Consider the following 72089-nt stretch of genomic DNA (forward strand, 5'->3'; position numbering starts at 1 on the left):
TGTGGCATCTCTCCTTTCATCTATCATTTTGTTTTGTTTTTTTTTTCTTCTAATTTTTCTTTATTGTTTCTATGATTTACAACTTCTAATGCCTCTTCCACTCCATTTTTCTTATTCAACATAAAGTTATTAATAGTCTAATATACTCATTCCACTCCACCCCTTTAACATCCAATATTTATTCAACATATAATTTTTGTATTTTTTCCACCTTCAAACTACACCTCTATTTAATTCATATATTACCAAAAATTACAAGTATTCACTAATTAAAACTTCAAAATACATCTGAAAAACCACTATACAACCGCTCTTTCTATGAACGGGCTCAAAAGCTAGTTTATTACATATCAATGAGGAGCAAGTTAAAGTTCAGAAATGTACAACAATGAGTAGGCCTAAACAATACCTATAATGATTATAAAGAGATTTCCAAATTATAAAGAGATTTTCAAGAACAGAGGAAAATTTCCATAGTGAACACATTATTTACTAACCAAGAACAAAACATAACCAATGTGTGTAATTGTAACTAATCTTGCTCCAAACACCGCAAAGAAATATTGTATGACATGGGGGTAGGAGTAGGTGAAAATACAACTTATTCCAACAAAATTTAAAGGCTCGTATGTAGCAAGAAATACTTATTATATACCATAGATAATATGTACATGGACTAATTGATAATTTATTTTTCAAGGAGAGATTACGTAGATGTTGTGCCAACACTTGAGCCCAGAAAATATGTATTTCAAACACTACCATAGCTACAAGTCCCTGCAAGAAAAATTTGTACTTCATAAACACTACAAGATAAGCAAATGTCTAATACTTATTATATATCATAGATAATATGTTCATGGACTAGTTGATAAATTATTTCTCAAGGAGAGATTATGTAGATATTGTGACAACACTTGAGCCCATAAAATATATATTTCAAATATTACCATATTTACACACTACAAGAATTAGTAGCAAAGTGGGAAATTTTTTTGTAAAAGAAAAGGCAACTGAATAATCGTCCTGATAAACAAATCAACAAGGCAAAACAATTTTCCTTCTTTGATAAAAATAAAAAGGGAAAAATTGTTCTTTGCCTTCTTTGGTAATTATTACAAAGGGCGACTTTTATACATTCGCCCTCTTTGATCAATTTAATTAAAAAGATAAAAAAGTTAGTTCTTTTTATTAAAACAAAAAGGGCGAAATTGGTGTGTGTCTTCTTTGATAATAACAGAAAGGGCGGCTTGTAAATTTTCTCCCTTTTTTATCAATCACTACTACAAATCCCGCGTTTTAGCGACGCCTTTTAGGCCTTTTTTCGACAGCCAAAGGCGTCGAGAAATTTACCCTCGACGCCTACACATGTGCGTCGTCAAAATGTTAGTCGATATTTCTCGACGCCTTTTTATGTCAATAGAGTAGACGCTTTTTATCGTCCCTCTTCAGTTTAGGCGTCGATATTCTCGACGCTTTAAGGCGTCTAGAAATTTTGTTTTCGCATCGAGAATGTCAACTGACCCGCCTCATCCAAATTCACCTATGTAATATTCTTGACGCTTAAAGGCGTCGGGAAATTTGTGTTCCCTGGAAATTTTATTTAATTCAGCCTAATTTTTTGTATAATATTTTTTCCACCTATATAAATGCAAAAATAAATATATAAATAAACTTTATTCATCAATGAAACCTGGGTTCTGAATAATTGGTATCCAATCAATTATGTAACATTGAAATTGCCTTATACAAATGTAGAAGTACATAATTAAAATCCATCGTACACGATAATGTTACTAATTAATCAAAATCCATAGTACATGATAATGTTACTAACCAAATTCCATCGTATATAAATGTTACTAACTAAATATTCCAAAAGATCATCAAAAATACAAATTGTATCTACTAAACAGAATAACTAAAACCTAGAAAAACCAGGATCTATAATAGTGGTAGTAGTAGCTTATATGAAACTCAAGTGGGTCTTTTCCTTCATTCTCATCTTGCTCCTTATCACGTTGGACGATCTGAAAAGAAAAAAACAAAATGAAGTATAGAGAGAAAGGAAGAGAGAGATGTAGATAGAGTTACATACCAATAGGAAAATGGAAGTAGACATGGTCAAACAGAGAAGCGGTTTCCTTCCATACTCATCCAAAAGTTCACACAAGAGCGGAAGTACATGAATAATTTGAAGCCAGGAAACCTGCAAAGTAAAATGTTATATCAAAATAACATAATTCCATTCCCAACACTGCTTATAGAAACAACTTATTCAGCCAAGAACATGCTGGAAATGGATAAACCCTCAATTTATTCAGTCAAAACCACAAAATCAGTACACCAAACCCCGAAAATCAAATCTGCAGCCAACGGAATTTAATTCAAAAGCAAAGAATCCATATCAAGCATCATTTTAAGAGGGAAATGGGGGAGAGAAATCTGTGCAAGTATAATAGAATATAATTTTAATCAAATTAAACTATATCTTGCTAAAACATAATCCATGTTAATATCTGCACCAGGTCCCCACCAAAGTTTGTCTTTAGAACTAATAACGGAGCATGGATGTGGCCCAACCAAAATCTATTAAATTCTTTAGGTATAAACTACTTGAGGTAAAATTTACCACAACCTGAAACCTAACAGCTATTGTCTACTGCTGGTTGAAAGTTAGACTATTTTCATATATTGTACAACATGCAACTAAGATGCATCAAAAACTCCAGCATCCAATAACAGATAAAAACCAGTTACTTTGTTAAATAAAAGTTAGAATCATAACACCAGTATGAAAACTTATTTGGCATAGGAAATGAGAAATTCAAACTTTTCCTTCTTCTAAAAGAAGTCATGTTAACAACTTCTTCGGCAAATTTCTTGAAGGAATAATAAACCTCATGCTGCACTATTTGTGAATTAGAAACTCCGGAAAACTAACTTTTTGTCAGATTTAATTGGGCTTAAGAGAACACCTGAAAATTGCAAAATGAAATACAATATCAACTCAAATTCTGTAATAAGTATGTAAATTTTAGAACCTAAATCACACATGATTGAATGGCATGAGAATTCTCAAAGAGGTCAAACAACACATGGTACTCAAAGAAGAGAAAAATGAAAGAAAACATGTAAAACTCAACAGGACTGAAGTTGCTAATACTCAACCAAGACTGAAGAAGGTGCAACAAACCTAAATAAAAGTAATTTGTAGGTGATAAATCACTAAAGCTTATACTAATAGCATCTAAAATAACAAATGAGTTGCTTTTGTGCAGCTTGAGTCATAACAGGATGCGAGGCTCTCTCAAGTCTGCGAAGAACAGAGGTAAAGAAGGGAAAAGATATAGATAACGGGAAATTAGAAAGACTAAAAATTTACAGGCTATAATTTCATAACAAATTAAGTAAACCAAGCTATTGACTACCTCTTACAAGCAACGCGACTGCTCAAAGACGGTACCAGGCCCTAGACAAGCAATTAAGGCCAATAGTTTGAAGTCCCCTTGGGGTAGAGGCACCTTCATTCGAGAAACATAAAGGTACAATAACACCTAACTAAGTTCTTGACAGAAAGCAATTCGAAAAGGTTGAAAAGTGAACTTATCAGTTGTAGTTTGGCATACCCGCCCTCTTTAATCACCTAATTGAATATGCTCTTGTAAACACCTAATACAAGCACTTTTTAGCAAATCAGTCATTCTTTCTAGGAATTCAAAAAGATTCAAGTTTTATATAGAAATATCAAATGCTTGACCAGAGGGGTGAAGTAATGGTATTAAGATAACACACACACACTTATGAAACGACACCCCCAATAATTTACTATTACTACTACTGGAATCTTCTTTAACCCCTTTTGATTCCATTATAACATTCAATTAGATAGTTAATGATAAAAGGCCAAATATAAATATGAAGGCCTAGATAAATTACCAATACCAATCTAGATAGTTAATGATAATAAGTCCTACATAAATTAGATACTCAAAATTTACAAAAAGAGTGCAACTTTGTGAGATTTATATAACTCAGGAATGGTGTTTTATTATATGGAATAGACTATCTCTTCCCAGACATTGTTTCATAAAATGGTTGAGTAGTTCAAACAGACTGCAAACAACTCTTATGGTCGGTAATGTTTGTTTACTGATGGTCTAATGATTTAAGAAGTTTGACAGAAATATGGACTAGTAACAGGCTAACACAAAGTAGTAAGAAAATCACCTTTCCGGCAGCACCAGACACACAGAGACAAATACCTAATATCCTTTATGAGGAGATCCAACCTCATAGAAACCAGTATTTTGATCATCTTCTAAAAAGCCTTTAAGGGAAACATGGTTATCGGATCAAACTAGAAGAGGGCAAAGTTGCTTAGTAGTAATATGTTTTATAACCAATGAAGTATTAGCGATAGTTTTTTTTTTGGTAAATAAGATATATTTATTACCAAAAGGTAGAAACCACACAATATTCAACCAACGAAACAAGAAGCAAAGGGCGCACAAACCCGCAACCCAAGCTAAAACGCAAAGCAAAAAACAACAGTCAAAACTACAAACAAGCCATCCGCAGCTACAACAAAGACGCAGCAGCAGCAGCAGCAAAGAGTAGCAGCAGAACCTAGCAAAGAAAGCAGCAGTGCAACCAGAAAAGAAGCAAAGCACCAGAACCACGCTTCAGCAAACAGGACAACAACAACAATAGAGAAGCACAGACCAGAACTTGCAACAGAGTGAGGCTGAAGTATTAGCGATAGTTGATGACAAGGATACTTCATATTATTATGTATTTCCGGATATTAGGCTTATGATACTTCTACCATTATATATAAGATAATACCTACATTTTTAACAAAACAAAAATTAAAGAAACAAGAGGAAGAGATAATGTACCTAATTGCCACACAATAGCAAATCTCGCCAAAAAAGTCTCAAATGTTGCAAAGTACTGGTCATTTACACGCATTTTCACACACTAATGAAAGATATGCAATTCTAAAAACTCAAAAGTATCGTCTAAAAGAGGGCATGAAGCTAAATACCCTTGATAAGATGGTTAAAGCATATATCTCCAGCTATACCTGAAATTTGCAAAATAAAAATGACAAATAACAGGTCTGCCTGTATATATCTAAAATAAGCACGTAAACATGACCACTTGAATCCTATATAAAGGGCTTAAGAGATACAATTGAGAAAGGCAGACATGTAATAATTCTATTCAAGCAGGAATCTGAAATTTAGCTAACTAGTAAAACAAAGAATGTGATCCCAGAAAAAAAATGAAGGATCAAGCCACAAAAGATTTTGTAGCATAACATGTAAAACCCAAACGAAAAATATTAAAATTCAAGTATACAATGAAAATACTCCATGTAACATCTGCATTTTATTATTTTTATGTACTCAAAAGTCAGAATGATCCCTGAGAAGTATATTTTTATGACCTAACTTATTTCATAACTTCATATCAACCCCACACAGCCACACATATATGCTAAAATACATGAAAAATTATCATTAAGTTTGTATCCAGCAAAAACAAGTCAAAAAAGCTAAGAGAAAGGATGCCATCAATTCCCATGATACCCTTAAAATGGATTCACTACATTAGATATTACACCAAAAACCTAAATCAGATGTCCAATGCTCAAATCATCTAACGAATTAAATATGTTACATTCGACCAAAAACAAAATAAAATTCCATTATGAAAACCCTTAATCAAAATCTAAGTTATAGACCAAAAATTCCTAATTGACATATAGTTAGGGGTGTTCAAAATCTGAAACTATGCTCAATTAAACGTAGATGCCACACAGGTACAGAAGTAAAGAAAATTGACAAAGTATAGAAGATTTATCATTTCAGCAATTGACATAAGAGAGAATATAGAAACTAACGCATAAAACCAAAGAATTCTGAACTGGATAGAAATTTCATACCTTAAAATCGAGATGGAATTTTCGGCAAAGAATTTTGTTTTGTTAGATCGATCTGGAACAAAAATTCATTAACTAGAACAAGATATGGAACAAAAATTATAACTTGAGGAAATAACCTAACATCTCAACAAATTCAGAACATGGGAGACAATTAATACCTCAAAATGTTTGAATTTTGTTTACAGCTTGTTGTAATTCTTATAATTGCGGCAAATTCTTCGAGCGCGGAGTAGATCGAGAACTTTTGAGGCTGAGAAGGGAGAGAGTTGTTGGGGGTTAGGGTTGAGAGAAAAGTAGAAGATGGATTAAGAAAGAGAAAGAGGAGTGGGGCGGGTTTCTTTTCCTTGGCCATGTGCAGAGCAGGTGGTATTTGGCTGAATTGTCGACGCCAGAAGTAGACGACAATTAGGTGGACATCAAATGGCGTCGACAAAACACGGATACTGCAATCTTAGCCTAACGCTATACGGCAGGTGTTGAGGCCTAGGCGTCGAGGTAACACACATTTTGTAGTAGTGAATGTAATTTTTAAAAAAAAAATTACCCCTTCTTGAAGCTTTAGACTGCCTCTACCTAAGCTTCAGACAACGCTTCTTCGACATTGTTTCCCAAAATGAAAAACCCCCTCCATCTTCAATTTAGCTTTCTCTCTCCCTAAATCTTCAATTTATGTTTCTCTCTCCCTCTCCATCTTCAATTTCGCTGTTCCCAAACCCTAATTTATGCGTTTTGGTTGAGTTAGTCTGAAATTTGGTTGAGTTCATCTGAAATTTGCTTGCGTTCGCCTGAAATTTGATCAAATCACACATATTTGCTCATATCTGAAGTTCCTCTGAAGTTCGTCTAGTATCATATTTTCTTAACTTCTTCTTCTTCTTTGCGTAATTTTTGCTAGTTACTGGAATAAGAAAATCACCGTTATCATATTGTGTTTGATTTTTTTTGCTAGTTCATCATTATTTGCCCTATTTTATTGCGTTTTGTTGTTGAAATTGGACAATTTGGTTCATATTTATTGTTTGGATAATCTAAGTTTCGCATTTTGATTTGATTTTATTGAGATTGTCTTTTTTTTTGTGGATTGTCTGAATTTTTTATTGAGATTTCCTGGATGATTGTCTGATTTGATTTTATGATTTTTAGCAATATCTTATTTTACTACTGTTGTTGGAAATTCACTTCTATTGTCCCTTCCATAACATCCATTTGATAAATGCGTCTTGATTCTTATATGACAATACTAACTATAACTTGTTATTACCAATTGCTTGTATCTCATAAACTCGGTGTTATCCAATTGCTTCTTTGTTGGACCTAACTCTACTCCCTTTACCCTGCTAGCAAAGTTGAGAGAGAAAATAGTCTCACTTAAATCATTTTCATTGGGACTGATTTGTATAAACATAAGTGCCTTGGAGTCTCCTCTGGAAGCTGTACAAAGTATATGTCCAGTTGATTTTCCTAAAATTTAAACAGTTAAGTAGTTAACAAACAAATAGTCATTGATTTTTTTTTTAATAAAATTGAAAACTCAATTATGATGAAACAAAAGGCTCATATATACAGAATTATATTGTGTATTCTTCCAAAAGGCTCATACATACAGAATTATGTTATGTAGTCAATTATTTTAAGGCTTACACTAAACCATCAGAAAGTAACTTTCATGTTCTTCCAGCCCCCACTGCCCCTTAGAAAAATACAAGACCATATAAAGGATTTGATGGAGAGTGCTGAACAAAACTTGAAAATCCACATCCGTAGTCCCGCATCCATAAGCTCAGACGGAGGTACTCGTACTCCTCTGATCTTGTTATTACTCCGTATATATATAAGATGAGATTACCATTACCTCAGCTCAACTTTTGATCATAATTGTTTAATTTTCATTACCATTACAGTTAATGAGGCAGGGGTAGTTTAATTTGTTGTTCTATAATTGTTAAAATAAATAATTAACTGTGTGTATGTGCATGTATGTCCTAGATATCTTATCCTTCTGGTGCTAGTTCAAAATGTTCAGAATGGTCTATTAATATTTTGTTCTTTCTTCAACAATGTCAAAGGCATATACATTGTTCTGAAATGATTTGATTCAGGCTGGAGTTCATATTTGATTACATTAATTTTCTAATTCAGTGATAATTTTTCCATGCAGGACCCAAGTAAGAAACATGGATTCCACTTAACTGGTGATGTATGCTTTGAAGAAGTTGTAATTACTCAAGAGCAGCAATTTTACAGGTTGCAATTTCAAGAAAATTATATGTCTGTTCAAACCTTGCATGTGTGTGTATTCAATTTGAGCGTATGTGTATAATTTAAATTAAATCATTGAGAATTTTGTCAAGTATTCTGGGTCAGGATGGGACAAACTCGGGTCACAAGCGTGATTGGAAATGTCAAAACAAGCATGTCTGTGGAAATATGTTCCAATGCAGGGTTACTGGACAGACCCATATTTGTGACAAAAACTGTAACCAGCGAATTCTGTACGGTAACCACAACTCACTGTGCAGAGTCAGCGGACATATTTTCCCACTACTCCTGCGGAGCAGCAAGCAGCTAGAGGTGTCCGTAGGAAGATTTTCCCACTCTTGCCTATTTGTTCAATTCTACCGTTGTATTAACGCTATATCTTCTAGTTGTGGCTTGTAGAATACACTCTTCTTTGGTTCAGTTGTGAGTTGTAATTGGACTAAGTATCGAGTATTTTCTATGTTCTGGTGGCAGCTTGTAAACCCTTTCTTCTTTAGTTTAGTTATAAGTTGTAACCAGACTGAGTATAACGTAAGAACAGGTGGTTTTGATCCTTCCCACTTCAGTATATCTTCTTGTTCATTCAGTTTTGACATGTGTGCTCTTCTTGGTCCTGTTTTGCAGGTTACAAATTTTTTTCTAGTCAGGGAGTTCTAATTTGCTTATTGCAACTGAATGATTTCTTCTTTGAGTAATATCAACACAAGGTTTTTACTAATACATTTTCCCTCCTTGTGCTCGCAGGAATGCATAAATATGGCTATTTATGGTGTTCTATGAAGGTTTCTTAACCAAAATCCAATAAATTGAGAGTTGGGACATTTTGACCAAAATCCAACATCCCGATCTTGAAATAAGGTATTCTGACATGGGACATTTTGATGAATATTTGCAGGGGACTTGTGGCATTAGAGTTGTCTTAATTGTTGTTTTTCCTCCACTTGTGACAGCTGATTTAGTTGGTATAAGCAATGAGATTAGGTTAGTTTGATATTTTCTCCTTCTATATATATTGCTTGAAAATTTTTTAAAGGAGTAAGATTTTTTTGTATTTACTGTCAATTTAGCATTTTAGGAGCAGTGAGTTGCAGAAACCAATAGAAATGTAAAGTACATTGGTTTAATTATGTGCTAGTTCTTGGAGCCGTATTTGAGAGTTGCATACCTTATTTTCAGTTTTGTTGGTGTCTACACCATATACGGCTAATAAATGCCTTACGCTGGAAAATGTACCGGTCTTATAGGAAAACTGAGGAGCATAAAGCATAGAGCATAGCATAAAAGAGAACAAGCATGTGATGATTGATCGAGTAGGTTTTGAGTTGGCTGGACAATCATTTGATATAAGCATGTAATAGGTATAGTGAATTGTTCCTTTTTCTTGATGGAAATAGACCAAAGTTGGTTCTGATTTAATCATAATCCTTGTATGGATTGAAATGCTTGTTGCCCATATACTTTTACTTGCCAAAGATGGACGTAAATGTTTAAGTCCCAGTATCATAGTTTTGGAAAGGTGTGATATCCTTGTTAGGACACCAGATCTACTTTTTAAAAAAATAAAAAATTGAACAAAGAGGGCGACATTAGCAAGTTGTCATGTTTGGTTTTGAACAAACAGGGCAAACATGATTTCCCTATTAAAGCTACTTTAGAGGGCGAAAAGTAATCAAGAAGGGCGAGATAATTGTTGCCTTCCTTGAGTTCAACCAAAGAGGGCGAAATGTATTTTCCCTCTTTGGTTTTGATCAAAGAGGGCGAAAATAAAAAGTTGCCTTGGAAGGTCGATTTTTATGTCTGCCTTAAAGGGTATGAGGGTGATATTTTGATCAAATAGGGCGACAATTTTCGCCCTCTTTGATCCTGTTTGTTATAGTGACAAGTCCCTGTAAGAAAAATTTGTACTTCATAAACACCACAAGATAAGCAAAATATCTTTTTGTGATTACTTTGTACATATGGCATATTTAGTTAATGTGTTAGCAAAAACAGGCATTCGGGAGTACCTAACTCGTTTAATCTTGGAGGCAACGAATTGAAGTCCTCTATATCTTTAAATCTGCTTTTCTTTGTGGATACCCATAGCTTCCATAAAGAGCTTATCACCCTCTAATAGCAATCCTGAGTCTAAAGGAAGATTAATACCATACTCCATCACAAGCGGAGTTGTAAAACCTAATAGTAAGTCCTCGTCAGAGTCAATAAAGTTATCATGTTGACCATGAATGGCTGGCACATCTTCCCTATCCCTTTCCCCTTCCCCTATCTAGGTTGTAGGAATAGGGTGGGGAACAGACATGTTTACCAGTGTAGTACCTTCCGCGTGTTCATTAGAAGGAAAGATTACAAAATGGTTATCATAAACGGCAATAGAAGGAGAAAGCACTGTAAGATAACCATCACTAGCCGAAGTGGTTTTAGTTGAGGGACATTGATATTTGGTTGAGTTTGTTGTCTAAAGATTACCTGTTTAAACTAACTTGGATCTCTAAGAGGCTTTTTGGGAGTGACTTTAATCCATCGACCATGACTCTCTATAGGTTGTAAGTTTATCGAAGACTCAGCGGTATGAGAGTTAAGGTTGCTAGCATTAAGACGCTCAACTATAAGGTGAAGATCATAATGAATTTTACGAGGACAAGCATCTAAAGAATGATTAGAAGAACCACATAGAGGACAAACTTCATTCATGCCTTCATAATTAAGATAAACTTCAAGAGATTTAATTGGACAATTGATCCACAAAGATCCAGAAAGAGGCTTTTGAGTGACAATAGTGACGCATACTAAGGCAAATTGAGCTTTAGCATGAGCCAGAGTAATGCAATCTAAATTTATGACATTACCAACAGGTTTTAACATAGTAGAAAGACAATCAAATGTCCAAAATTCAAGATGAAGTAAGTAGATATGAATTCACTAGTCGAGAGTGACTACATCATAAGCATAAGGACAGAAACCACGTTCCCATGGCAAAAGAACGAAATTAAGACCCTGAACAAACCAAGGTCTTCCTAACCAAACATCTTATTTGTCTTGAGCATTATAAAACTTAATTAAAAACCACTCGTTGCCCATTTCCACTAGAGAAAACTCAACTTTTAAAAGCCTAATATTTTTTTAGCTTGAAGAGGACAATTTGAAAGAGGATGGCCTTGTTTGGTTAGGAGTTGTTAGATGTTAGCTTGTTTAACTAGCTGTTAGATATTTTTATTAGCTGGTTTGACTAGGTGGTTGAATTAGCTGTTTGTGTAAAAGTGTTGGTAAAGTTAGTTATTTCCACTAGAGAAAACTCAACTTTTAAAAGCCTAATATTTTTTTAGCTTGAAGAGGACAATTTGAAAGAGGATGGCCCTGTTTGGTTAGGAGTTGTTAGATGTTAGCTTGTTTAACTAGCTGTTAGATATTTTTATTAGCTGGTTTGACTAGGTGGTTGAATTAGCTGTTTGTGTAAAAGTGTTGGTAAATTAGTTTTTAGTTGTTAGTTATTTAATATGTGAAAAGACCATTAAGGATACTTGTTGTTGGATACTTTGCTTCTTATTAGTATTAAACAATAGTTTATTATGTTAATTATCTTCTCTTTGTTTTTTAAATAAGCATTAAATAAAATAAATTTATTTCCCTTTTAAAAAATAAAAAAATAAGACCATTTTTTTTTCTTAATTTAATATTTTAAATACATAAATTATTGATATGCAAATAGAGAAATGTTTATTTTCCCTTTCCATGTTTGAAAATTAAGTATGGGATTTGGTAGATTTGCCGGATGGGTTCACACATACCGGAAGAAAATGGGTCTTCAAATTGAAGAAAGACAAATATGGAAATGTATGTGTATACAAAACTAGATTGGTAGCAAAAGGCTACAGCCAAGTTCTAGGCATTGACTACGATGAAACCTGTTCTCTATTTGTTATTCTTAACTATGTTTGGATAATCCTTGCAATTATTACATTTCATGACTATGAAACATGGAAAATGGATGTCAAAACTTCCTTCTTGAATGATATTCTAGAAGAGAATGTGTATATACTGCAACCGGGGGTTTTGTCGATCAAGAGAATACTAAAGAAGTATGTAAGCTTAAGAAATCCATTTTTGGATTAAAGCAAGCATCAAGGAGTTGGAATGTATGATTTGATAAAGAAGTCAATATATTTGGCTTCATCAAGAATCTTGACAAATCATGTGTATATAAAAATGTCAGTGTAACACCTTAATAATTCCTTGATTTTTATAAAACATTTTCCAACTTAAACAAAGGAATTACCAAGATATTACCGCCACCGTGATAACGGCTAAGGCTATTTACCAGAATTACGCAGCGGAATTTTACTAACTTTCAAACATAATAAGTAGTTAATGGTCATAAAACAACTTGAAACCATTAAGGCCCAAAAACCAGACATTAAATAGTTTAGAAATCTATTAACTAAAGTTCAAAGAAATACTATAGTCATGACTAAAAATAAAAGTAGAGTTTATAAAGTACGGAAGTAGAAATGAAATCTCAAACACAATCCCCATGATAACTTCTCCCGCAAGTTATCTCTACAAACCTGTTTTTTAAAATCTACTCCCCCAACAACGCAAATGCAATGATGGATCATCATAGGGTCATTAAGGCAAAGGCCATAACCGAAAGACATAAAGCATGAAGTCAACAAAAGTTGAGTACGAACAAGCTAGAATAACATTCTATCCTAACATGCTTCACTCAACGAATTAATAATCCACATGCAAAAGCCATTTAATAAACCAGTAAGCATGGAGACAAGACTCGACACTTGACACGACTCTTGACTCACAGTTTAATTAAGAAGTAGCTTCGAACGGGTAAAATAAATTATCCTCAAAAGGAAAGAAAAGGGTGATGGGAGTCAACCATACACCAAATAATAATAAGTCGGACTCCTACCAACAGCCGGGCTATACCGACGGAAATCCAGTGCATAAAAGCATAAAAAGAAGAATGAAACAACGACTTGTATCATTCAAGGAGTACAAGTTTTCCGGCAAGACTCCCCCCATTGTTCATACTCAAGGTATATACGTTCAAAGATTTTTGAAGCTCATTTTGAGTTGCACTTTACGTTAATTAATATTTTATGTACAAGGCGACTCAAGACTTAACAACAAAGCAAGAAATCAAGTATTAACACTTCATTTTAATCCTTTAGGACTTGTGATCAAACATAGGACTCAAGTGATATTACTCCCATTGTTCCTTCTCAAAACACTGTTTGAGATAATCCGACATTTCCTGTTAACAAGCGGGGTGTGCCCATAGCACGAATAGTTCTTAGTACAATTCACATAGACTTCCCTAACATATTCTACACGACGGTAGAATAAATAATGCACTGAGGCATAAACGCTTGGCTCAAAGCATGCTAGACATTTCGTACAATAGCATAAACATAACTTGCATGCGAAACACTCATACATGCATATCAAGTTGAACAACATGCTTGACATAATTCCACGATTATTAAAGATCACAACATGATTGTTCACAAAGCTTCATAAAGCATTAATAATCCATAACATGCTTGTTCACATAGGATTCATAGATTCAATAATAATTCGCAACATGCTTGTTCACACATCAAACATGAATTCTCAACACTTTAAGTTCACATGATTCACAATCAATACACATCATATAACCTCATGGAATAGGTGGTCATCCTAGTCATGTACGTACTTGGAATACCTAAGTACGGGGGCCACTTCGCGAATCAAGACTCAAGGCTAGAAATCACCTCTATAATCAAAATAGGAAAACTAAATTATTATCCGTGTTTACTAAATTTCCAGCAACATTTACAGGTTCTAAAACCCTTGTTTTAGTTAGGAAATAATCGTTATTTATTAAATTAATAGTCTCGAATAGTCAACTCAAGCCCTAGAGTAGAACATTGACTTTTTGACCTTAAAATCAATAAAAATCAACACTTTAAGTTCTTTCAATAAATCTGAAAATTTAAGTTGATTCCCATAATTTAATTTAAATTATGTAAATCGATTTCCTAATAGGTTGGGATTAATACCCTAACAATAGTTAAGCATAAAAATCATGTTTTGGTCATAAAAATCGACACTTTAAATAATTTTTTTTTTTTGGCAAATAAGATTTATTACCAAAAGGAAGGAAAGATAGGCAACAACCTGTTACAAGCTCACAGCTAAACAGCCAACAAACACCTCACCTACACTGACTGCTCACAGCTAAACAGCCAAACAGCTCTACAACTAACTGCCCAAAGCAACTAAAGCATTACTAAGTACATCAGATGCTCTGCTAGCTACATGAAACTGAATTTCCCTAAACAAGGCATCAGGGTTTTTGCAATGTTGAGAATAAACTACATTATTCCTATGCAGCCAAACTGAGTACACACTTTCTGCAAAAAACATCACCAGCAGCTTATGCTTGCTTCCACATCTTTTACTGCTCTTCATCACCAACTGTAGCTCTTCATGAAACAGACCAGGTCTTCTATGGAAACCCAGCAAGTTAAGGACTTTTTGCCATACTTGACAAGAAAAGGGACAAGCAAAAAATAGGTGATCAATGGACTCAGGTGAACTAGTACACAGAGGACAAGCATCAGATTGAACAATCCCCCAGTGTAGTAACCTGTCAAGTGTGGGCAATCTCCTCCAAATAGCAACCCATAAAATAAAAAGGCTCTTGGGTGTAGCAGAATTGTTACAGATAACTCTTCTCCAGGGTACCTTAGGATAATTCCCACAAAGTTTGGAGTACATCAGTTTAATAGAGAAGCAACCTTTCTTCATAACAGCACTCCAACCACCCACCCCTTCCACCAGTTCCATACACCCAAAGATCTTCTTCAATGCCCAAGACATTGTGGAAGGGCATTGAAAGCTATTTAGGGGCCTGCCTTTCATATAGTACCCATCAACCCATCTACTCCACAGTTTTTCTTTCTTGTGTGTGATGGTCCACAAAAGTTTACAGATTGCTGCTTTATTCCAAAGCTCCATATTTTTGATGTTCCACCCTCCAGCAGCTCTGGGAAGACACATATTAGACCAAGAAACCAGAGCTTTTTTAGACACCTCAGTACCACCTATCCATAGGAAGATTCTGCAATAGCTTTGAATTTCTTTGACAGCTTTCTTAGGAAGAACAAAAATTTGACACCAGAAGGAATGCAGACTAAGTAGAATAGTTCTAACAAGTTGCAATCTTCCAGCATAAGATAAGTATCTAACTGTCCAACTCTTTGCTCTAGCTAGCACTTTGTCAATCAGGGGCTTGCACTGAATGTAAGACAACTTCTTAGTAGATAAGGGAACACCTAAATATCTAAAAGGAAACTCACCATGGGGGATATTCAGAGTGTGCATTATCTGATTCTGAATCTCCACACTCACACCACATATATAAGCATTGCTCTTTTCCAAATTGGCTTCCAGCCCTGAAGCTTTAGATAAGAGCAAGAATTTCAGGAAGATCATATTAGTTGAAATAGGGTCAGCTCTGATAAACATGAGCAAGTCATCAGCAAACATCATGTGAGTGATGTTTAATCTCTCACACCTGGGATGGAAATTGAAATCTGGATCCTCTTTAAGTTGCCCCAAACTCCTGGATAAATATTCCATGCCTATACCAAAAAAAAAATGGAGAAAGAGGATCTCCTTGCCTTAAACCTTTCTTAGCAGGAAAAGGAGGGCAAGGGGAGCCATTAATAAGTATACTATAGGAAACAGATGAGATACAACTCAGAATCCATTCCAGAAAAACTTCAGGAAAACCCAACTCCCTCATTACATCCAACAGAAAACTCCACTCCACTGAGTCATAAGCCTTCTTCATATCAACCTTGATCATGCATCTAGGAGACATATTTCTCCTAGTGTACCCCTTAACTAACTCAGTAGCTAACAGGATATTATCAGAGATGTGTCTCCCTGGTATAAACCCTGCTTGGCATTCATTAACAACTGACCCCACCACTTTCTGAAGCCTAGCAATCAAGATTTTTGAAATAATCTTGTACACAGTGGTGCAACATGCTATTGGTCTAAAGTCTTTGACTCTAGTGGGATTGGGAACTTTGGGAACCAAAGTGACAGTAGTGCAGTTAACCTGTTTCAGCAATTTCTTGTGATTAAAGAAATAAAAAATAGCAGCATACACATAAGTTTTAATCACATTCCAAGTTTTCTTGAAGAAAACAGCATTGAAACCATCAATTCCTGGAGCTTTAGTATCATCAATCCCTTTTAAAGCCAGATCAATTTCAGCTTCTGTGACAGGTTGGCACAAGAGAGCTCTTTCAGAGGTACTGAGAGTGGCACCAGATCTCATTGTAAGAACATCAATCATTGGCAAAGAATGGGCTCTTGTACCCAAAAGCTGCCCATAAAATTTTAACACTTCAGCCTGTATCTCATCAGGTTTTACCAACATGTTGTTGTTGTCATCTATCAGCTCTGATATTCTGTTAGTTCTGTGCCTCTCTTTTACTGCAGCAAAGAAGAATCCAGTATTAGAATCCCCTACCTTTAACCAGTGCAACCTAGATTTCTGTTTCAATGCAAGTTCTTCAACCCTCAACCACTTTCTAAGCTGAGCAACACACTCTTGTTCCTGTCTCAACAAGGATGCATTAGAATGATCTTGCTGCAGTTGAGATTGAGTAGAATCCAGCTGCTGCCTAGCTTGATCAATTCTGCATTTAATCCCCTGGAATTCCTGTTGATGAAGGGTTTTCAACTTCCCTTTAATCATCTTCAACCTTTCCCACACTGAATACATGGCTGTTCCTGGAACAGTGGTATTCCAACAATGTTCAACCAAAAAGATAAAGTCAGCATGATCTGCTAAGTAATTAAGAAACCGAAAAGGTCTACCACCCCCTTGTGCTTCTGGAACACACTTGATTAAAATTGGACAGTGATCAGAGATAGAAGAATTAATGTATTCAGAGTAAATTCCCCCATTAGCACTCATCCAGTCTCCATTCCCTAAACACCTGTCAATCCTGCTTGCAGTCTTGTTGACATCCCCACCTTTATGCCATGAGTAGAAATGCCCTTTACTCTGAAGTTCATATACTTGATTAGTATCCACAAACTCAGCAAAATCCTTGATTTCAGCCCAAGTAACTGGAGCACCATTAACTCTATCTTGAGTACTCATAATTGCATTAAAATCACTAGCAAGCAACCAAGGGAGCTTACCAACTAAGCCATTAATATCTCTCAGACTACTCCAAAGACTCCTCCTATCATCTATAGTGTGTAAGCCATAGACTGCAGTGAAGAAGAAGCTAAAATCCCCATTCTGGTCAATAATTTCACAATGCATGAATTGAGTGTGAGTCCTCACCATTCTGACTGTTACTAAGTTTGGTTGCCAACCCAGCCATATTCTTCCTCTATCACAGTGAATGTAATTGTGGTCCCATGTCCAGAACCTACCAAACTTACTAGTAATAGAAGCAAATTTACTATTTTTAACCCTAGTTTCAAAAAGAGCAATTACTTTAATATTATAAGTACTAATCAGCCTTTTAACCCCAGTCACCTTAGAGGGATCATTAAACCCCCTAACATTCCAAGTACACAAATTCATCATGTGAGATCATTAGGGAGAACAATATCCCCCCCTCCTTCCTGCAACTCCACATCATCCTCCACTGACTCCCCATCAGAATCATCTTCAACTAAAGGGAAGAAGGTGTTACTGGTGGGAACTCCTCTACTTCTAGCCCCTTTAGTTGCCACTCTCCAACCAGCATCAGCTCCAGACTGGTTCAAAGGCACAGTCTGGTTCAGAGGTGTAGCAGAAGGAGTGACAATAGGTGGGGGAGCCACCACCTGAGTTTTCTTAGGGACCCAAACTTTCTTCACATGTGGAGCCTTATTAACATTCTGAGCATGAGTTTTGGTTACAGTAGCACAATTGTGACCAGGCATTTGGCACTTAGTACAGTAGGGAGGCTTCCAATCATACTGCACCTGCTGCTTGAATGTTGTGCCAGTAATATCTTCAATCCATATGTGATCAGGAAGAACAGTAGTCACATCCATTTCCACCAAGATTCTAGCAAATGATACTCTCTGTTGCCTAGAAGTACAGTCATCAGCACAAACTGGAACACCTAGCAAGCTAGCTATTCTGCTTAATGAATCACTACTCCAGCAATTCAGTGGCAAATTAGGCAATCTGACCCAGAGAGGAATGACCCTTAAGACTTCTTCATAGAAATTAAACTCAGATGACCATGGTTTAATAATCATAGGTTTATTAAAGAAAGTGTAAGGACCCCCACTCATAATTGTGTTCCTATCATCAACAGAATCAAACTGAATAATGAAGTAGCCATCATCATGTAAGAAGACATTTGGAGTCCCAACATGTATCCAATTAGCAGTGATATATCGTTTAATAGAAGCAATAGTTGGTGTATCCCCCACCACATACAACACAAGAGCACTAATCCATTTCCTAGTCATGGCATCAACTTCAAATTTTTGCAACTGGGCAACTTTGTTTCCATCTTTAACAACAGGAGCTACAAACTGGAGAGAGACCCCTTTACCTGTCAATGGTGAGCGCTGAAATAGACTGGACCAAGGAGCAGCTTGCATCTCAAGCCTCCTTTGAACTGGTGGACCATCAGCAGTGCTTCGAACAGGGGCAATAACAGGGGAATAGGTTGGACGACTCGGATTCACTGTCTCCTCAAGATGTTGAGCCAAAGCTCCAATTCTACTATGCATTTCCTCGTTTCCTTTCGCTGCATCTTCCACTCCAGAGTTTTGACGCTGAGTTACAGAAATCCCCAGATTTGAACGCAACGGCTCTATTTGGGTATTCATTGGGGAGATACTAAGGGATCGATTATAGGCTAAAATGGTGTTATGAAGCTCTACTAGGATTAAACCAGCACTATGGTGAACCAATGGTGAAGAAATTAGCTCACAAGGAGGTTCCATGGGGGTCGAAATGGAGCTCGAGTGAATCTCAGATTCACTGGGTTGGGGTCCTAAATTCAAAGTTTTTGATGCTGCACTGGTGTCCACAGTACTCCCACCAGCTTGAGAGGGAGTATTGTTGCTAGCAGGTTTCTTCTTCCGCCCCATCAATGGTGGTGGTGAACGTTAGTGAAAGCACCCTAACGTGCGCCCCAAGAGAGAAGGAAGAGAACGATTATGTCCTATTTACTTTTGTTATATTTCCACTTTAAATAATTATTAAATGTGAAAGTAATATTTCATGTAATTAAAATCATCCTTATGAATTCGAATATGAAAATCATCACAATAAGGTGTTCATAACCGTTCCCAGCAATATAATAATTAAAAATCAATAATAATTTAAATACGGAATTGAAAAAGAGATAAAAGTATACGGAGTATACGGAACACAAACCATACATGAACACACAAGGGGTGTGTCATGTGCGGTACAGCAGCAGCGAGCACACACACGCACGAGCACGGTTCAGCGCGCACGAGAGAGCAGGGGCGAGTGAGGGAGGCAGCGAGGTGATAAGTGAGTTTTTAACCCACTAAGGATGGTGTTTTTAGGTGGACTTTAGTGTTAGTTTAGTGGATTTTTATCTCTTTTTCCTTACTTTTTCTAATTTTCTTACTTTTCTTAGTTTCACTAGTTTTTATAGTTTTTAGGCATTTTTCTTCTTTGTTTTTCTTTGTGTCCCTTGTTTCCTTTCCCTTTGTGTAGGTATTTGGTGATCCACGAGCATTTTGATGAGACAAAGAGCCAAGAAAAGAGTCGGAGAAACCGGAAAAGCCAAGGAGTCGAACTTGTGCACAACTTCCATACTAAAACGAGCATAACTTTTTGTCTACTTAATATTTTCTTGTGATTCTAGTTGGAGATGTAACCTTATTCCAATATATTTCCAACGAGTGGTCACACGACTTATTTGGACGAGTAACGAAGACGTTATGGCCATTTGAAGCAGGCTATGTTCGATTTTCCGCGAGAAGACTCATCCCGCCCGCGACGAGGACTATCCCGCCCGGGACAAGCCATCCCGCCCGTGACGAATTTTACCCCTGGCGGGATTTTGCTACTGGAACTCTTTGTTATTTTTGCCCAGCTCTCTCGTCCCGCCCGGGACAAGCCATCCCGCCCGGGACGACGTGGTCTGTGATTTTTTTATTTTGACGGATTCCCAATGTTAAGGGGATTATTATCGTTTTTGGCTGAGAACGGGATATACACTTTCTCATATTTTCAGATTCTCTCTCTAGAAAAAACACTTAGTTGGTTTAATTTACTTGCTTACATAGATTAATCTTCTACTTCAAGATCAAGAATCAAGATTGTAATTCAACATTTTCAGCGATTTCTTCCATTGAAGCTTCATTTGTAAACTCTAAACTTCTCTACTTTTTATTTCAATTAATCAAGTAGTGGTATTATTCAATTCTTGTTCTTACTTATTGATTTCCATTAATCTTTATCAACTTATTATCATGTATTACTCGATTATTGTTGTTGTTGGTTTGATTTCCATGGATTGTGAGTAGTAAATTTCTAGGGTTCGGGTGAACCCCTCTTTTGAGTCATGAACAATTGATTTATGCATGTGGGATTTTAGTGATTGTGGGATGTTTATTAGTTGATTGAAAGGGTTTTATTGCTAGTCTTCATGTTTGATAATCATTTAGACTTATTTCTAGTCTCCTTAACCAAGGATCGAAAGATGAAATTGAGTGGTAGGCTCCCTTTTGATTGCTAGACTAAAAGACCATGAAAATAGGGCTTCCAAGTCTATGGGATTATATTGTCATCGTAACTTACGTTTTAGTGCTTGAATTCATGTTTTGCACTATAAAAATAGGTTGTAGTTCATGATCAAGTTATTAGGTGCCTTAGATGACTATCCACTAATTTATTCCCTAACATTGCTTTTAATCCTCATGCTTTTGAACTGTTCATGATTAAATTGAGTGGTGCTGCCCGTACCTTAGTCTCTCTTAATTGAATTTTCATCCTTTAATTATCTTAGTTTGTCCTAATTAGTGTAGAACTCTCAACAAATCAAAACACCCCCGACTTAACTTAGCTTTTATATTCGATAGAATTTGGTGGTTGATTCATAGCCTCTCTTGGGTTCGACCCTTTCTTACCCTTTCTACTTAGTTAGGGAGACCGAGTTACGTTATTATTTGATAGGTTGGCGACGCTCTATCAAGTTTTTGGCGCCGTTGCCGGGGAGGCAATAGTCGCATTGAATAGCTATTCGTTGAATGAGTCTGAGTCTTTTGTATCATAATTTTTCTTATTTAGTTTTGCAAATAAATAGTTATACTTTGTGATTGTCATTGCTAACGATCTCTTTAGATTTGTTTGATTGTGCATGACACGAAAGAGCAAGCAATCACCTCTTATTCCTATTAATCTTGAATTGGACAGAACTTTAAGGATCGTTAGGAGGCAACTACGAGGTGTTTCTCAACCTCAAATTATTTACACCGATTCAGAATCAGAAGAAGACATCATGGAAGATGGTGGTCCTCCACGACCGCCTCCTCCGGAGGCACGCCTACTCCGAGATTATGGGCATCCGGAAAGTTTTGAGCTTTGTAGTGGAATTTTGCTACCCACTACGACGGTCAATAACTTTGAATTGTCACCCTCATTAATCCGGATGATAAAGCTTGATCAATTTGGAGGTGCACCAACCGAATGTCCTTTCACACATTTGGACAACTTCTATGAGCTTTGTGCTACTATTAAGCAAAATGGTGTTACCGATGAGTTTGTCAAGATGCATATGTTCCATATTTCTCTTCGTGATAAGGCAAAGCATTGGTTGAGAACGGTTCCGGAAGGTTCTTTGACTACTTGGAATGAGGTCACAAAGGCTTTTCTTGATAAATATTGTCCACCCGAGAAGACCGCCGAATTGAGGCGGAAGATCACAAATTTTACTCAAGAAGAGGATGAGACTTTGAGTGAGGCATGGGAGTGATTCAAGGAGTATGTTAGATCATGCCCTCACCATGGTTTCAACCAATGGCTTGTTGTTCAAAGCTTCTATGATGGCCTACATCCTACATCGAGATCTCACCTAGATGCGGGTGTCGGTGGTCAAATTAAGAAGCTTCCGGTGGATCAAGTGGAGAAGATGATTGAGGAAATAGCAAAACTCCATGCATGGGGTAGTGATAGAAGAGCTACTCCGAAGAAAAGTGTTGGTGGTAAGCATGAGATTGACACCATTGATTTCTTGAACTCAAAATTTGACATGCTAGCAAAGAGGCTTGAAAAATCTGACATGAGTTCTACATGTGCTCCGGTCCAAGTAATGTCTTGTGAGATTTGTGGAGGTGTTGATCATCTCTCTTCCTATTGTAACTCCACCATGGAGCAAGCGGCGGCCATAAATCCAAGATTTGATCCTTATTCTCAAACATACAATTCGGGGTGGAGACACCACCCAAATTTCTCATACAAGGACAATCAAGGGATTCAACCACCTCCTCCTCCTCAAGAACAACAAGCTCCTCAACGCCCAACACCCATTCCACCATATAGGACTCCGGGTTTCAATCAAGGTGCTTACAACCAAGGTGGGTACAACCAAGGAGATTCATCTCAACCTAAGCCTCAATTCAATCAAGCTCCTCCTCAAAAGTCAAATCTTGAGTCCATCATGGAGACCTTTCATTGCTCATCAAACCAAGACAAATGTGGATATCGACAAGCGCCTAAGTGAGGTAACTTCTTCGGTCCAACAACTCCAAGCCCACAACAAGATCATAGAGACTCAATTGGGTCAAATTGCACAACATGTGGGAAGTTCTTCTTCAAGTTCTGATCCTCAACTTCCGAGCCAAACTATTTTGAACCCAAAAGAGCACATAAAAGCAATCACTTTGAGATCGAGAAAGGGCTATGAAGGTCCGGTCATGAGAGAAGAGGTAGCCACAAAGAGAGATGAGGGATGTGGAGAAGAAGAGAAAGTTGAGATTGAAAGAGTGAAAAGTGAGCAAAGTGAGCAAACACAATGTGAGAAGAGTGACTCAAAGAGTGAAGAGGTTGTGATTAAGGAGAGTGAAAAAGCTCCCATGAAACCCTACAAGCCACCCATCCCTTTTCCTCATAGGGTGGTTGAGAAGAAGTTGAATGAGAAATATTCTAAGTTTCTTGATGTCATGAAGGGGTTACAAGTGAACATTCCTTTCCTCCATGCCATGGCACAAATGCCAACTTATGCAAAGTTGTTGAAAGAACTTCTTACCAACAAGGCGAAGCTTGAAGAAGCAACCGTTTCTCTTCCTATGGAAGTGAGTGCTATCATTCAAAACAAGCTTCTAGAAAAGCATAGTGATCCGGGTAGCTTCTCAATACCGGTGAAGATTGGTGATCTAGAGCTAAAGAATGCCCTTTGTGATCTTGGGGCAAGTGTTAGCCTTATGCCTCTCTCTATGGCTCAAAGGCTAAATGTTTGGAGAATGAAGCCTACACGGATGTCACTTCAACTAGCCGACCGTTCGGTTAGAACACCCTTGGGAGTTTTGGAAGATGTCCCGGTCCAAGTTGGAAGAGTTTTTGTGCCTTGTGATTTTGTCATTATGGAGATGGAAGAAGACTCCAAGGTTCCTCTTATTCTAGGAAGGCCTTTCCTTTCTACGGCGGGAGTTGTTATTGATGTGAAAGATGGGCGGTTGACTTTGAATGTTGGAGATGAGAAAATCACTTTTACTCTTCAACAGTCAATGAACTCACCCATGATGAATGAAGTCCACCGCATTGACACCTTGAAAGAGGACTTGAAGGAATTTAGAGAAATGATTGAAGTGAAAGACCCATTGCAAGCTATCATAATGGGAAGAGATTTTGAGGAAAGTGAGGAAGTAAAGGGGTACAAGATGCTCCTTGATGAAGCACCGGTCCACCGTGGAAAGTTCGAAATGCTACAAGTGGATGAAAAAGAGGAGAGGACTTCGCCTCCTCATAAGGTCGAACTCAAACCCCTTCCCCCTTCCCTTAAATATGTTTTTCTTGATGACAATGTGTAATACCCCGAAATTTTTAAACTCGATTTATTAAAATTAATAATATTTTATTAACGTAATTTCGTTTTAATTATTAGAAATAATTTAAAAATTTCGTTATTTTAAACGTTTTTACGATTTATTTTAAACGATAAATTTATAAACGAAAATTTATTTATTTTCGTTAACGATATTTTTATAAAGAATTATTTTAGCTTAACATTTCTATTTTTAGTAGTTTCCAAAAATGGCAACCAAATTTCTGAATTTATTCCAACTATGTAAAATTACAAAAATGCCCTTAGAAAATCAAAAATTCCATTTTTCCTCTTCTCTTTGCTCTCCACGTACATCGCAAGAATGAAGAAAATTCTTTTCCTCTCCTTCCCCCAATTCAGTCTTGATTCATGCCTTGCTCCTCAAGGATTTCAGCTTCTCTTTCACTCTACTTGACTATACAAATCAATCCTAATTCCAATTGAATTTTCAACATAAAAAATCAGGGAAATTAAAACCAATTTTTACTCCCTTTTGCTCCTGCTCCGTGCGAACCACCACCACCCTCAGTGGCTGTTGCCACTGAAACCACTACCAATCGCCAGCTCCTCCACCATCTCAAGACCATCGCACCACCATCATCCCTCACCTCTCCTGCTCTTCTCCTCCCACGCACTCCCCTGCCTCGCTCTGTCTTTTCCCTTTTTCGGCACCACCAACGTCGCCCCCCCCACTCCTAACCCCCCCCCCCCCCCCACCACCTTGCAAACCAACTCTCGCCCCCACATACTCCGCTGAGACGCCGCCCAGGACCGCCCTAGAACACTCCCAAACTCCCCTGATTTCTCCCCTGTTCGCGCCCCTCTCCCCCTTCCCTCGCCTGTTTCTGCCGCCTTAAACCACCATCACCGTCGCCTCTCGGCGCGGTTTCACCGCCCAGGCTGAGCCCCAGCCTCCCTCCTCTCTTCCTCCTCCTCGTGTTCCTCCTATTCGTGTTCCCCTGCTGCTCGTGCCCTTCAATTTCAGAAACAAAGTTTCTGAAATTGAAACTTTGTTTTATTCCCCCTTATTCAAGTTGGGCCAAATCAATTGGGCTTTGGGTAAGACAAACCTGAATTTCAGATTATCAATTCCTTAATATTCATGTTTTAATAAATTTTATGATATAATTATTTACTAATGAATTGTTATTATTTTCAGGAAATAAATAAATTTGATTATCGAGTTTAAGAAAAATAAATTACCATACTAAATTTATCAAGGACATAAATTAAATAAATCTTGTGTAATTGATTTAGAATATATATATATATACTTCGATTGAAATTTCCATAAATTATATATATTACTAAAATTGGTGTTTAATTATATTTTCATTAAAACTATGAATTTATATATTTCTAACTTTATTTTTAGAAAATTCGTTATTTATAATAATTCGAAATTTCTAAGTTAAATTATTACCATATTAATAACTAATTCAATTATTTAATATTTTGAAAGAAATTGGACTCGGAGTTCAGGAAGAACGATCCATCGAACAGGAAGTATAAACTACGGTTGAGGTAACATCTATTGCTAACACCCATAATCCCCTTATGAACTGTGTTTTATGAATTTATGAAATATGTTTATAATGATATGTTTTAATGGATTGTGCGATATGAATTGTGTTTATAAAGTGTGTTTTATGCATGATGATATTCAAATGTGCTTATGAATGAATTTATAAGAATGATGAGTTACGAATAAGATACGAAACATGATAAATAAAAGTGTAATCGGTTCTGGCAGTTAGTGGGGTTACTATTTCTAGGTCGTGCACGTACCGCTGTACCGCGGGATACCCAACAAGGGAGAGTGCTCCTTGAGGGTTACCGCAAGCTAAAAGAGAAACTATTTAGGTACGGGCGTATGTCCAACAAGGGAGAGTGCTCCTTGAGGACTATCGCAAGGTGGGAGACGTCCCACAAGGCTAACTTGTCAGTTACCAAGTAAAAAAAAGGTTTTATGAAAGATAATGGGAACTATCAAAGTTTCAAGTTATAAATAATGTTTCATTGCATTTATGAAAATGTTTTACTATGTTCTATTCTCCCTGATTGCAAAGTAAATAAAATGAATTGAAATGAGTTTACGCTGTTAGGGTAGTATGTTACTGGGCCTCGGCTCACGATGTTGCTTTTGTTTTAGGTACGAAGAAGATCATGGGATGCCTTAGAGTGAGGATGCAACCATCAAAGTCATGATCGATGTTTACTAAAGATAACTATGTCATTAGTAATAAAGGGATGTATTAATTAAACTCTAAGTTTGATTTCACGATTTGAGTTAGATTTTCAAATTAATGTTTAAACATGTTAGAAATATTTATTAAGGTTTACATAGATTTCAATGTAATTTTTAAAGAATTAATCGAAGTGAAGTATAATTACTGTTACTCAACAGTAGTCAGTAAATGTAAAAAGGTTATGTCGCCTTGTATTTCCCACGAGGGAGATACGGCAAGTGACGCTCCGACTAAATTAGGGTTTCCGCTGCTAATTAAAGATAATTAACCTAATTCATGGTGTTTAGAAGTCGGGGTGTTACAGTTTGGTATCAGAGCCAAGGTTCTGCGACCATAAGTGCTAAACTTTACGGGTTTTGCACGAAATAAAATTTATTAGGTTTTAAGCAAGAATTTTAAGGAATAAGTAAAAAGAATAAGTTAAAATCATGCTAAGTTAAAATGAAATGAGTGTGAGTGATAGGAACGGGGAACGCAACGGGAATGTTTTCTTTATTATGATTTGCAGAATTTCTTAGTCTAATTTCAAGAAGAAAAGATTATCTGAAGCGTTGTATCCTTGCGATCAGATCGGCGATGACTTCAAGCGGAAATATTCCTATTGACGGCACTAGAAACGACAACGATGTTAACGATGGCAATGGTAATCACAAATCTGCATTAACGCTGGAAGGAATGCAAGAAAGAATTGAAGAATTGCGCAAGGATCCCATTTCCGGTGACACCCCAGGAGAAACGAGTGATAATCGAATGGACTTAATGAGATTGATAATGTCGGAACTTCTACAAGGAAATCGTCAAAATCCAAGGTCAGAGCAAGAAGAATGCTCCAACATGTTCAAGAAGTTCTCTTCTCATAATCCCCCTACATATGATGGCAAGCCAGACCCTACCGAATTTGAAGAATGGATTAGCGATATGGAAAAGCTATTTGATGCTACGCAATGCCCCGAGAAGTGGAAGGTCAACTATGCCGTCTTTTACTTGAAAGGACAAGCCAACCTATGGTGGAAAAATGTTAGAGGAATCCAAAATGAGCCTGGTTTTGGTTGGGAAAAACTGACGGAAGCTATGCGGGAACAATTTTATCCCTATTCTCTGCAAATGTAAATGGAATCAGAATTTATCAAATTGAGTCAAGGAAAGAAGAATGTTCTGGAATATGCAGTGAAATTCAATGAGCTTGCTCGATTTGCCCCTAACCTGGTGACTACTGATAGGCAAAGGATGAATCGATTTGAAGGAGGATTAAACATTGAGATCCGTGATCGTCTTTCGAGTTCTAGAATTTCCACTTTCCAAGAGTTGTACGATCGAGCAATTAACGTCGAAAGAATTATCAAGCTTCGAGAAGAAACATATGGAAAACGAAAAGGGAGCTTCGAAGAAAATCAACCGAACAATAAGAAACAAAATGTCAATGTCAGCTATCAAGGAGGGAATAACGGAAACCAAAACTTCAACAAGAATCGTGGATGCGCCAAGTGTGGAAGATGGAACCATACTGAGAAAGAATGTCGAATTGGTACGCGAGATTGCTTCAAATGTGGTAGCAAAGATCACAAAATCAGAGATTGTCCTCAAATACATCGAGAGAAAAGTGATGGGAGAAACGATGAAAACAAAGGAAATGGTGGCACTACAAATTTCAACCGTAATCCCCCACGTGGAACAACTTCGAATGGAAGAGTGTTTTTAATGCAGGGAAAAGACGATGATGCAAATGACAATGACGACTTCGCTAGTATGGAATGAAGAATGAAGCATAATGAACTTTTGAAATCGTGTGATCGAACATCTAGAATATTTTAGAATAAATGATGGAAATTTTGAAAGTAATATGCGCTAATCGAGTATCTAACTAAGATGTATTACCATCATTAGTTATATGAATGTTATGCTTATGTATGAAATTTTAAATTAAAGAATTATGTGTTTAAGATATGCTTTATGGATTATGTTTATGCTGACATGATTGTATTGGTAATAACTAATCGTTACGTATGAAAGTCGTCTTCGATGGAACTTCTCCTGAGCTCAGAGTACGAGATTATTATAACAAATGACTTTTAAAAATTATTTGACTATTATAATTGTTAGGTAAATATTTATTGTCATTATATCTATCTTCAGAATTATATTAAAAACATTACTACTTTTGGTAGAAAATATTTTCAAACGGGATCTCACAAAGAAAAATGGGAGCCTAGTCTACGCTAACAAGTTTGCCCTTTTTTATGTTCTTTGCTCCTCGATCCTATTTTATGAAGTAAAGTAGAGATACAAAAGACGATGGCGGAATATAATTTACCTTAATGACGATTAAGATCAACATATAATTTTGCCCCTTTTGTATTCTTTACTCTTCGATTCTAGGTCTCGAGTTGAAGCGGAGTCATTAAAGAAGATGGCGGAATGAAGGCTAGACAATGTCGGAATTGGAATGAAATTGTGAGATCTTGGTTCTAAAATAAAATATCGTACTTTTATTCAAATATTTTTGACTTTCAACAATCAATTCAAGTTTCGAGGACGAAACTTTTTCTAAAGGGGGTAAGAATGTAATACCCCGAAATTTTTAAACTCGATTTATTAAAATTAATAATATTTTATTAACGTAATTTCGTTTTAATTATTAGAAATAATTTAAAAATTTCGTTATTTTAAACGTTTTTACGATTTATTTTAAACGATAAATTTATAAACGAAAATTTATTTATTTTTCCTTAACGACATTTTTATAAAGAATTATTTTAGCTTAACATTTCTATTTTTAGTAGTTTCCAAAAATGGCAACCAAATTTCTGAATTTATTCCAACTATGTAAAATTACAAAAATGCCCTTAGAAAATCAAAAATTCTATTTTTCCTCTTCTCTTTGCTCTCCACGTACATTGCAAGAATGAAGAAAATTCTTCATTCCTCTCCTTCCCCCAATTCAGTCTTGATTCATGCCTTGCTCCTCAAGGATTTCAGCTTCTCTTTCACTCTACTTGACTATACAAATCAATCCTAATTCCAATTGAATTTTCAACATCAAAAATCAGAGAAATTAAAATCAATTTTTACTCCCTTTTGCTCCTGCTCCGTGCGAACCACCACCACCCTCAGTGGTTGTTGCCACTGAAACCACCACCAATCGCCAGCTCCTCCACCATCTCAACACCATCGCACCACCATCATCCCTCACCTCTCCTGCTCTTCTCCTCCCACGCACTCCCCTGCCTCGCTCTGTCTTTTCCCTTTTTCGGCACCACCAACGTCGCGCCACCACTCCTAACCTCCCCCACCACCTTGCAAACCAACTCCCGCCCCCACATACTCTGGCGAGACGCCGCCCAGGACCGCCCTAGAACACTCCCAAACTCCCCTGATTTCTCCCCTGTTCGCGCCCTTCTCCCCCTTCCCTCGCCTGTTTCTGCCGCCTCAAACCACCATCACCGTCGCCTCTCGGCGCGGTTTCACCGCCCAGGCTGAGCCCCAGCCTCCCTCCTCTCTTCCTCCTCCTCGTGTTCCTCCTGTTCGTGTTCCCCTGCTGCTCGTGCCCTTCAATTTCAGAAACAAAGTTTCTGAAATTGAAACTTTGTTTTATTCCCCCTTATTCAAGTTGGGCCAAATCAATTGGGCTTTGGGTAAGACAAACCTGAATTTCAGATTATCAATTCCTTAATATTCATGTTTTAATAAATTTTATGATATAATTATTTACTAATGAATTGTTATTATTTTCAGGAAATAAATAAATTTGATTATCGAGTTTAAGAAAAATAAATTACCGTACTAAATTTATCAAGGACATAAATTAAATAAATCTTGTGTAATTGATTTAGAATATATATATATACTTCGATTGAAATTTCCATAAATTATATATATTACTAAAATTGGTGTTTAATTATATTTTCATTAAAACTATGAATTTATATATTTCTAACTTTATTTTTAGAAAATTCGTTATTTATAATAATTCAAAATTTCTAAGTTAAATTATTACCATATTAATAACTAATTCAATTATTTAATATTTTGAAAGAAATTGGACTCGGAGTTCAGGAAGAACGATCCATCGAACAGGAAGTATAAACTACGGTTGAGGTAACATCTATTGCTAACACCCACAATCCCCTTATGAACTGTGTTTTATGAATTTATGAAATATGTTTATAATGATATGTTTTCATGGATTGTGGGATATGAATTGTGTTTATAAAGTGTGTTTTATGCATGATGATATTCAAATGTGCTTATGAATGATTTTATAAGAATGATGAGTTACGAATAAGATACGAAACATGATAAATAAAAGTGTAATCGGTTCTGGCAGTTAGTGGGGTTACTATTTCTAGGTCGTGCACGTACCGCTGTACCGCGGGACACCCAACAAGGGAGAGTGCTCCTTGAGGGTTACCGCAAGCTAAAAGAGAAACTATTTAGGTACGGGCTTATGTCCAACAAGGGAGAGTGCTCCTTGAGGACTATCGCAAGGTGGGAGACGTCCCACAAGGCTAACTTGTAAGTTACCAAGTAAAAAGAAGGTTTTATGAAAGATAATGGGAACTATCAAAGTTTCAAGTTATAAATAATGTTTCATTGCATTTATGAAAATGTTTTACTATGTTCTATTCTCCCTGATTGCAAAGTAAATAAAATGAATTGAAATGAGTTTACGCTGTTAGGGTAGTATGTTACTGGGCCTCGGCTCACGATGTTGCTTTTGTTTTAGGTACGAAGAAGATCATGGGATGCCTTAGAGTGAGGATGCAACCATCAAAGTCACGATCGATGTTTACTAAAGATAACTATGTCATTAGTAATAAAGGGATGAATTAATTAAACTCTAAGTTTGATTTCACGATTTGAGTTAGATTTTCAAATTAATGTTTAAACATGTTAGAAATATTTATTAAGGTTTACTTAGATTTCAATGTAATTTTTAAAGAATTAATCGAAGTGAAGTATAATTACTGTTACTCAACAGTAGTCAGTAAATGTAAAAAGGTTATGTCGCCTTGTATTTCCCACGAGGGAGATACGGCAAGTGACGCTCCGACTAAATTAGGGTTTCCGCTGCTAATTAAAGATAATTAACCTAATTCATGGTGTTTAGAAGTCGGGGTGTTACAGTTTGGTATCAGAGCCAAGGTTCTGCGACCATAAGTGCTAAACTTTACGGGTTTTGCACGAAATAAAATTTATTAGGTTTTAAGCAAGAATTTTAAGGAATAAGTAAAAAGAATAAGTTAAAATCATGCTAAGTTAAAATGAAATGAGTGTGAGTGATAGGAACGGGGAACGCAACGGGAATGTTTTCTTTATTATGATTTGCAGAATTTCTTAGTCTAATTTCAAGAAGAAAAGATTATCTGAAGCGTTGTATCCTTGCGATCAGATCGGCGATGACTTCAAGCGGAAATATTCCTATTGACGGCACTAGAAACGACAACGATGTTAACGATGGCAATGGTAATCACAAACCTGCATTAACGCTGGAAGGAATGCAAGAAAGAATTGAAGAATTGCGCAAGGATCCCATTTTCGGTGACACCCCAGGAGAAACGAGTGATAATCGAATGGACTTAATGAGATTGATAATGTCGGAACTTCTGCAAGGAAATCGTCAAAATCCAAGGTCAGAGCAAGAAGAATGCTCCAACATGTTCAAGAAGTTCGCTTCTCATAATCCCCCTACATATGATGGCAAGCCAGACCCTACCGAATTTGAAGAATGGATTAGCGATATGGAAAAGCTATTTGATGCTACGCAATGCCCCGAGAAGTGGAAGGTCAACTATGCCGTCTTTTACTTGAAAGGACAAGCCAACCTATGGTGGAAAAATGTTAGAGGAATCCAAAATGAGCCTGGTTTTGGTTGGGAAAAACTGACGGAACCTATGCGGGAATAATTTTATCCCTATTCTCTGCAAATGCAAATGGAATCAGAATTTATCAAATTGAGTCAAGGAAAGAAGAATGTTCTGGAATATGCAGTGAAATTCAATGAGCTTGCTCGATTTGCCCCTGACCTGGTGACTACTGATAGGCAAAGGATGAATCGATTTGAAGGAGGATTAAACATTGAGATCCGTGATCGTCTTTCGAGTTCTAGAATTTCCACTTTCCAAGAGTTGTACGATCGAGCAATTAACGTCGAAAGAATTATCAAGCTTCGAGAAGAAACATATGGAAAACGAAAAGGGAGCTTCGAAGAAAATCAACCGAACAATAAGAAACAAAATGTCAATGTCAGCTATCAAGGAGGGAATAACGGAAACCAAAACTTCAACAAGAATCGTGGATGCGCCAAGTGTGGAAGATGGAACCATACTGAGAAAGAATGTCGAATTGGTACGCGAGATTGCTTCAAATGTGGTAGCAAAGATCACAAAATCAGAGATTGTCCTCAAATACATCGAGAGCAAGGTGATGGGAGAAACGATGAAAACCAAGGAAATGGTGGCACTACAAATTTCAACCGTAATCCCCCACGTGGACCAACTTCGAATGGAAGAGTGTTTTTAATGCAGGGAAAAGACGATGATGCAAATGACAATGACGACTTCGCTAGTATGGAATGAAGAATGAAGCATAATGACCTTTTGAAATCGTGTGATCGAACATCTAGAATATTTTAGAATAAATGATGGAAATTTTGAAAGTAATATGCGCTAATCGAGTATCTAACTAAGATGTATTACCATCATTAGTTATATGAATGTTATGCTTATGTATGAAATTTTAAATTAAAGAATTATGTGTTTAAGATATGCTTTATGGATTATGTTTATGCTGACATGATTGTATTGGTAATAACTAATCGTTACGTATGAAAGTCGTCTTCGATGGAAGTTCTCCTGAGCTCAGAGTACGAGATTATTATAACAAATGTCTTTTACAAATTATTTGACTATTATAATTGTTAGGTAAATATTTATTGTCATTATATCTATCTTCAGAATTATATTAAAAACATTACTACTTTTGGTAGAAAATATTTTCAAACGGGATCTCACAAAGAAAAATGGGAGCCTAGTCTACGCTAACAAGTTTGCCCTTTTTTATGTTCTTTGCTCCTCGATCCTATTTTATGAAGTAAAGTAGAGATACAAAAGACGATGGCGGAATATAATTGACCTTAATGACCATTAAGATCAACATATAATTTTTCCCCTTTTGTATTCTTTACTCTTCGATTCTAGGTCTCGAGTTGAAGCGGAGTCATTAAAGAAGATGGCGGAATGAAGGCTAGACAATGTCGGAATTGGAATGAAATTGTAAGATCTTGGTTCTAAAATAAAATATCGTACTTTTATTCAAATATTTTTGACTTTCAACAATCAATTCAAGTTTCGAGGACGAAACTTTTTCTAAGGGGGTAAGAATGTAATACCCCGAAATTTTTAAACTCGATTTATTAAAATTAATAATATTTTATTAACGTAATTTCGTTTTAATTATTAGAAATAATTTAAAAATTTCGTTATTTTAAACGTTTTTACGATTTATTTTAAACGATAAATTTATAAACGAAAATTTATTTATTTTTCCTTAACGACATTTTTATAAAGAATTATTTTAGCTTAACATTTCTATTTTTAGTAGTTTCCAAAAATGGCAACCAAATTTCTGAATTTATTCCAACTATGTAAAATTACAAAAATGCCCTTAGAAAATCAAAAATTCCATTTTTCCTCTTCTCTTTGCTCTCTACGTACATTGCAAGAATGAAGAAAATTCTTCATTCCTCTCCTTCCCCCAATTCAGTCTTGATTCATGCCTTGCTCCTCAAGGATTTCAGCTTCTCTTTCACTCTACTTGACTATACAAATCAATCCTAATTCCAATTGAATTTTCAACATAAAAAATCAGAGAAATTAAAACCAATTTTTACTCCCTTTTGCTCCTGCTCCGTGCGAACCACCACCACCCTCAGTGGCTGTTGCCACTGAAACCACCACCAATTGCCAGCTCCTCCACCATCTCAACACCATCGCACCACCATCATCCCTCACCTCTCCTGCTCTTCTCCTCCCACGCACTCCCCTGCCTCGCTCTGTCTTTTCCCTTTTTCGGCACCACCAACGTCGCGCCACCACTCCTAACCTCCCCCCACCACCTTGCAAACCAACTCCCGCCCCCACATACTTCGGCGAGACGCCGCCCAGGACCGCCCTAGAACACTCCCAAACTCCCCTGATTTCTCCCCTGTTCGCGCCCCTCTCCCCCTTCCCTCGCCTGTTTCTGCCGCCTCAAACCACCATCACCGTCGCCTCTCGGCGCGGTTTCACCGCCCAGGCTGAGCCCCAGCCTCCCTCCTCTCTTCCTCCTCCTCGTGTTCCTCCTGTTCGTGTTCCCCTGCTGCTCGTGCCCTTCAATTTCAGAAACAAAGTTTCTGAAATTGAAACTTTGTTTTATTCCCCCTTATTCAAGTTGGGCCAAATCAATTGGGCTTTGGGTAAGACAAACCTGAATTTCAGATTATCAATTCCTTAATATTCATGTTTTAATAAATTTTATGATATAATTATTTACTAATGAATTGTTATTATTTTCAGGAAATAAATAAATTTGATTATCGAGTTTAAGAAAAATAAATTACTGTACTAAATTTATCAAGGACATAAATTAAATAAATCTTGTGTAATTGATTTAGAATATATATATATATACTTCGATTGAAATTTCCATAAATTATATATATTACTAAAATTGGTGTTTAATTATATTTTCATTAAAACTATGAATTTATATATTTCTAACTTTATTTTTAGAAAATTCGTTATTTATAATAATTCGAAATTTCTAAGTTAAATTATTACCATATTAATAACTAATTAAATTATTTAATATTTTGAAAGAAATTGGACTCGGAGTTCAGGAAGAACGATCCATCGAACAGGAAGTATAAACTACGGTTGAGGTAACATCTATTGCTAACACCCACAATCCCCTTATGAACTGTGTTTTATGAATTTATGAAATATGTTTATAATGATATGTTTTCATGGATTGTGGGATATGAATTGTGTTTATAAAGTGTGTTTTATGCATGATGATATTCAAATGTGCTTATGAATGATTTTATAAGAATGATGAGTTACGAATAAGATACGAAACATGATAAATAAAAGTGTAATCGGTTCTGGCAGTTAGTGGGGTTACTATTTCTAGGTCGTGCACGTACCGCTGTACCGCGGGACACCCAACAAGGGAGAGTGCTCCTTGAGGGTTACCGCAAGCTAAAAGAGAAACTATTTAGGTACGGGCGTATGTCCAACAAGGGAGAGTGCTCCTTGAGGACTATCGCAAGGTGGGAGACGTCCCACAAGGCTAACTTGTAAGTTACCAAGTAAAAAGAAGGTTTTATGAAAGATAATGGGAACTATCAAAGTTTCAAGTTATACATAATGTTTCATTGCATTTATGAAAATGTTTTACTATGTTCTATTCTCCCTGATTGCAAAGTAAATAAAATGAATTGAAATGAGTTTACGCTGTTAGGGTAGTATGTTACTGGGCCTCGGCTCACGATGTTGCTTTTGTTTTAGGTACGAAGAAGATCATGGGATGCCTTAGAGTGAGGATGCAACCATCAAAGTCACGATCGATGTTTACTAAAGATAACTATGTCATTAGTAATAAAGGGATGTATTAATTAAACTCTAAGTTTGATTTCACGATTTGAGTTAGATTTTCAATTTAATGTTTAAACATGATAGAAATATTTATTAAGGTTTACTTAGATTTCAATGTAATTTTTAAAGAATTAATCGAAGTGAAGTATAATTACTGTTACTCAACAGTAGTCAGTAAATGTAAAAAGGTTATGTCGCCTTGTATTTCCCACGAGGGAGATACAGCAAGTGACGCTCCGACTAAATTATGGTTTCCGCTGCTAATTAAAGATAATTAACCTAATTCATGGTGTTTAGAAGTCGGGGTGTTACAGTTTGGTATCAGAGCCAAGGTTCTGCGACCATAAGTGCTAAACTTTACGGGTTTTGCACGAAATAAAATTTATTAGGTTTTAAGCAAGAATTTTAAGGAATAAGTAAAAAGAATAAGTTAAAATCATGCTAAGTTAAAATGAAATGAGTGTGAGTGATAGGAACGGGGAACGCAACGGGAATGTTTTCTTTATTATGATTTGCAGAATTTCTTAGTCTAATTTCAAGAAGAAAAGATTATCTGAAGCGTTGTATCCTTGCGATCAGATCGGCGATGACTTCAAGCGGAAATATTCCTATTGACAGCACTAGAAACGACAACGATGTTAACGATGGCAATGGTAATCACAAATCTGCATTAACGCTGGAAGGAATGCAAGAAAGAATTGAAGAATTGCGCAAGGATCCCATTTTCGGTGACACCCCAGGAGAAACGAGTGATAATCGAATGGACTTAATGAGATTGATAATATCGGAACTACTGCAAGGAAATCGTCAAAAGCCAAGGTCAGAGCAAGAAGAATGCTCCAACATGTTCAAGAAGTTCGCTTCTCATAATCCCCCTACATATGATGGCAAGCCAGACCCTACCGAATTTGAAGAATGGATTAGCGATATGGAAAAGCTATTTGATTCTACGCAATGCCCCGGGAAGTGGAAGGTCAACTATGTCGTCTTTTAATTGAAAGGACAAGCCAACCTATGGTGGAAAAATGTTAGAGGAATCCAAAATGAGCGTGGTTTTGGTTGGGAAAAACTGACGGAAGCTATGCGGGAACAATTTTATCCCTATTCTCTGCAAATGCAAATGGAATCAGAATTTATCAAATTGAGTCAAGGAAAGAAGAATATTCTGGAATATGCAGTGAAATTCAATGAGCTTGCTCAATTTGCCCCTGACCTGGTGACTACTGATAGGCAAAGGATGAATCGATTTGAAGGAGGATTAAACATTGAGATCCGTGATCGTCTTTCGAGTTCTAGAACTTCCACTTTCCAAGAGTTGTACGATCGAGCAATTAACGTCGAAAGAATTATCAAGCTTCGAGAAGAAACATATGGAAAATGAAAAGGGAGCTTCGAAGAAAATCAACCGAACAATAAGAAACAAAATGTCAATGTCAGCTATCAAGGAGGGAATAACGGAAACCAAAACTTCAACAAGAATCGTGGATGCGCCAAGTGTGGAAGATGGAACCATACTGAGAAAGAATGTCGAATTGGTACGCGAGATTGCTTCAAATGTGGTAGCAAAGATCACAAAATCAGAGATTGTCCTCAAATACATCGAGAGCAAGGTGATGGGAGAAACGATGAAAACAAAGGAAATGGTGGCATTACAAATTTCAACCATAATCCCCCACGTGGACCAACTTCGAATGGAACAGTGTTTTTAATGCAGGGAAAAGACGATGATGCAAATGACAATGACGACTTCGCTAGTATGGAATGAAGAATGAAGCATAATGACCTTTTGAAATCGTGTGATCGAACATCTAGAATATTTTAGAATAAATGATGGAAATTTTGAAAGTAATATGCGCTAATCGAGTATCTAACTAAGATGTATTACCATCATTAGTTATATGAATGTTATGCTTATGTATGAAATTTTCAATTAAAGAATTATGTGTTTAATATATGCTTTATGGATTATGTTTATGCTGACATGATTGTATTGGTAATAACTAATCGTTACGTATGAAAGTCGTCTTCGATGGAAGTTCTCCTGAGCTCAGAGTACGAGATTATTATAACAAATGACTTTTACAAATTATTTGACTATTATAATTGTTAGGTAAATATTTATTGTCATTATATCTATCTTCAGAATTATATTAAAAACATTACTACTTTTGGTAGAAAATATTTTCAAACGGGATCTCACAAAGAAAAATGGGAGCCTAGTCTACGCTAACAAGTTTGCCCTTTTTTATGTTCTTTGCTCCTCGATCCTATTTTATGAAGTAAAGTAGAGATACAAAAGACGATGGCGGAATATAATTGACCTTAATGACGATTAAGATTAACATATAATTTTGCCCCTTTTGTATTCTTTACTCTTCGATTCTAGGTCTCGAGTTGAAGCGGAGTCATTAAAGAAGATGGCGGAATGAAGGCTAGACAATGTCGGAATTGGAATGAAATTGTGAGATCTTGGTTCTAAAATAAAATATCGTACTTTTATTCAAATATTTTCGACTTTCAACAATCAATTCAAGTTTCGAGGACGAAACTTTTTCTAAGGGGGTAAGAATGTAATACCCCGAAATTTTTAAACTCGATTTATTAAAATTAATAATATTTTATTAACGTAATTTCGTTTTAATTATTATAAATAATTTAAAAATTTCGTTATTTTAAACGTTTTTACGATTTATTTTAAACGATAAATTTATAAACGAAAATTTATTTATTTTTCGTTAACGATATTTTTATAAAGAATTATTTTAGCTTAACATTTCTATTTTTAGTAGTTTCCAAAAATGACAACCAAATTTCTGAATTTATTCCAACTATGTAAAATTACAAAAATGCCCTTAGAAAATCAAAAATTCCATTTTTCCTCTTCTCTTTGCTCTCCACGTACATTGCAAGCATGAAGAAAATTCTTCATTCCTCTCTTTCCCCCAATTCAGTCTTGATTCATGCCTTGCTCCTCAAGGATTTCAGCTTCTCTTTCACTCTACTTGACTATACAAATCAATCCTAATTCCAATTGAATTTTCAACATCAAAAATCAGAGAAATTAAAACCAATTTTTACTTCTTTTGCTCCTGCTCCGTGCGAACCACCACCACCCTCAGTGGCTGTTGCCACTGAAACCACCACCAATCGCCAGCTCCTCCACCATCTCAACACCATCGCACCACCATCATCCCTCACCTCTCCTGCTCTTCTCCTCCCACGCACTCCCCTACCTCGCTGTCTTTTCCCTTTTTCGGCACCACCAACGTCGCGCCACCACTCCTAACCTCCCCCACCACCTTGCAAACCAACTCCCGCCCCCACATACTTCGGCGAGATGCCGCCCAGGATCCCCCTAGAACACTCCCAAACTCCCCTGATTTCTCCCCTGTTCGCGCCCCTCTCCCCCTTCCCTCGCCTGTTTCTGCCGCCTCAAACCACCATCACCGTCGCCTCTCGGCGCGGTTTCACCGCCCAGGCTGAGCCCCAGCCTCCCTCCTCTCTTCCTCCTCCTCGTGTTCCTCCTGTTCGTGTTCCCCTGCTGCTCGTGCCCTTCAATTTCAGAAACAAAGTTTCTGAAATTGAAACTTTGTTTTATTCCCCCTTATTCAAGTTGGGCCAATTCAATTGGGCTTTGGGTAAGACAAACCTGAATTTCAGATTATCAATTCCTTAATATTCATGTTTTAATAAATTTTATGATATAATTATTTACTAATGAATTGTTATTATTTTCAAGAAATAAATAAATTTGATTATCGAGTTTAAGAAAAATAAATTACCGTACTAAATTTATCAAGGACATAAATTAAATAAATCTTGTGTAATTGATTTAGAATATATATATATACTTCGATTGAAATTTCCATAAATTATATATATTACTAAAATTGGTGTTTAATTATATTTTCATTAAAACTATGAATTTATATGTTTCTAACTTTATTTTTAGAAAATTCGTTATTTATAATAATTCGAAATTTCTAAGTTAAATTATTACCATATTAATAACTAATTCAATTATTTAATATTTTGAAAGAAATTGGACTCGGAGTTCAGGAAGAACGATCCATCGAACAGGAAGTATAAACTACGGTTAAGGTAACATCTATTGCTACCACCCACAATCCCCTTATGAACTGTGTTTTATGAATTTATGAAATATGTTTATAATGATATGTTTTAATGGATTGTGGAATATGAATTGTGTTTATAAAGTGTGTTTTATGCATGATGATTTTCAAATGTGCTTATGAATGATTTTATAAGAATGATGAGTTACGAATAAGATACGAAACATGATAAATAAAAGTGTAATCGGTTCTGGCAGTTAGTGGGGTTACTATTTCTAGGTCGTGCACGTACCGCCGTACCGCGGGACACCCAACAAGGGAGAGTGCTCCTTGAGGGTTACCGCAAGCTAAAAGAGAAACTATTTAGGTACGGGCGTATGTCCAACAAGGGAGAGTGCTCCTTGAGAACTATCGCAAGGTGGGAGACGTCCCACAAGGCTAACTTGTCAGTTACCAAGTAAAAAGAAGGTTTTATGAAATATAATGGGAACTATCAAAGTTTCAAGTTATAAATAATGTTTCATTGCATTTATGGAAATGTTTTACTATGTTCTATTCTCCCTGATTGCAAAGTAAATAAAATGAATTGAAATGAGTTTACACTGTTAGGGTAGTATGTTACTGGGCCTCGGCTCACGATGTTGCTTTTGTTTTAGGTACGAAGAAGATCATGGGATGCCTTAGAGTGAGGATGCAACCATCAAAGTCACGATCGATGTTTAATAAAGATAACTATGTCATTAGTAATAAAGGGATGTATTAATTAAACTCTAAGTTTGATTTCACGATTTGAGTTAGATTTTCAAATTAATGTTTAAACATGTTAGAAATATTTATTAAGGTTTACTTAGATTTCAATGTAATTTTTAAAGAATTAATCGAAGTGAAGTATAATTACTGTTACTCAACAGTAGTCAGTAAATGTAAAAAGGTTATGTCACCTTGTATTTCCCACGAGGGAGATACGGCAAGTGACGCTCCGACTAAATTAGGGTTTCCGCTGTTAATTAAAGATAATTAACCTAATTAATGGTGTTTAGAAGTCGGGGTGTTACACAATGAGAACTATCCCGTTATTGTTAATGCTAAGCTTGATAACAATTCTCTTGAAAAACTTTTGACTATCTTGAGAAAATTCCGAAATGTTATTGGTTATACAATTGATGACATTAAGGGGATAAGTCCCTCATTGTGCATGCATAAGATTTTGCTTGAAGATGATCATGCCTCCTCTATTGAACCACAACGAAGATTAAATCCAAACATGAAAGAAGTGGCGAAAAATGAGGTTGTCAAACTACTTAAAGCGGGTATTATCTATCCTATCTCCGATAGTAAATGGGTAAGCCCGGTTCAAGTAGTTTCCAAAAAGGGAGGCATGACTATCATCAAGAATGAGAAAGGTGAGGTCATTTCTACAAGGTCGGTCACCGGGTGGAGAATGTGCATTGATTATAGAAAATTGAATAAATCCACCCGGAAAGATCACTTTCCCCTCCCTTTTATTGATCAAATATTGAAAAGATTGGCAAGCCATAGTCACTATTGTTTCTTGGATGGATTTTCGGGATTTTTCCAAATTCCTATCCAACCCGAGGATCAAGAGAAGACTACTTTTACATGTCCATTTGGCACCTATGCTTATCGAAGGATGCCTTTTGGATTATGTAATGCACCTTCGACTTTTCAAAGGTGTATGATGTCAATTTTTTCCGATATGCTTGAGTCTTCTATTGAGGTTTTCATGGATGATTTCTCAGTTTGTGGTTCATCTTTTGATATTTGTCTTGCTAACCTTGTTAAAGTTTTAAAAAGATGTCAAGAGGTGAACCTTGTCTTGAATTGGGAAAAATGTCATTTTATGGTAGAAGAAGGCATTGTGCTTGGTCATGTGATTTCTAGTAGGGGCATTGAGGTTGATCGTGCCAAAGTTGAGGTAATTGAGCGCCTCCCACCCCCAACCAATGTGAAAGGGGTGAGGAGCTTTCTTGGACACGCGGGATTTTACCGCCGGTTCATAAAGGATTTCTCCAAAATCTCTAAGCCGCTCACTCAACTTTTGGTAAAAGATGCCCCCTTTGTGTTTACTAATGATTGTTTGCTAGCATTTGAAAGGTTGAAAGAAGCTTTGATTTCGGCACCAATTATCCAACCTCCAAATTGGGAGCTCCCATTTGAGCTCATGTGTGATGCATCGAATTTTGCCTTTGGTTCGGTTCTTGGTCAAAGGAAGGATGGAAAGCTCCATGCCATATATTATACTAGCAAGACATTAGATGAAGCCCAAAGGAACTATGCCACTACGGAGAAAGAGCTACTTGTCGTTGTTCATGCTATGGAGAAGTTTAGATCTTACTTGGTAGGCTCAAAAGTGATCATCTTCACCGATCACTCGGCCTTGAAATATTTGCTTGCCAAGAAAGATTCTAAACCAAGGTTGATAAGGTGGACTTCTATTGCAAGAGTTTGATATTGAAATCCGTGACAAGAAGGGTGCGGAAAATGTTGTAGCCGATCATCTCTCACGGTTGCCCTTGAATGAAGATGTGATTGATTCAATCCCAATTGATGATTCGTTCCCCGATGATCAACTTTTTGCTATTCTTGATACTTCGGCCCCTTGGTTTGCGGATATTGCAAACTACTTGTCTTGCAACATTCTCCCTCCGGATCTCACTTATCAACAAAAGAGAAGTTTTCTTCATGATGTTCGTCAATAATTTTGGGGTGATCCTTTGTTATTCAAGCAAGGAGTTGATGGGCTATTTCGAAGATGTGTTCCCGACAATGAGATTGAAAGTGTTATCAACATGTGTCATTCCTCACCTTGTGGAGGGCATATGAGTGCTAACAAGACAATGGCAAAAGTGTTGCAATGTGGATTCTTTTGGCCCACAATGTTCAAGGATGTGTGGGGTGTAGTCAAGGCTTGTGACCGGTGTCAAAGAACCGGCAATATCTCAAGGAGGAATGAAATGCCTCTAAACAACATTCTTGAATTGGAAATTTTTGATGTGTGGGGAGTAGATTTCATGGGGTCGTTTCCTTCATCTTTTGGAAACAAGTATATATTGGTTGCCATTGATTATGTGTCTAAGTGGGTAGAAGCAATTGCATCTCCTACAAATGATGCAAAAGTGGTGGTGAAATTGTTCTAGAAGGTCATATTCCCGAGAGTTGGAGTGCCACGTGCCATTATAAGTGATGGGGGATCCCATTTTGCAAAGCGATCTTTCCAAGCTTTACTTGAGAAATATGGTGTGAAGCACAAGGTAGCATTGGCATACCACCCCCAAACAAGTGGGCAAGCTGAAATTTCCAATAGACAAGTGAAGTTGATCTTGGAGAAAACGGTTGATAGGTCACGAAAGGATTGGTCTAGTCGGTTAGATGATGCATTGTGGGCCTATAGAACCGCTTTCAAGACCCCAATTGGTATCACTCCTTATAAGCTTGTGTATGGTAAGGCATGTCATCTACCGGTGGAACTTGAGCACCGAGCACATTGGGCTATCAAGCTCTTGAATTTTGATTTGCAAGCCGCGGGGGAGAAGATGATGCTTGATCTCCATGCCTTGGAGGAGTTGAGAAGAGATGCATATGAGAATGCAAGGATCTACAAGGAGAAAACAAAGGCTTGGAATGACAAGCATATCATCAAGAAAGAGTTCAAGGTAGGAGATAAGGTATTACTCTACAACTCTCGTTTGAGACTTTTTCCGGGTAAGTTAAAGTCTAGATGGAGTGGTCCTTTTGTTGTGAGAAAAGTTTTTCCATATGGTGCGGTTGAGATTGGAAATGAAGGAACCGAATCATTCAAAGTGAATGGGAAAAGATTGAAAACGTATTTTGATGGTTCGGTAATTGAACAAGCAAGTGTTGTACATTAGATGAGTTTGATGTTCTTCCGAACATGAGTTAGTCTTGGTGTTTGTTTTTGGGTCGAGCTTACCGACGTTAAACAAAAGCACTTCTCGGGAGATAACCCGAGTATTTTGTAGTTGGGGAAAAGAACTCGGCCAAAAGAGAACAATCTTCGGGCAAGAAAATTCATCCCGGGCGAGAAAAATGTGCCCCGGGCACGACATATTGAGTAGTTGGAAGGCAGGAAGTTCCAGGAACTTTTCCCTGCCCCCGAGAAATCATGTCCCGCCAGCGAAGGCTCGTCCCGCCCGGGAAAATGTGTCCCGCCCGCGACGAACCCCAACAGCCAAAGTTCAGAAAAGTTCCAGGAACTTTTCCCCGCACGCGGAAAACTCGTCCCGCCCGCGGAGGCCTGTCCCGCCCGCGACGGACCTGTCCCGCCCGCGACGAAATCAGGTACGAAAAAAAATCAAAAAAAAAATCAAAAAAAAAAAAAACTGAAAAAAAAAAACGGCAGCCACCCCTTCCCCCTTCTTTTCCTTTTCTCTTTCCTCATCTCCCACCTAACACCCCCATTGTGCTTGAATATTATTGTTCAATTATTTGAAACAGGTACATTGGATTGAATTGGGGGTTTGAAGGAAAGGGAGTGTGTTGTGGTGTTTAGTGAAGTTGGAGTTTGTGTTTGTTTTCATTGTTTAACCTTGTGTCACCCATATTTTGTGTCAAACCTTTCCCCAGTTTAAAATGGATGCATTAAAAAAGGGAATGATGAGACTTAGAGGGGGGCAAGTAAAAAAACGAAAAACCAATCCTTCTTCTTCACACAACAAACACCCGACCGCGAAAATGAGCAAACTATTGAACCACAACTAAACCTCCCAAGTGCTGACAAAAAAGCCTACTTTGAATTAAGCACTCGAAAAATGTTCCCCACTCTTTTCTATGATCAAAACGCTTGCCAAGATCTTGGGATCGATGTAGGAGTTAGGAAAATCCTAAAGACCTTAGGTTGGGGGGAGTTCCTCAAAATCGCACAACCAACCTACGAGAGAACCACATTAGAATTCCTATCCACCCTACAATGGACCAAGATCTCCAATGATGAAGAGTACCCCGAGTATGAGATTAAGTGTAGACTTTTCAATAAGCAAACATGCTTAACTTTGACTAGACAAAACGAAATCCTCAAATGGCCCACCCTCAACACTGTTTTTGATATTCATAACGACATCTACCCTGGGCATGATCATTTGAGATGGTGGAAAGGAATTACGGGGCTACCATCTTTAGATTGGAAGAGAACACGTGCTAATAAAGTGAAGAGTCCACCTCTTAGAACGGCCTCTAGATTGATAAATATGGCCATTTTTCCTAAAGAAGACATGAGCAAACTCACTCAACACGAGTTAAAAGTCATTTTCTCCGCCACTTGTTTTGAAAATCGACCTGAGGACGGATTAGTAAACCCGGGTTACCATTTCATTAAAAGATGTCTGGATATTAGGAATAATGAGAGGTTCAAGGGTGAGATCAAATGTGGGGGGCTTATCACATACATAGCTAGAGAGTTGGGTCACGGGAGATACCTAGATGTGATGGAACCAATTCCGGGGGAGTGGACTTTCCCTATTAAGGAGATGAAGAAGGCAGGCTTCATTTCTGAGTTAGCTAAGCAGAGAGGACGTAAACGGTACAGTTGTTTAGTATCCAAGCAACACCTTTGTGTCCTCCCCCACCCGGACATCACCCAGACTGTAGGGGCCGCCATCACTTGGGAGGTACCCTTTTTACCCTTGAACCCCGGTGACCAACCCATTAGCTTTGAGCAACACACCAGAAGGCGTGCTAGTGTCTCCTCCATTCCTACATCTGAGAGACCCTCTTCTTCTTCTACCTCTACTGATGATTACTTGTCCAGAACTTTAGAGAGGTTAGAGCTTTTGCAGATGAGGAACCTAGAGGAGAATGAGTACCAAAGTTATGTAGCCCAACGGTTGTTCACTCAGCAGGTCGAGAGTGGAAATATATCCCCATACCTTAACTACCCAAACCAACCAGTTCAAGAAGGTCCAGTGCTCGGATGGCATCATGGTCAGCCCACCTACCCTTATTGGCAAGGCCCCGAGAGTCTGACTCCTAGGTCAGAGCAAGTCTCCTACCCACCATACGATTGGGGGGAGTAATCCATTCGGTGATCCGGCGTTTAGACATGGAAACCCAGGGCAGCGAATCCCCATGCCCTCACTTAATGAGGAGCAACAAATGATGCATTGGGGCCACTACGGGTGGCCCGAAAAGTACGAGGATGGAGGATACGGTTCACTGCCTATCCCTTGGAGTACTTATGAGGGTTGGCAAACTCCTGCTTCATCTTCCCAGGACCATACACAGCAGTGACTCCGAGGAAGGAGTCCATCTTAGCTTGGGGGGAGTTTGTGTGTCTTAGGCCATCATTGGACTTCTTGTTTGGTGTAGGGTAGTTAATGATCCTTTCTTCTTGTTGAGTGACTTTGTGCGATGATTGCTTTTTGTGTTGCATGGTTGTTGTATGAGTGTTTGCTTGCTTGATGGTGGTTGATGGAGTTTGTGCTTGTGTTGTGTTTGTTGGTTGGTTGGTTCATTTTTTTTTTGTGCTAGGATGTTCATGTTTTGTGTTTTTATCTTGATCGTTGTTTTGTTTCACTAACATTACTAACGATTTTGTGAGTGTGTTTTCCCTTTTTCCTTCTTTCTTTTTATTTTTCTTTCCCCTCTTTTCCCTTAAATCCAAATCCCTTAAATCCAAACACATTTATTTTACTTTTGTGCTATTGCACATTTTTCTCAAATTTTCTTGATTAGTTTATTTTATTTTATGCAATTGCATGTTTTTCTTAGTCTCCCCCCCCCCCCTAAAAAAAAATAATTTAAAAAAATTTAGGTGTACATATTCCATTTATGTTCTTTTTTTTTTCTTTCCACTAGTTTAGCTTCTAGGGTCCGCCTCCGATGATGAATTTTCATCACATGTGTGCTTTTAAAGAAAATTCTTTTGAAAAATCGTGTATGAAAACCCACATTGTGCTTACTTGGAATTAATGGTTTGTGGTTTGTTTGGTCTCCCCCGACTCACCTTGTACTAGTAGCTTATGTGCCCGTGAGATTATCTTGAGCCTATTGTGACCGTTACGTAAAATACGATTTTGCTTTTCATGAGTGCTTAGGATTTTCTACTCATTGTGATTGAATTCTTGAGTTTGCTTTGGTTCCTATTTGAGACTTGTGATCCTTGATACGGGAAAACGATTGATTCCTTTAGTTTTAGACCCCAATTTTTAGGAAAAATATTTTTCACTTTACTTTCTCCCCTAGGATTACCAATGTTGAGCCTTGTTCGTTTTTTGTTAGCCATTGTGACATCTTAAGCTTGGTTCGAGTTGACATGCTAGGCATGATTTGATTTGAAGCATATATAGAGAATGGAGTGAAATAAGAGAATTTTGGGTTCTACGCATGTATAAGTGTACGGAGTATATATTTTAGCTTTCTAGTTCCTTCTCTTTATTTATTCAATTAAAAAAAATCAAAATCAAAATCAAAAAAAAAAGAGAAAAAGGAATAGAAATCGAAAAAAAATTACGAATTTTGTTATTTAGTTTCGAATAAAAAGGTGTTGGTTTTGTTGTTGGCTTGGATTGTAATCTCATTGATAGTGGATGTTGTTGGCATATATGCATTTTTTATTTTTTGAGCTCCAATTCCCCAAATGACATTTTCCTTGCCCTTAGAACCTTAGCCTTCCCTTTTTCAAGGATTTCATGATCCCCGTATCGTTTCACTTATGAGTGGAGAAAGGCAATAAGCAAATTCGTGGAAGGAAAATCACTTGAGTCGACATGCTTTTTCTAGATTGAGTGTTGTTAATTGATTTTGCAACCTTTAAACACTTGAGCGACTCTCTTGTGTTTACTTTGCACAACTAAAGTCAGAAGCTACTTGTACATAATAGAGTCAAGCTTGGGGGAGAATTGTGGTAAGATTGGTTGTTTAGTTCCATGTGTTGCATTTGTGGTGGTTTTGTAAAACTTATGATTTAATGATTTTCGAAATGATCTCAATGTTTGTTTTTGTAAAGTTATGGCACTTGTGATTCTTGAGGAGGACACTTTCCAACTCCTTTGAGGTTCGTGTGTATTGCTTGGGGACAAGAAATTGGCAAGCTTGGGGGAGTTTGATAAGTGGGTTTTTAACCCACTAAGGATGGTGTTTTTAGGTGGACTTTAGTGTTAGTTTAGTGGATTTTTATCTCTTTTTCCTTACTTTTTCCAATTTTCTTACTTTTCTTAGTTTCACTAGTTTTTATAGTTTTTAGGCATTTTTCTTCTTTGTTTTTCTTTGTGTCCCTTGTTTCCTTTCCCTTTGTGTAGGTATTTGGTGATCCACGAGCATTTTGATGAGCCAAAGAGCCAAGAAAAGAGCCAGAGAAACCGGAAAAGCCAAGGAGTCGAACTTGTGCACAACTGCCATACTAAAACGAGCATAACTTTTTGTCTACTTAATATTTTCTTGTGATTCAAGTTGGAGATGAAAGCTTATTCCAAGAGCTTTCCAACGAGTGGTCACACAACTTATTTGGACGAGTAAAGTTATGGCCATTTGAAGCAGGCTATGTTCGATTTTCCGCGAGAAGACTCATCCCGCCCGCGACGAGGACCATCCCGCCCGGGACAAGCCATCCCGCCCGCGACGAATTTTACCCAGGGCGGGATTTTGCTACTGGAACTCTTTGTTATTTTTGCCCAGCTCTCTCGTCCCGCCCGGGACAAGCCATCCCGCCTGGGACGACGTGGTCTGCGATTTTTTTATTTTGACGGATTCCCCAATGTTAAGGGGATTATTGTCGTTTTTGGCTGAGAACGGGATATACACTCTCTCATATTTTCAGATTCTCTCTCTAGAAAAAACACTTAGTTGGTTTAATTTACTTGCTTACATAGATTAATCTTCTACTTCAAGATCAAGAATCAAGATTGTAATTCAACATTTTAAGCAGTTTCCTCCATTAAAGCTTCATTTGTAAACTATAAACTTCTCTACTTTTTATTTCAATTAATCAAGTAGTGGTATTATTCAATTCTTATTCTTACTTAGCTTATTGATTTCCATTAATCTTTATCAACTTATTATCATGTATTACTCGATTATTGTTGTTGTTGGTTTGATTTCCAGGATTGTGAGTAGTAAATTTCTAGGGTTCGGGTGAACCCCTCTTTTGAGTCATGAACAATTGATTTATGCATGTGGGATTTTAGTGATTGTGGGATGTTTATTAGTTGATTGAAAGGGTTTTATTGCTAGTCTTCATGTTTCATCATCATTTAGACTTATTTCTAGCCTCCTCATCCAAGGATCGAAAGATGAAATTGAGTGGTAGGCTCCCTTTTGATTGCTAGACTAAAAGACCATGAAAATAGGGCTTCCAAGTCTATGGGATTATATTGTCATCGTAACTTACGTTTTAGTGCTTGAATTCATGTTTTGCACCATGAAAATAAGTTGTAGTTCATGATCAAGTTATCCTTTCTAGCTCGATAGAGTAGTTAGGTGCCTTAGATGACTATCCACTAATTTATTCCCTAACATTGCTTTTAATCCTCATGCTTTTGAACTGTTCATGATTAAATTGAGTGGTGTTGCCCGTACCTTAGTCTCTCTTAATTGAATTTTCATCCTTTAATTATCTTAGTTTGTCCTAATTAGTGTAGAACTCTCAACAAATTAAAACACCCCCGACTTAACTTGGCTTTTATATTCGATAGCATTTGGTGGTTGATTCATAGCCTCTCTTTGTAACACCCCGACAATTCCCTCTTTTCTAAAATAACCTTTTTATATAAAACGTAGAGAATTATCAAGGCATTATCGCCCGTGTGAAAACGTATCGGCTTATTCAGAATTTTGCAGCGGAAAACATAATAACTAACTTTAATAATTTAAATAAGTCAACTACGGAATAAAATCTAAAACCAACCAACAAAACAAAGTCAACGTAATTAATTGAAACAAAGTTCGAGTCTCTTTAAAACAGGCCAAACAAATTCAACATCAAACTTAAAACAAAACAATTTAATAACTACACAGCTCTTCAATCCCGAACCCCATGATGCATCACCTTCAAACCTGTAATGGACGATGCTTATTGATCCCTAGAGACTGCTCACCAAGATTGGGTCATCACAGGATCAATAAGGCATAGCCATGATCAACATGCACAAGCAAAAGCACGTAATCAGCAAAGCTGAGTACTACATACTAAATCAATAATAATTCTAACATGATTCTATTAAACGAATAATCCTAACATGATACTAATAACGTAAGTAAGAATAACCAAGACACATTCACTTTCATATCACAGTTCACTAGACTAGACTGGACTAGACTTTCATAACATTAATATTATTTTAGTTGAAATAGACAATGGACCGAGTTGTCCGTCCAACAGTCTTCACTAAGGAAGACGAGGTACGGGCGCGACTCCGTAACCTCACTGACCTGCGATATCGAGGAACGTTTGAATAAAAATAGGACACGGTGATCAATCCGGTCCAAGAAAAGGCCATGGGCTACCACCATGAACCCCAACTCCTGTTTGTCCGTCACTTTAGACGTGCACAGTCTAAAGCTATTGCTACCCAGTTTCACTTTACATGATTTACAAATTGAGACTCTGTTATGACTCAACAATCACATAAGGCATACAATCCACATTTGTTCACAACTGTTTTTATCTTGGAATTAAGTAAGTGATCATAAAGGCATCAATCAAGACTCATTCCAATTTATCCAACCTTTCCTTTAACCATGATCAACCCCTGTATATGGGTGTAAAGTTTCAACTTACTAAACAAGGTCCACCGCCCTCATAAAGTAGTGAAAAGCTAAAAAGGAACAACGATCGATCAATCCAAACCAACATATATAGAATAATCTAGTGTTCCCAACCAACATGTTTGTATCAATCATCCATACTAGCATGTTATAATTCTCATAATGCAATATAAGTTCAATATGTCCGTCCAACAGTATTAAACATGCAATTTCAACATAACCAAGTTCGTCAATAATATCAACATCACCAAGTTCAACAATAATATCAACATGGTTTCAACAAATAGCACGCATTCCAAGCACACAGGTATGTACGTACCTTGTGTAAACAAACTGATAGGCCACTTTAACACTTTCAAAAGTCGCCTAAAGAGAATTCTCCGCCTAAACAATCCAACAAGTAATCCCAATCAATTTCTAATCATTGGCAACCATAATAAAGCATTCTAAATGCATCCTAAACATATTTAGAACTTTCCCCAATATCAAAACTTAAACATTTGATTTCCTAGCATCATAATTATTGAACTAGTGATTGAAATTCGTTGAAAACTTTTTGCAAACATCGTACTTTAAATTTTCAGCAATATAAATTCATTTAAAAGCTTCACCAAGGTCAATCTACGTTCCTAGTATCTCAAAACAACCAATTCAATAATTCATACTCAACCTATCATGATTAAAAATCATAAAAACCTTGAATTTCATACTTTAAACCATCAAAACCAATATTTCAAAGTAATTTGATAATCTGAAAATTAATAACTTTATTATATAATTTGCATAATCTGAAATTTATAATTTAAATTACAAGAATCATCACTTTAATTCAAGAAACATAATTCAAATTAATAAATCATAAATAAGCCCTAACTTATAATTCAATCAACCAAAACTTGAAATTAATTCGTTTATAAACTCAACCAACATCTGAAAATCATGTTCAAACCATAAAAATTATGAATTTAATATCAAGAACATAATTTAAATTAACAATTATAATTAATTAAAATAATTAGTTACTTAGGGTTTAAGAAATAACCAAGAACCAAAGAGGAGAGAGAGGTTTGGTCGGCTGGTAGGTGGTGGCTCACGACGAGCTTGACCGGCTGATTGTTGGCTGGCCTGGGTCGCGGTAGCTGCGCGACAGTCGAGACGTTAAGGGGAGGACGAAAACAGAGGGGAAGGAAAGAGGGAAGACGAAAAAGAAGGATGAAGAGGAGGGTGTTACCGTACCGGCGGCGGCTGAGGAGTGTTGGACGGCGGCGGCTCGGCGACGGCGTGGAGGGAGAGAGGACGGCTGAGGGTGAGCGTGAGATTGGAGGAAGGAGTTTCCTCTTCTTCTTTTTTTTTCTTTCTTTGGTTTCACGTGAGTATGGAGGGGAGAGAGGAGGGTTTGGTTTGTTTTACGTGAATGAGAAAAGAGAAGGGAGTATGGTTTTGGGGTTTTGTTGGTTTGGGCTTTGCCCAATTGGGCTAGGAGTAGAATTTAGGTTGCTGAATCCGAAATGGTTAGGATTTGCTTTCTAATTTCAATAGAACGAGATTTCAAAATCCGAATTCGTTTTAACGTAAAATTCAAAAATCAATTTTGATTTCATAAATCATTTAAAATATTCAAAATGTAATAACATAATTATATTATAATTACATATTCATTTCTAAAATTCGTAAATTACATTTAAATATATTAAATATACGTTAAAATATATAAATAAAATATAATAAAATTACGTGGGATTACAATCTACCCCTCTTAAAAGAAGTTTCGTCCCGAAACTTGACACGGAAATTCACATATCTTTCCAAACTTTTCAACTTATTCTTATTGTAGAAGTACTTTGTGCCACTCTTGTGCACTCTTTTGCCTACTAAGCGTTACTTGTAATACTCAAGAACACATTTTCTTATGCGAAGAATCTATTTACTTGCATCATCATGTAAAGGTTGCTAAAAATAAGCATAAAATGCATAAAAACACCATAAAAATAGGTAAAAAGCGCGAATTTCTATCGCATTCTACCCCTCTTAAAGAAAACGAGTTACGCCCTCGTAACTCACCTCAGAAAATAACTCTGGATACTTGATCTTCATTTCAGCTTCGGCTTCCCACGTTGCCTCTTCGTACTCGTGGTTCGACCAAAGTACTTTCACTATGCTGACGTCCTTATTGCGTGTACTACGCACTTTCCTATCAAGGATTTTCACAGGCCTTTCTTCGTATGTGAGGCTACTATCAATCTGGATTCTCTCAGGCTCTAAGATATGACGCTCATCTGGGATATAGCGCTTTAGTTGGGAAATGTGAAACACGTCGTGCATCTTTTCGAACTCCATTGGCAAGGCTAACTTGTATGCTACTTTCCCTATTCGTTGCAGAATCTCATATGGGCCTACATACTTGGCACTTAGCTTCCCCTTTTTCCCGAATCTCATCACACCCTTGGTTGGTGATACTTTCAAGAACACTTTATCACCTACTGCAAATTCATCATCTCTTCTTTTCAAATCAGCATAACTCTTTTGCCTATCCTGGGCAGCTTGAATTCTAGCCTGAATCATTTTTACATTCCTGACGGTCTCCTCAATGAATTCCGTTCCCAAGACTATATTTTCACTGAAATCATTCCAGCAGGTGGGACTTCTACACTTTCTCCCATATAGTGCCTCAAAAGGTGCCATCTTAATTCTTGCATGGTAACTATTGTTGTATGAAAATTCGATCAAGTCTAGATGGTCTTCCCAACTACCCTTAAAGTCAATCGCACAAGCCCTCAACATATCTTCCATAGTCTGGTTAGTTCTCTCAGTCTGACCATCGGTTGCAGGGTGGAAAGCAGTGCTCATTTTCAAAGTTGTCCCAAGGTTCAACTGGACCTTTTGCCAAAATTTCGAGAGGAATCTTGAATCACGGTCTGAGATAATATCGGTTGGGACCCCATGCAACCTCACTACATGCTTAATGTAAGTCTTTGCAAGCTGTTTCTTTTTCCATGTCTCTTTAATCGGAATAAACACGGCTGATTTTGTTAGACGGTCCACGATCACCCAAATGCTATCATTTCCGTTCTTTGATCTAGGCAAGGCAGTAACAAAATCCATAGAAATGGAATCCCACTTCCATCCAGGCACTTCTAAAGGTTGAACTTTCCCCATGGGTCTTTTGTGGTCTATTTTGACTTTCTGACAGGTTAGGCATCTAGACACAAACTCAGCAACTTCCCGTTTCATATTAGGCCACCAATAGATTTGCTTCAGGTCTTTGTACAACTTGTCACCCCCAGGGTGCACAGAATATGGAGTATTATGCCCCTCATCCATAAGACGTCTCTTGAGTTCTTCACACTTCTGTGGTACACACCATCTCCCTTTGAACCTCAAACTACCATCTTCATGAATCTTGAAATCTACTTCTTTCCCTTGACCCATCTTTTCTTTGATTTTCTCTAAGTACTCATCCCCAGCTTGACTTTCTCTAATCTCCTCGAATATAGACAACCCCAATGACAATGCACTCAGTTTTCCTTTGGTTTCCCCAGGATTTACTATTTCCAGGCTAAGTTTCTGCATGTCTCGACACAACTCTTCAGGCACTACCAAGACATTCATACTATGGCTAGATTTCCTACTCAATGCATCGGCCACTACATTTGCTTTCCCCTCATGGTACTGAATGTTCAAATCATAGTCCTTGATCAACTCTAACCATCTTCTTTGTCTCATGTTGAGATCTTTCTGGGTGAAAATGTATTTTAGGCTTTTGTGGTCTGTGAAGATCTTACATGTTGCCCCATAGAGGTAATGTCTCCAAATTTTCAAAGCGAAAACAATCGCAGCTAGCTCTAGATCGTGGGTAGGGTAATTAGCCTCATATGGTTTCAATTGACGCGACGCATACGCAATCACCTTCCCATTTTGCTGTAACACACACCCCAACCCATTCTTCGACGCATCACTATATACCTCAAACCCTTCATTCCCATCAGGCAAGGTCAAAACAGGTGCTGAGGTTAAACGCTCTTTGAGAATTTGGAAGGCTTCCTCACATTTTTCGCTCCACTCAAATTTTGATTCTTTCTTCATCAAGTTGGTCATGGGTCTTGCTATCTTTGAGAAATCTCTCACAAATCTCCTATAATACCCAGCTAGACCTAAGAAACTCCGAATATCAGACACATTCTTCGGAGTAGGCCACTCACTCACAGCTTGAATCTTGGCAGGATCCACAGAGACTCCTTCCTTTGACACATAATATCCCAAAAATGCTACCTTTTCCAGACGAAACTCACACTTAGAGAACTTTGCATACAACTGGTTCTTCCTAAGCGTCTCCAAGATAACCCTCAAATGCTCATCATGTTCCTTTTCATTCCTCGAATAGATCAGAATATCATCAATGAATACCACCACAAACTTATCTAGGAATTCATGGAAAATCCTATTCATTAAATCCATAAATATGGCGGGTGCATTGGTTAACCCAAAAGGCATTACTGTAAACTCATAATGGCCATAACGAGTCCTAAATGCAGTCTTAGGAATGTCTTTCTCAGCTACCCTCAATTGGTGATATCCCGAACGCAAATCAATCTTTGAGAATACACTTGCCCCATTCAATTGGTCAAACAGGTCATCTATCCTAGGCAAAGGATATTTGTTTTTGATTGTTACGTTGTTCAACTCCCTATAATCAATACATAGCCGCATACTCCCATCTTTCTTTTTGACAAACAATACTGGAGCTCCCCACGGTGATGCACTAGGCCTAATGTACCCCTTGTCGAACAAGTCCTGCAATTGTGTCTTTAACTCACTCATTTCTGGGGGTGCCATCCTATAAGGTGCTTTGGATATAGGTGCGGTTCCGAGATTTAACTCTATGGTAAACTCAAGGGCTCTAGCCGGTGGCATACCCGGGATCTCATCCGGAAATACATCCACGAATTCTCTTACGATTGGGACATCCTCTATCTTTACCCCAACTTCCTTACTCACATCTTGGACACTACAGAAAAATAGTTCGCACCCTTTATTGATCAATTTCCTCACTTGCAATGCGGAGATCACCCCAAAGTTCCTAGACTTCCCAAAACGTCTATATGATATTGGTTTCCCAGTAGGGTTCTTTAGGCTTACTTTCAGAATCTCGCAATCTATCCTGGCCTTGTATAAGCTTAGCCAATCCATCCCCAGAATCACATCTAGGTTCCCCAAACTAAATTCTATCAAATTAGATGGAAAAGTACAATCTTTTATCTTCAAAGGAAAGTTCTTAAATAATTTCGTACACCTTATGGTTGCACCAGTAGGCATAATAACAGGTAAATCAATCATTCAAAATCTACTAACTTCAGACTCTTAATAAGAGATGACGAAACAAAAGAATAAGCTTTCCCTGAATCAAATAACTTTCTAACTAGCACGGAGTTAATAGAATAGTAACAGAAAATAAGTCAACAGGTTGTTCAGCTTCATTTCGACTTATCACAGACAGTTTACCCGGGGCCTTGTTATGGTTGTTATTCTAATTAGCATACTTATGGAGGTTTCCTTGGCTGTCTTGCGACCCTATAGGCTTCGAACTCTAATTTCTTGACTGGTTAAATCCCGACTTCACCTGGTTAGCACTCTCATTACCATTTTGTTCCTTTTTCCTTTTAGTAAAGCACTCATACTTCCTATGCCCCTTTTTCTGACAATAGTTACCTTTCATTAATTCTCCCTTACACTTCCTACCAGGATGGTTGTTATTGCACATCTTACAGTGATACACCTTCTCCGATTGGTTCCTATTGTTGTGCCCCTGTTTGTTCCTTCCTTGAAAGTTTCCATATCCATTCCCATTCCCATTTTCATTCATATTCCTCTTGAAATTCTCTTGGTTTTCCCCAGCATTACACATTTTTCTTTTCTCCCAAGAACAATATTTTTCTTGTCCCTTCTAGACTGCAAACCATAAATATGAGCAGCTTTCACATACACAATATCCAAAGATGTAAAGGTTTCCCCACCTAATCCTAATTGGATCTCCTCAGTCAAACCTTGCTTAAACCTCAGAGCCTTTAGCTCCTATGTGGCTACAACCTCAGGTGCAAACCACGACAGAGTTATAAACTTACTGTAGTATTCAGCAATGGTCATATTCCCCATCCTAAGGTTGATAAACTCCTGGGCTTTCTGCTTCCTCATAAAAGGAGGATAAAACTTCCCCCTCAAAGCAACAATAAAAAAATCCCAATTGAATCCCTCAGCAGCACTTAGTCTAGTCCCATTTTCCCTCCACCAAAGGTCGGCCTCATCTTTCAGGTAGAGGACAGCTTGGCCTACTTTCATATGCTCAGGACAGTTTACCGCCCCAAATAGTTTCTCAAACTCCCTGACCCAGTTTTCAAGGAAGGTGGGGTCTGCCTGCCCCTTAAAGTATAGTGGCTTAACTTTCACAAGCCTTTCAAACATGTCCCCTGAAGAATCGGGGCGCTCAGTTCTTTCCTGGGTTAGTTTTTCCGCCAAGAGGCGAATAGCAGCAGCTAGGTCACTATTATTGGCCATCCTAGAGCGCGACCTGAAATTAATATACTCTAATTCAGGTTCAAACTTTACTTATATTATCCTCTAGTAATGCAATATCACATCAACATTCAAAATTCACACAAAATGAACAATCATGCAGAACATTCAACCGAGAGACAAGGAATAACTTCAAACATCACGAATAATAAGGTAGAATAAAAGAATAAAACATTCCCCCTTGCGTGCCCGTAATAAACCTTGATCTTTTAGATAGTCAATAATCTAGCTTTTATTCCTCAGAAGAATGTCGATAACCATCCTAAATATTAACACACCTGTTCTCAAAATAAAGTAAAAGGTTCTACGATATAAACATAACTGTGGTTGGGCGAATTGTCCAACATATTTCTCACACACAACTAAATATGCAAGCAAAGCTAAAGGGAAACATCATCAGACTTGTCCTTTGATTCGCTATAACCTTCTAGGGTGAATAACTCATATTTAAGTTCATCATCATCATCCATATCAAAATAATAAGCTTCCTTTCTTGGCCTTGAGGATCTTCGTAGACCTTGAAGTTGATGATTATCTTCTTCTAGCTCAGACTCGGGCTCAGGCTCAGGCTCGAATTCAAACTCAATTTCAGGCTCAAACTCAAATTCAGGCTCAAACTCAAAATCAAATTCAGGCTCAAACTCATGCTCAGAATCCGATTCAACCCTCAGAAAAGCTTTGTAGATATCCATTTTTGTTTTACCCACAGCACGGTCATACTCACGAATCGCCTCATCATCACTACCATATGCACTTGTTTTCATTACTTCGCGACGAATGTGCTCTAGACTACGAATTCTACTGTTGTCAGGTTCATAATTCATCACATTTTCATCATCGCTCAGAACAATAGGGTTAGAGTTGCTCCCTATTCTATTTTCTTCCATGCCAGACATGATTAGTGATCTATAACAATTAAACATAGTTTCTATGTTAGTAATTAGTACTCTCACTTACCGTATGATCCCACAATACACAATAAGTAAGAATATATATCAATCGCAAACCATAGGAAAGACACAACAGTTAGCAGGTAGAGAAAGTACAATCATGTTGACATAATGCAGACACAATGCTTCTATTCTATATGCCCTTTCCTATGCTACCCATCTCTCAGAATAAACATAGTATATCAAACATTGAAGCATAAAAGAATAAAACGAGAATGATTTATAAGAATTAATTTGTTTAAACGAATAATTATTTAAACGACAAATAATTAATAAATAAATACAATATATATATATATATATATATATATATTTTTTTTTTATGGTACTGTAGCAGCAGCAGTAAATATATATATTTTTTTTAATATAATTACAAAAATATTAATTTAAATTTAAAAAAAAACGAAATACATGAAGTCACATAAACAAGAACGTATTTCAAAGCATGTAATTCAAGAGTTAATAAATTCAAACATTTCTAACTAATAACTTTCAATTTATTCACTAGTTGTAGTTTAATTTAAAGAAATTCTTTTTATGTAACTAATTAGTTAGTTAGGCGCCTAAAATTTAAAAGGTAGACACGAAATGTCAGTCAAACCTTTAGCTCAAAAATACCACTTTGTAACACCCCGACAATTCCCTCTTTTCTAAAATAACCTTTTTATATAAAACGTAGAGAATTATCAAGGCATTATCGCCCGTGTGAAAACGTATCGGCTTATTCAGAATTTTGCAGCGGAAAACATAATAACTAACTTTAATAATTTAAATAAGTCAACTACGGAATAAAATCTAAAACCAACCAACAAATCAAAGTCAACGTAATTAATTAAAACAAAGTTCGAGTCTCTTTAAAACAGGCCAAACAAATTCAACATCAAACTTAAAACAAAACAATTTAATAACTACACAGCTCTTCAATCCGAACCCCATGATGCATCACCTTCAAACCTATAATGGACGATGCTTATTGATCCCTAGAGACTGCTCACCAAGATTGGGTCATCACAGGATCAATAAGGCATAGCCATGATCAACATGCACAACCAAAAGCACGTAATCAGCAAAGCTGAGTACTACATACTAAATCAATAATAATCCTAACATGATTCTATTAAACGAATAATCCTAACATGATACTAATAACGTAAGTAAGAATAACCAAGACACATTCACTTTCATATCACAGTTGACTAGACTAGACTGGACTAGACTTTGATAACATTAATATTATTTTAGTTGAAATAGACAATGGACCGAGTTGTCCGTCCAACAGTCTTCACTAAGGAAGACGAGGTACGGGCGCGACTCCGTAACCTCACTGACCTGCGATATCGAGGAACGTTTGAATAAAAATAGGACACGGTGATCAATCCGGTCCCCAGAAAAGGCCATGGGCTACCACCATGAACCCCAACTCATGTTTGTCCGTCACTTTAGACGTGCACAGTCTAAAGCTATTGCTACCCAGTTTCACTTTACATGATTTACAAATTGAGACTCTGTTATGATTCAACAATCACATAAGGCATACAATCCACATTTGTTCACAACTGTTTTTATCTTGGAATTAAGTAAGTGATCATAAAGGCATCAATCAAGACTCATTCCAATTTATCCAACCTTTCCTTTAACCATGATCAACCCCTGTATATGGGTGTAAAGTTTCAACTTACTAAACAATTTCCACCGCCCTCATAAAGTAGTGAAAAGCTAAAAAGGAACAACGATCGATCAATCCAAACCAACATATATAGAATAATCTAGTGTTCCCAACCAACATGTTTGTATCAATCATCCATACTAGCATTTTATAATTCTCATAATGCAATATAAGTTCAATATGTCCGTCCAATAGTATTAAACATGCAATTTCAACATAACCAAGTTCGTCAATAATATCAACATCACCAAGTTCAACAATAATATCAACATGGTTTCAACAAATAGCACGCATTCCAAGCACACGGGTATGTACGTACCTTGTGTAAACAAACTGATAGGCCACTTTAACACTTTCAAAAGTCGCCTAAAGAGAATTCCCCGCCTAAACAATCCAACAAGTAATCCCAATCAATTTCTAATCATTGGCAACCATAATAAAGCATTCTAAATGCATCCTAAACATATTTAGAACTTTCCCCAATATCAAAACTTAAACATTTGATTTCCTAGCATCATAATCATTGAACTAGTGATTGAAATTCGTTGAAAACTTTTTGCAAACATCGTACTTTAAATTTTCAGCAATATAAATTCATTTAAAAGCTTCACCAAGGTCAATCTACGTTCCTAGGATCTCAAAACAACCAATTCAATAATTCATACTCAACCTATCATGATTAAAAATCATAAAAACCTTGAATTTCATACTTTAAACCATCAAAACCAATATTTCAAAGTAATTTGATAATCTGAAAATTAATAACTTTATTATATAATTTGCATAATCTGAAATTTATAATTTAAATTACAAAAATCATCACTTTAATTCAAGAAACATAATTCAAATTAATAAATCATAAATAAGCCCTAACTTATAATTCAATCAACCAAAACTTGAAATTAATTCGTTTATAAACTCAACCAACATCTGAAAATCATGTTCAAACCATAAAAATTATGAATTTAATATCAAGAACATAATTTAAATTAACAATTATAATTAATTAAAATAATTAGTTACTTAGGGTTTAAGAAATAACCAAGAACCAAAGAGGAGAGAGAGGTTTGGCCGGCTGGTAGGTGGTGGCTCACGACGAGCTTGACCGGCTGATTGTTGGCTGGCCTGGGTCGCGGTAGCTGCGCGACAGTCGAGACGTTAAGGGGAGGACGAAAACAGAGGGGAAGGAAAGAGGGAAGACGAAAAAGAAGGATGAAGAGGAGGGTGTTACCGTACCGGCGGCGGCTCGGCGACGGCGTGGAGGGAGAGAGGACGGCTGAGGGTGAGCGTGAGATTGGAGGAAGGAGTTTCCTCTTTTTCTTTTTTTTTCTTTCTTTGGTTTCACGTGAGTATGGAGGGGAGAGAGGAGGGTTTGGTTTGTTTTACGTGAATGAGAAAAGAGAAGGGAGTATGGTTTTGGGGTTTTGTTGGTTTGGGCTTTGCCCAATTGGGCTAGGAGTAGAATTTAGGTTGCTGAATCCGAAATGGTTAGGATTTGCTTTCTAATTTCAATAGAACGTGATTTCAAAATCCAAATTCGTTTTAACGTAAAATTCAAAATTCAATTTTGATTTCATAAATCATTTAAAATATTCAAAATGTAATAACATAATTATATTTTAGTTACATATTCATTTCTAAAATTCGTAAATTACATTTAAATATATTAAATATACGTTAAAATATATAAATAAAATATAATAAAATTACGGGGGATTACACTCTTGGGTTCGACCCTTTCTTACCCTTTCTACTTAGTTAGGAAGACCGGGTTAGGTTATTATTAATTTGATAGGTTGGCGATGCTCTATCACGAGGCAAGGCCTCGGCTTGGCTGGCCTGGCTCTAGGCTTTTGACTGGTCTTTCCTCAAAAGTTAAGGTTTGGTCCAATTCTATGGTCTCCGGTTGCAACACATGCGACTTATCCGGGATATATTTCCTCAATTAAGATACATGGAACACATTGTGCACTCTATGCAAGTTCATGGGTAAAGCAAGTCTATATGCTACTTTCCCTATCCGTTCTGGGATTTCATATGGGCCTATATACTTTGGGCTTAGTTTTCCTTTCTTTCCAAATCTCATTACACCCTTCATTGGTGAAACCTTAAGCAACACTTTATCACCTATTTGGAACTCTTCATCCCTAGGTTTCAAGTCTGCATAACTCTTTTGACGATCTTGCGAGGCTTGAATTTTGGATTGAATAGTCCTAACTTGGTTCATTGTGTCCTCTGTCATTTGGGGACCTAATACAACGGTTTCACTAATGTCACTCCAACATAAGGGACTTCTGCATTTTTGCCCATATAATGCTTCAAATGGTGCCATTCCGATACTGGCATGATAGTTGTTATTGTATGAAAACTCAATCAGATCTAAGCTATCTCCCATCCACCTTAGAAGTCTATCACACAAGCTCTAAGAATATCTTCCACGGTTTGGATAGTCCTTTCGGTTTGTCCATCTGTGGCTGGATGGAACGATGTACTCATTTTCAATGTCGAACCAAAGTTCTTATGTACGCTCTTCCAGAAATTCGAAAGGAACCTAGAATCCCTATCCTTAGGAACTCCATGTAGTCTCACTACATTCTTGATGTAAGCTTTAGCAAATTGTTCCATCTTCCAGGTTTCTCTCATTGGTATGAACACTGCTGACTTAGTCAACCTATCTACTACTACCCAAATGGTATCATTTCCACTTTTCGACTTGGGTAAACAAGTGACGAAGTCCATTGAGATACAGTCCCATTTCCAACTCGGGATCTCTAAATTTTGGACCTTTCCCTGAGGTCTCCTGTGCTCAATCTTTACCTTTTGACAAGTTAAGCATCTTGCCACGAACTCAGCCACTTCATTCTTCATTCTTGGCCACCAATAGACCTTCTTCGGATCCTTGTACAATTTGTCACCACCCGGGTGAAAAGAATACGGCATATTGTGACCTTCTCTCATCAACTTCTCTTTCAATTCACTACACTTTTGAGGTACACACCATCGTCCTTTGTACCTCAAACTTCCGTCATCATGGATCTTGAAATCTGTTTCCTTTCCTTGCGAAATCTTTTCCTTAATTCGCTCTAGCTTAACATCTCCAGCCTGATTCTCTTTAATCTCATCAAACACAGACGGTTGGATAGTTAAGGAATTCACCATTCCTTCCAGACATTCTCCATTCACTATTTCCAGATTTAATCGTTGCATATCCTTGCACAGCTCGTTAGCAACTACTAACGCATTCACACTATGGCTTGGTTTCCTACTCAAGGCATCTGCAACTACATTGGCTTTTCCGTCATGGTACTGAATATCTAGATCATAATCCTTGATCAATTTTAACCACCTTCTTTGGCGCATCTTCAAATCCTTCTGTGTGAAAATGTACTTCAAGCTCTTATGATCCGTGAATATCTTACATTTCACACCATACAGATAGTGTCTCCATATCTTCAATGCAAACACTATGGCCGCTAGTTCTAAGTCATGGGTAGGGTAATTGGATTCATACGGTTTCAACTGCCTTGATGCATACACAATCACCTTCCCGTTCTGCATCAAAACACACCCTAAGCCATTCTTAGATGCATCACTGTACACATAATAGGTACCACTTTCCTCTGGTATGGTTAACACCGGCGCGGTTGTCAATCGCGTCTTCAAGGCTTGGAATGCTTCTTCACACTGCTCATTCCACTCAAACTTTGCTTCCTTTTTCATTAAAGTTGTCATTGGTTTGGCGATTCTAGAAAATTCTTGCACAACGCGTTTATAATAACCTGCTAAACCAAGAAAACTCCGAATATTGGTGACATTCTTTGGCGTAGGCCACTCACTAACAGCATTTTTCTTTGCAGGATCCATTGCAACTCCTTCCTTAGACAGAAAGTGTCCTAAAAATGCAACTTTCCCCAGCCATAATTCACACTTTGATAATTTGGTGTACAACTGGTTGTCTCTTAACGTACTCAACACTGACCTAAAGTGTTCAGCATGTTCTTCTTCACTCTTTGATTACACCAAAATATCATCTATGAAAACCACTACAAACTTGTCCAAGAATGCATGGAATACTCGGTTCATTAAGTCCATAAAAATTACAGGTGCATTGGTTAACCCCAAAAGGCATAACAGTGAATTCATAATGACCGTATCTAGTCCTAAATGCAGTCTTTGGTATATCGTGCTCTGCGATTCTCAACTGATGATAACCTGACCTCAAATCGATCTTTGAAAAGATTCCTTCTCCTTTCAACTGGTCAAACAGATCATCTATCCTAGGAAAATGATACTTATTCTTGATTGTGACTTTATTGCGCTCCCTGTAGTCTATACAGAGTCTCAAACTTCCGTCCTTCTTCTTCTTCACAAACAAGACTAGCGCTCCCCAAGGCAATGCACTTGGTCCAATATAACCTTTCTCCAGTAATTCCTCCAATTGACCTTTCAATTCACTCATCTCTGCTGGAGCCATTCGGTATGGGGCTTTCGAGATAGGTGCATTTCCAAGGATTAACTCTATTGTATCATTGGGTCGGTTGGGCGGCATTCCCGTGATCTCTTCCGGAAACACGCCCAGGAATATATTCTCCAGGTTGCTCCTTCATTACATGCTCTAGGTTTCTCACATTGCACAAGAAAATAGGGTTCTCTTCACTGACTAGCTTCACGAGTTCCATTCCCGTGATGATTCCTACACTTCTAGGTTTCCCAAAAAGACGATAGGATACTACCTCGCCTAAGCTAGACTTCAGGTGAATCTTCTGCTTCTCACAGTTAATCTTGGCTTTGAACATTGCCAACCAATCTATCCCTAAAATCACGTCTAGGTCTCGCAATTCAAACTCAATTAGCCTAGATAAGAATACGGTTTTGGCTCTGGTCAAAGGCACGTCTCTATGAATCTTGGTACACTTCACTATCTCACCGGTCGGTATCACTATAGGTACTTCGATTGGTTAGGTTCTTTCAAGCCTAAATTCTCTAAGATACCCTTTGATATGAACGAATAAGTTGCACCAGAATCAAATAGTACTTTAACTAAAGTGGAGTTAATAGAAACAGTACCGGCTATGACGTCGCACGAGGTTTCAGCTTCCTGACTAGTGATCACATTTAGCTTTCCTTGGGAAACGTTTTTGTTATAGCCACCTCCATTGGCATTTCCATTGGTGTTTCGGTTCCCATTCTGCTGATAGTTTCCCCAGGTTTTTCGTTGTTTTGGCCATTGTTGTTGTTGTTACCATTCTGGTAACCTCTTTGGTTCCCACCATTGTTTCCATTGTTTCCTCCATTCCGGTTTTGGTTATTCCGGTTGTTGTTCTGGCGGTTGACTGGGTTGGGTTTCCTATTCTTAGCCCAACACTCAAATTCTCTATGGCCTTGTTTCTCACAGAACCTACAAATAACTGGGTTTCCATCACAGTCCTTTCTAGGGTGATTATTATGGAAACGTTTGCACTCATACACTCTTGTTCCATTCCCTGCAGACTGGTTCCTGTTACTATGGTTGTTATGGAAGTTATTCCTGCTTCCACCATTGTTCCCCTTGAACTGGAAGTGATTATTCCCTTTATTCTTCTTAAAATTCCCTTGATTCTGTTGGCCACCACCCTGATCCTGGTTACCAACATCCTTTCTCTTTTAACCATTTTCATTCTTCCTTTGCTGTAATCCATACAGGTGGGCAGATTTCCCATATAGAGTGTCGAGAGAGGTAAAAGTCTCTCTAGCAAGCATCAACTGCAAGTCTATAGTCAATCCACTCTCGAACCTTTGAGCTCTAAGCTCCTCCGTTGCCACCACTTCAGGTGCAAATCTAGACAGTTATATGAACTTGGAGTAATACTCAGTCACGGACATCCCTTCCATCCTTAGCTTGATGAACTCTTGGGCCTTCTATTTTTTCAGGTAGGGCGGATAGAACTTGTTCCTTAAGGCAACCTTAAATTTTTCCCATCCAAAGTTCGGTGTAGCTCTCAAGGTTTCTTCACACCTTTGCTACCATAGATCTGATTCTCCCCTAAGGTAATAAACAACACTATTAGCCCTAAGGTTCTCCAAACAGTTCACAGCTACTATAAGTTTATCAAGCTCTCTTAGCCAGTTCTCAAGTACACTTGGGTCAATTTCCCCTTGGTACAAAGGAGGCTTACTTTGGGCCACCTTCTTAAAAATTTCACCAGCTGGATCAAGCCCTTGATTATTTCTATTCTGTGCTAAGTTCTGCACCACTTCAGCTAATTGCCTAACCACTTCGGCAATCTCTCGGGTAGCCATATTTGGTCTCCTGAGTAAAAGAAAATACTAACTTTAATGACTAGGTTGGTCACGACATTACTAAAGTACCAAACAAGTCAACAACAATAACACATAAGTCCACACATAATTTCGAACGTAGGGGAAAGTGGCGCCATCTCTTGGCCAATTCCCTTTATTGTTCGTATCATAAATTCAAGTTGTAGGATATTCGACCACCATACAAGTAGGATTTCATTGAAGAAATAGTAGTAAATCCCTTTGCGACAATCAATCAATTTAAGCATAAACTTAGAACTTAAGGATAACGAAAGAAATTTAAATACTTTTTATTGCTTCGATGGAAGAATCATACATCCTTTGTTTATTGTGCTACTATGATCCGTAAATAATAGGTAATCTAAAAAATAAAAGAGTAGGTTTGCTACTTTATTGATTGCTAGAATGAAAAATAACTAAGCTATTACATAGGTTTAAATGTTATTCTTCTAGCCAACCTCCCCTACAGACTCGAGGAGAAGTCTCTTGCTCATTAGGATCATCAAAGTCTTCTTCAGGGTCATACTCATACTCCATATCTTCATAATATTCTGTTGTGGACTGCTATCGACCTCTTCATTGTCTTCAGACTCAACTTCAGTTTCACTAGAGATCTCAATTGTTATTTCAGGAATAATGGGATTAGGATTTTCAATCTCAACAACATCATCATCACTGTCCTCATTAACATCTCCATCCATTTCCTCATTTGTAGGGTCCTCTACATCACTATCATGCTCCATATGATAAACACTCTCTACCATTCTACCATCCTCAAAGCATTTCTCTGCGAGCTCTATAATAGTAGTCATAACCTCCATGTCGTACTTCCATCTACCATCGGGAGTACCATACTTGAAGTAATTAGGAACACCACTCTCTGAATGCATATCATGGAAAAGATTCTTAAGCTCTATGTATGGGTTTCTATGAGGCAAGCAATGAATCACCATCTTAGTCATAACATACTTATTCCTTAGATCATACAAATGCTTGGTCGTAGCGAAATAGTTGCATGCAAACTCAATTTTCTTCACATAGATGTGTGGAGTCTCACAATCTAACTTCTCTAGAGTTCCTAGGTCGGTGAACTTTGAAATCAACATTTTATCACCTGAAACACACAACTTAAAGTCTTACTAGCGCGTTCCCAACAATAAAACAATCCCCCCAAAGAATAGTTCACATAAATAATGCGCAATTATATGCTTAATCATGAATTATGATGCAATTAATCGCATAAAGAAAAACAAAACATGATCAAACTTGAATATATAAATGCACAATAAGTACTTCACACATAGCATTTAATTAAATGCACGCTTAAATTAAATGCCCTTCTTAATATACCCTTTCTCACTTGAAAAGAATGATAATTTTTGAAATTAATTAAATAAATAACTTCAAATCTAAGCGAAATTTTAAAAATTAAAATCGAAAATTAAAATAAATTATCGAATAATTTAATTAATTTATTCGAATTTTTCCGAAAATATTTAAATAAATTAATGTATGTTGATTATGGAACAAAATATCCATTAAGTTCCAACCTTGAAAGGACTTAAAACAAACTAGATTACCCTACAACTAATGTAGCAATGCCATGCTTCATTTCCCACTTGTAGGTCATTAGTGTATCCTAGCTTCCATCTTTTGAGTTATTAGCGAAGTAAGAACCTCAAGCGGTATATGATACCAAGGAAGTTTAATGGCTAGGTCACTTCTCTTTAAACATAAACTTATAGCTTAGGTAGAAACAGAATCGTAAATTCCTTTCACTTGTTCCTTGTTTTCCTATTTCTTGTACCCGTTCTTATGGTCTTAAGAATTGAATTCTTTAGTGTTGACTTTTATACTTTGTTAGACATGATCTTACCAGAAGCTTCTAAAGTTCTCTAAGCATCAATCTATTCGAATGTCTAGGGACTAGACTCATTCGAGAATTAAATGGACAAAGATATTAGGTTGTTAACCATTAGTAAAGCTGAGAGTTTAAACTCAATGCTTTATGATCTCAAAACTAAATTGTATTTTGAATTCACAAGCACCAATCGATTGAACTAAGACTCATTCAAGTAAGTGTTATTTTGGAATGACACCTTTTAACTCAATTTTAAAGTTTGGAACTAAGGGCTCTTACTTTGTTGGTTAGATTTTAAGTGAACTAAAATCCTTAATCATGCAACATAATCAAGCCACAATCTCATGCATAATATCAAGACATATTTAAAGCAATAAATATCTTAAAGCATGCTTAAGATTTAAATGTGATCTAGTATGGCCCGACTTCATCTTGAATCATTAACTTCAAACTCCATCTTTGAAAATGGATTGGAAACTCCGTCTTGAATTTCACCATGGGAGGCGCCATTTTCTTCAAATAGGACTTTGCAATAATTAAACTAATTACAACAAATTGATGGTACGCAGACCATATTTAAATAAAAACTATGGCGCATTAGACCATTTTTTTTTACATTCAAATTAATGGTACGCATACCATATTTACTATCCTATTTGGGTCATACTAGTCACTTTCCGCAACCTGCAAAACAGTACATTTACAATATACCATTCATCCATTCATTTACCAATGAATGACTCACTTAACAAGTTAGCAGAAAAACAAGCATCACATAAACATTTGCAGCAACTAATTAAAGGTTTCAACAATCTACAAATTATTCAACCTTATTAGTTCTAATCGAGTTGTTTTAACCTTAAAGGAATAAACACCTAATCAAGAGTTTAATGACTAAAAGCTCCCACTAAAACCAAGAATTTACATGCTTTACTATTTTAAACATAAAATTGTATTTCCTAGTCCAACCGGAAACTTACAAATTTAATTAAAATTTAAAGCTCACATAAAATAATTTTAAATCCCTTAATTATTTTCCCATTCATTACAATTAATTGATTATAATTTTACCAAACTTTTAATTTTATTAAATAATTAGTACTTCCTCCATTTTTTTTATTATTGCACCATTTTTCTTTTTCGGAAGTTGCATATTAATTGCACCATTTCCTTTTTTAGTAAGTTTACTTACATGAAATGACATTTCTATCCTTATATGGGTGGTGGGGACCAAACCCCACTTGTTCTGTACATAAAAACTTGTACTTAATCACATGGGTATTTTTGTCAATCTCTCACCTTTTACCTCCTTTCTTAGTTCTTGTGCCCAATGTAGATGGTGCAATAATAAAAAAAATGGAGGAAGTATAAAATAAATTATAATAATTAAATTAACAAAATTAAATTCCGAGAAAAATTAAAATTACGAAATTTAATTAATTAAAATCATTGTTCAACGGAAAAATCAAAAAGAACCAACGGGCTAAGACAAGGCCGTAGGCCTAAGCCTATGCCCAATCGAAGCCTTGTAGTAGCAGCGCCCATGGGCCGGGTGCACGAGTGCAGTGCCCATGGCCTGCTACGTTTGATTGATGTGGTGCATCGCAGCCAGCGGTGCAACAACCTACACGATGTGCTTGCTTCCGTGTGCGCTGCGCAGTGGGGCTAGGCACAGTGGCACGCAAGCTCCCTTGCTCAGCGTGCTGCTCGCCCTGCCTCTTGCCTTGTGCTTGATGCTCGTCGCCTTGCCCGATCACTCGCACAGCACGCACCGCACAGGCCCTGTGCCCGCGCGCGCATGCTCCTGCCTTGCTCGCTGCCTAGTACCGCATGGGCGACGAGCTCCCTTGCTCGTCGTCGCATGCCTGCACCATGCAACACCCCTTAAGGGTAAACTTAGCTTCCATTGCTTCGTACGTGCAAGATTGTGAACGATTCATAAAAATCAAAACTTTTATAATTAAATTTAACGACAAATTAATAGTCCATATTAATTTCACTAAATTAAGGCAAAAAATCGAAAATTTATTAATCAAATTAATTTCCGATTACATGATTTTTTAGGGATTAAAATCTAGGTCAAAAAATTTTAAAAATTTTCAACTTTAACAAATTTCATGGTGGTTTTTAATCATAGGATTCTAATTAAATTATCAATTAATTATGAAAATAAAAACAAATTCTAAATTATTTGAAATTCAACAAATTAATTATAATTACGAATTAGGTTGTATAATTAACAAAATTAGACCTTAAAATTGTTAAACATGTATAGTAGGTCAATTACAAATTCGAGATTTACGTACAAGATTCGCAAATATTTAATTTAACATCATAAAAATTACAAATTTTGCATTAGAAAAACAAAAACCTTCGAAAAGTCATAGTTAGGCTTCGAATTTAGGAATTCTGGGTTCGGTATCAAATCTATGATTTTTTTCACAATTTTAAAACGTCGTTTACATGCTAAATTCACTATAAAAACATAAGATTTCGACCATTATTGACAAAACTGCCGAAAATCCTGCGAACATAATCAAATAATCGCACGAAATTGCAATCAATTACAATCACGAAATTAATCACCCCTGTAATTCATTGCAAATTTATAAAATTTAATCCATGTTAACTATAATTGATTATGTAATTAATTAGAGGCTCGTGATACCACTGTTGGGTTATGAACAATATAAACATTATAATTCATTTGGAAAAACCATAAAGCTAGGATCCAAATTAATTGCCACATTGTCAATTAGCATAATTTAGGGTTCATACAATGCGATGCGTGCCTTCCCTAACTGCTCCCGAACCGAACAAGAACAAGTCTTTAGAGCTCCAAGTGTCGCCCCTCCGTAGATAGTCCACAGCACGTTCGGATCCGCCTTAGGTTTAACCAACTAGGATATTCACTAAGGTTTTTTGCACTTGGGTTAGGCTATGAATTATGTTCTCCCTGGAACACAATCTATGTAAAGTATGTGTTATGAGTTGTATAAATTATGAATATTAATCACATTCTTATAGAGTGTAATCCCCCGTAAATTTATAAATTTTATTAATATATTTTACGGATTTTTCATGAAATACCCCTCAATTTTCGCGAAATTCACCAAATGCCCCTCAACTTTCAGAAATTCACCAAATGCCCCTCACCTTTAATATAATACCCAAACTACCCTTACTAATGACACGTCGTTAGTCCGCCGTTAGCCTACTTTTCTAATTCACCAAATGCCCCTAAATGTAACTTATTTCACCAAATACCCCTATTTTAAAATATAATTCACCAAATGCCCAAATGTAAAAATTACCTTTTTAAAGCCCAACGACTAGTTTTTTGGGATTGAAAAATAGCCGTAGTTTATTGTTTTAGTATAAATAACCCTGTTCTGAGTGTTTATTTAGTCACCAAATTGTTTTGTTGTAGTTTCATCTCATCTTGTGTCATGATTTATCATTCAAAATCATCATCCACACATAATGAGTCTATTACCTCTTGTTTTGCATGAATATAAGTTAAAATCACTACTCAAGGAAAGGAAAGGAAAAAAGGGCCTCTATATTGCAGATAACCAATTGATATTACACTCTATTACCTCTACTAATGGAGTATCATATTTCTGTTATCCAAGCAGATAAGCGGGAAGAAAGTCTTGTTCTTAATTTCGTTTCGTGGCCTCAAATAACCGTGAACCAAACACGCATCAAACTCATTAAGTGGTGTTAGTCTTTTGAGTAGAGTTTCATTTGGTTGGTCTTTTATTTTGGAGACATTCTC

The 72089-nt window shown here is 37.0% G+C and overlaps 5 protein-coding genes, 3 long non-coding RNA genes and 1 other non-coding gene across 15 annotated transcripts; 7 read left to right on the top strand and 2 right to left on the bottom strand.

The window, feature by feature from the left end:
* Nucleotides 1-1882: 1882 nt before the first annotated feature.
* Nucleotides 1883-6281, bottom strand: LOC110784060 (uncharacterized). 7 transcript variants are annotated; one of them, XR_008927875.1, is made up of 6 exons: nucleotides 6112-6281; nucleotides 5954-6025; nucleotides 5051-5089; nucleotides 4902-4956; nucleotides 2099-2209; nucleotides 1883-2030 (listed from the first exon to the last, which is right to left on the bottom strand). It is a non-coding gene; the product is annotated as an uncharacterized lncRNA (long non-coding RNA). The 7 variants fall into 7 exon arrangements; XR_008927874.1 differs by lacking the exon at nucleotides 4902-4956 and adding an exon at nucleotides 2945-2978 and having other exon boundaries at nucleotides 5954-6005; nucleotides 6112-6278; XR_008927872.1 differs by lacking the exon at nucleotides 4902-4956 and adding an exon at nucleotides 2945-2978 and having other exon boundaries at nucleotides 6112-6278.
* A 15859-nt stretch (nucleotides 6282-22140) lies between these two features.
* LOC130468205 (small nucleolar RNA R71) lies at nucleotides 22141-22247 on the bottom strand. The gene has a single exon (XR_008928625.1). It is a non-coding gene; the product is annotated as a small nucleolar RNA R71 (small nucleolar RNA).
* Nucleotides 22248-23149: 902 nt separating this feature from the next.
* On the top strand, nucleotides 23150-24262 carry LOC110780219 (uncharacterized). Its single transcript, XM_021984645.1, has one exon. The coding sequence runs from the start codon at nucleotides 23150-23152 to the stop codon at nucleotides 24260-24262; it is 1113 nt and encodes a 370-aa protein (XP_021840337.1).
* Nucleotides 24263-25225: 963 nt separating this feature from the next.
* Nucleotides 25226-28114, top strand: LOC110781865 (uncharacterized). Its single transcript, XM_056835493.1, has 3 exons — nucleotides 25226-25335; nucleotides 25739-25800; nucleotides 27095-28114. Exon 3 carries the CDS (start codon nucleotides 27102-27104, stop codon nucleotides 27633-27635), a length of 534 nt encoding a protein of 177 aa, XP_056691471.1. The 5' UTR covers nucleotides 25226-25335; nucleotides 25739-25800; nucleotides 27095-27101; the 3' UTR covers nucleotides 27636-28114.
* Nucleotides 27636-28280, top strand: LOC130467456 (uncharacterized). The gene has a single exon (XM_056835966.1). It carries the CDS (start codon nucleotides 27636-27638, stop codon nucleotides 28278-28280), a length of 645 nt encoding a protein of 214 aa, XP_056691944.1.
* A 1619-nt stretch (nucleotides 28281-29899) lies between these two features.
* Nucleotides 29900-32428, top strand: LOC130467887 (uncharacterized). The gene is made up of 3 exons (XM_056836875.1): nucleotides 29900-30157; nucleotides 30559-30620; nucleotides 31915-32428. Exon 3 carries the CDS (start codon nucleotides 31922-31924, stop codon nucleotides 32426-32428), a length of 507 nt encoding a protein of 168 aa, XP_056692853.1. The 5' UTR covers nucleotides 29900-30157; nucleotides 30559-30620; nucleotides 31915-31921.
* Nucleotides 32429-32455: 27 nt separating this feature from the next.
* On the top strand, nucleotides 32456-33100 carry LOC130467457 (uncharacterized). The gene has a single exon (XM_056835968.1). It carries the CDS (start codon nucleotides 32456-32458, stop codon nucleotides 33098-33100), a length of 645 nt encoding a protein of 214 aa, XP_056691946.1.
* A 1253-nt stretch (nucleotides 33101-34353) lies between these two features.
* On the top strand, nucleotides 34354-36225 carry LOC130466961 (uncharacterized). Its single transcript, XR_008927118.1, has 3 exons — nucleotides 34354-34977; nucleotides 35381-35442; nucleotides 36071-36225. It is a non-coding gene; the product is annotated as an uncharacterized lncRNA (long non-coding RNA).
* Nucleotides 36226-40063: 3838 nt separating this feature from the next.
* On the top strand, nucleotides 40064-41150 carry LOC130466962 (uncharacterized). The gene is made up of 2 exons (XR_008927119.1): nucleotides 40064-40258; nucleotides 40887-41150. It is a non-coding gene; the product is annotated as an uncharacterized lncRNA (long non-coding RNA).
* Nucleotides 41151-72089: the final 30939 nt, after the last annotated feature.

Source organism: Spinacia oleracea, chromosome 2, assembly GCF_020520425.1.
Source record: "Spinacia oleracea cultivar Varoflay chromosome 2, BTI_SOV_V1, whole genome shotgun sequence".
NCBI classification, from domain to species: domain Eukaryota; kingdom Viridiplantae; phylum Streptophyta; class Magnoliopsida; order Caryophyllales; family Amaranthaceae; genus Spinacia; species Spinacia oleracea.

Coding starts and splice junctions, on each gene's coding strand:
- LOC110781865 (XM_056835493.1), top strand. CDS start 27,102: ATGACTTCAAGCGGAAATATTCCTATTGACGGCACTAGAAACGACAAC.
- LOC130467887 (XM_056836875.1), top strand. CDS start 31,922: ATGACTTCAAGCGGAAATATTCCTATTGACGGCACTAGAAACGACAAC.
- LOC130467457 (XM_056835968.1), top strand. CDS start 32,456: ATGGAATCAGAATTTATCAAATTGAGTCAAGGAAAGAAGAATGTTCTG.
- LOC110780219 (XM_021984645.1), top strand. CDS start 23,150: ATGAGAGAAGAGGTAGCCACAAAGAGAGATGAGGGATGTGGAGAAGAA.
- LOC130467456 (XM_056835966.1), top strand. CDS start 27,636: ATGGAATCAGAATTTATCAAATTGAGTCAAGGAAAGAAGAATGTTCTG.